The sequence below is a fragment of the Hyaena hyaena genome, unplaced genomic scaffold (genome assembly GCF_003009895.1).
Source record: "Hyaena hyaena isolate Hyena2069 unplaced genomic scaffold, ASM300989v1 scaffold_566, whole genome shotgun sequence".
NCBI classification, from domain to species: Eukaryota; Metazoa; Chordata; class Mammalia; order Carnivora; family Hyaenidae; genus Hyaena; species Hyaena hyaena.
This window is the reverse complement of record NW_024081194.1, coordinates 216,281-288,369: the sequence shown is the minus strand read 5'-3', so window position 1 is coordinate 288,369 and position 72,089 is coordinate 216,281. Positions and strand designations below refer to the sequence as shown.

At 36.6% G+C, this 72,089-nt stretch overlaps 1 pseudogene; it reads left to right on the top strand.

Annotated features, from left to right (window-relative positions):
- The first annotated feature begins 36,085 nt into the window (after positions 1 to 36,085).
- LOC120248037 lies at positions 36,086 to 38,946 on the top strand (annotated as a pseudogene).
- The last annotated feature ends 33,143 nt before the right edge of the window (positions 38,947 to 72,089 follow it).

Below are 72,089 nucleotides of genomic sequence, written 5' to 3'. Positions count from 1 at the left end.
TAACTCATACTTCTTACACTCACAAAGACCTGGTACATAAATCAGAAATACTAATTTATGAATGAGAATTATTTCCAGTGATTAGAATGCTTTTAAACCTTGCCAGGAGAAAACTGCTCTCTCCTAGTAGCAAGCTACATAGGAAAGCAAATTACCCATTAGCCAGTTACTTTGATAGTATTAATAAAAATAAAGATATAAGAATAGTTTAAAGCCAGTATTTCATAATAGATTATTTCTGATTCACAATGGAGAACTCATCATCCCCTTTAAATCCTATATCTTCTTCCTTGAACAGTACTCAGTCCTGGACAGTTTTTGTATTGGAGCCTTTCTGTTGGCATATATCACATTTGGATAGTTTAGTATCAAAATTAACTAGAGAATGCTTTTAGTTGTCCAAGATTCACTGTTCCACTGGCACAAATCTCTAAGTTCTTAAAGTTTTTATTGTGTAAATCTCAACTTACAAAGTATTGAAGACTCCATACTCACTCACCTCACTGATAGTGATATGTGCACCATAGAATGACGGTCCCAACATCTTGGCTTGGTTTCTCTAATGTCAAAAGCAATTACAGTCAATAACTATCAGGAAAAAAACAGAGTTCTTAACATACAGATGGAAGGATAGACCTTTCTCCGGGGCTCTCACTTTGAGAAAAGTAGGTAAGCATGGAATTTCCCTGGGAGTTCATAGAGATTTTCCTGACAAAAAAACAAAAATGCCAATAGCTACTATTTATGACGGACCTGCCGTGGGCCAGCAAATATTATTAATGAATTTGCCTACAGTTTCTAATTTGATCTTGACAACAGTGGAATGTGACAGACATTATTAAATCCATTTTAAAGTCAATAAACTGAAGTTCAGATAAATTAAGTCAAATAGTTAAGGTTACTGAATTCTGTGTGAGATCCAGTATTCAACTCAGGTCTATCTAGCTTTAAAGCTTGATATTCTAACTGATCTGCACACTGTACACTGCCAAGTCTAACCAGACTTGGCTTCATTCTGCACTCCTAAAATTACCTGAATCTATCTGCCTTATTTTATCCACCTCATGCTGTACTCTTACCTGAGAACTTGATGATGGTCTTATAGTAAAGCATTATTTTCATGAGATGAGGCTACTTATGTCTTATGAAATACTCATAGTACTGAATACATTTTCGTCCATATCTATTACCATTTATTATTTTGTATTGGCAACCAGTCTTCTCACATTATCTGTCTAGAGGATTGCCTCTTAATGAAATCTTTGGTCTTTAATGATAGACTGTTTACCTACCATATTCTTAACTGACCTTGAACTATTTGATAACTATGATGTCAGTCATAGTGAAATAACAGGGCCATTTCTTTCCTATCAAGCTGTTACTGTTAGTAGGCCCAGATACTGTAGTGGCAGAAAGAAACAGTAGAATAATTGGACTTTATTTTAGTTTAGAGGTTGATTTTTTTACATGCTGTGGGCTTGACTGTGGGATACAGGCATTTCAGATCTTTTCCTGTATTCTAATTTATGAATTACTGTTATAAAATTACCTACTCACAATCTGTAATGAGTGATCACTCTGGGCTCTCATAAATAACTGAGATACTCAATTGTGTCCAATTCCAACTGCAGTGACTATAATGGAGTCTTTTATTCTCCCAACAACCAACCACAGCTTAAAAATACTGAATTGAAAAATAAGGTTTAAACCTAGAAGCTAGGTTTTAGAACTTCTAAAAGGGGAATATAGGTATGTTATTTGCTGGCAAGATTGGTACCCAGAGTTCTTTATTTAATAAATATAATAAATAAGTTTATTATTAAACTTAACTTTAATATGTATTATAAATGCATATTACCTTCAAAATGGTCACTAATTAAAAATCTTCCCTTGGTTTTAAACAAATGTCCATTCTTTTATAGCATACAGCAGTGTGTCTTTCTTTTTAATGACTAGGAAGCCTTTTGACACATTTAAATTTTCCTCTCAAGATCAGTGATCTTTCATTAATTCATTCATTGTATACATACATATTATTAAGTAAAATTGCCAGTAATTTTTGTTTGGGAAAGTACATCAGGATATAAAATCTACCATGAATTCAATGATCCTTTAAATGGTTTTATTCTTCTGGTCACACCAACTGTTCTATATATTGTTGAAAGGTAATAGGCCGCCTATCTGTCAGATATGCTCTTTTCTATACCACTGTAATAAAGATATGGAGCCACAGACTTTTTACCATATCTCTTTTCCCCACCTCTATCTTCTTTAATCATATCTAGAGTTCCCATTATGCAATGGTTTTGTGGTCATGGAATTACAATAATATGTCTTGACTATGTTGTGAGAATATAGGAGAAATCACTCAAGACCAATCACAATTTATGCATACATTAAAGGCTACATCTTTATCACCAGAAATAACTCTTACACAAAGGACCTTAAAAGTAATTAGAATGCTTTTTTTGAATTCAGTTTTGTTTGTTTTTGTCATTGTTATCATATGATAGTATTGCTGTCCTTGATCCTAAAAGCATGTGATCAAATCCACCATCGTTGAATTTAGAAACTACTAAAGGTGGTGGTGAACAGGGCCTATTAGTTGGAATAAAGCATGCCCAACACAGTTCTAAAAATCCAGTTCTCCCCAATACTTTAGCAAAAATAGTTCCACAGAATATACGTTACTGAACTTTGGGGTTTCCTAAGGATACATTTTTCACTGTTGGAAAAGGAAAGCATATTTTTCTTATTTTCTTTTTTTTTTTAATGTTTTATTTATTTCTAGGAGAGAGAGAGAGAGACAGTGTGAGCAGGGGAGGTCGGAGAGAGAGGGAGTCACAGACTGAAACAGGCTCCAGGCTCTGAGCTGGCAGTCAGCACAGAGCCGACGCGGGGCTCGAACCCACGAACCGCGAGATCATGACCTAAGCGAATGTCGGGTGCTTAACCGGCTAAGCCACCCAGGCGCCCCTCTTATTTTCTATAATGAACTTTACAGCATATCAAAGATAATTAATAAATGTTCAGATGTTTGAATAAATGTATTTATATATTAAAACTTGTTTAACTGTAAGGAAAGAGGATCTTTTTGGCTAGCTCAGGAAAGTGGGAGTTATTGTAAAAACATGAGTGGAACATATAGGAGGAAAGATTTCATTGGACCTATCAAGTTCTAAACCTGCCAGGAATGGAGACCACAGGGTCATTCAAGGATTGAGAACAGCTCTCAAAATCCCCACAGCCCAATTAGAAAATGTTCATCTATGGGCACCTGGGTGGCTCAGTCGGTTAAGCGTCTGACTTTGGCTCAGGTCATGATCTCACCAGTCCCAAGTTTGAGCCCTGCTTCAGGCTTTGTGCTGACATCTCAGAGCCTGGAGCCTGTTTCAGATTCTATGTCTTCCTCTTTCTCTCTCTGCCCCTCGCCTACTCACACTCTGTCACTCTCTCTCTCTCAAAAATAAATTAAAAAATTTAAAAAAAAGAAAACATTCATCTTTACCCTTCTGCTCCACTAGTACTATAATGCTACTAAAAATAACGTTTGCTTTCTTTGTCTGCCCTAACAACTGACGTTCACTCCTTCTGCATAGCTTATTTTCCCACATGACAATGATTTTGTCTCCCTATGAAGTTTTTTTCCCCCACTTTATGGTATTGTTTATTTCCACCTGCCTAATACTGAAAAAGTTCCATCGTATTGCCTGTTTCAGGTACGTGTGAAATCACATCAGATTGTCTTACTTAGAGTTCCCTACAAATGCAAGTCTTTTAGGCAAGAAGCGAAAGTCAGCCACCCATTAATGTGTCATGTCATCTTGAGTTAGAGACCCTTCCCTTACACAATCAGCTGTTAGCCCAATAGGAAATTGGGGCATGAGGATTTCTTTCCATATTGACTTTGTTGAGGCCAGTTTTCTTTATAAGGTGACGTGAGTGATACATATCTGTAATACCTCTAATTTAATACAATTTCAGTGCAGAGAAAGTGTCAGGTGATACTTCTGAAAAGCCTTTGAAATCTCTTTGAAAATAATAATCTAAATAGGATTGTGTTAAAGACAATATTTTGGTGCCTTTTTTATGGCTCTGTTACATTTATCCCTGTGGAATAGAACATTTTTTTTCTGTCAGAATATGTTGTGTTTTAACTCATATCATTTTGAACCTAAACTAAGCCTCATTTAGCCAAGGTTTGTGCCTTTCATAATATAAGTCACAAGCCTTGGGGAATTCTTTCTTACTTCAATTTCCATGTTCCTATTTTCTCATCCCCTGCTCCTCCTTTCAAGATATCATACCTAAAATGGTATTTTCCCCTCTACAGCCGCACAGTTCTCTGAAGACTCTCTGTGCTTTTCCCCTCTAATTACTTTAATTTCATTTTCTCCTCTCTTAGTTTTCCTTCCTTGATGCCTATCCTGATGCTACTCATCATTAACAAATACCAAAGGCCATCTTTTTTCCAAGACAACTTTCCAAACTCACTGTGAGAGTAGAATGCCATGTCCTTTGTGCTTTTTTTAAAAACCAGATTACCCTTCTAATTTTAATCACTACATTTTTACTTTTTTTTTTTTTAAGTTTTTTTTTATATTTTTATTTCTAGGAGAGAGAGAGAGAGAGACAGTGTGAGCAGGGGAGGGTCACAGAGAGAGACGGAGTTACAGACTCTGAAATTGGCTCCAGGCTCTGAGCTGGCAGTCAGCACAGAGCCCGACGCGGGGCTCGAACCCACGAACTGCGAGATCATGACCTAAGCGAAAGTCGGACGCTTAACCGACTAAGCCACCCAGGCGCCCCTTTTACTTTTTATTTAAAAATTTTTTATGTTTATTTCCAACAGACACAGCAAAAGTGGGGAAGGGGCAGAGAGAGAGGGAAACACAGAATCTGAAGCAGGCTCCAGGCTTTGAGCTGTCAGCACAGAGCCCAATGCGGGTCTCAAACCCACAAACCATGAGATAATGATCCAAGCTGAAGTTGAATGCTTAACCCACTGGGCCACCTAAGCACCCCTAATCACTACATTTTTCAGTTTATTACAGTTGATCTATTAGAAAGACTCTTTTGGTTCTAAATGACAGATTATCCAACAGGTGTAGAATAACAACAACAAAGTTTGCTCATTAGTTGTATAACTGGAAATTTCGGTGGTGGATCAATGCTGGTTCCCAAAAGTGGCCTCAAGAAAGTTTCTTAGCATATGTCTTGTTTTGGTTTCCTAGTGCTGGCTCCCTCCCAGGTAACACTTTTCCCTCTGGGGATCCCCTCAGCACCTCCAGGAGCATATCCTCACACTGTAATTTCCCTTCTCTACTAGTTTCAGCCAAAATCTTGGAATTGATATCTCTTCTTAGCTTGTCTTGCATTACATATATATATATATATATAAAACTATTACTGGGGTAAAGGGATGGGAAGCAGTGATTTCAACAGGCTGCCTGTTTATCCCTTACATCAAGAAAAGATTAATCCCACCAATACCATTTTGAGAGGGGAGAAGGGGTGGTACCAAAAGGAGTATCAACATTCTGTTCTTATAAGAAGAAAATGAGGGGGAGAGTATATTTGTCTATAATAAATACAACAGGAATTGCGCCACATGTTTTAAGCATTACATTGCATCTATCAACCTAGAAAGAATTCAAATGTACATTAAACAGATATGGAACATTTGCTCAAACAAAAGTAATTTCACGAGGGTACAGTTAGATTCTGATGTTGTTGTTTATGCATTTGCTTTTATTAAGAGGAGTCCTATAATCACTATTGCCCCTCTTGTTTATCTATACATCCTTCTTTCCTTGTCCAGAGACCTTAATCTCTTCTTATCAAAACATGCTCTAAGAAAAGGCAGGAAATTTAATCACACTAAAGTATGGTAACATTATAGCAGCTTATAGTACTTTCTCTGGAGTGCATCTTTTGGCAAAAAATAAATTAAAAATTTGAGGTAAAAAAAGTGAATCCTTTACGTATTCAAAAAGTATTTATTGAGCACCACCAATGTGTTCCTGGCTTTGAGGATATCTGTTTTCCTGGCACTACACTCAAGAGAAATTATATCCCTGCTGATATATTAGGCTAAGCCAACAAGTGAAGAGTGTACTCTTGGTTTATTGTTGGAAGAAGTTCTACAGCCTTGTGGTTCATGCAAAGATCCAGCACTACTTATGTGGAAGAGGGGATGGGTGAGGCTTCAATAATATCTAGTCTTTTCACATGGATAGTTTTCTTCTTAAAATATACATGTTACAAGGAAAAAACATAAATTCATTAGATGTAATATGAAAGCTGTTGCCTCAAAATACCTCATACCTAAAATTATTAGTCTTTTCTATGTAGTATTTCTTCCTTGAATGTAGGGATTTATCAGTTTGGTTTGGTTTGTGTGGATTTGTTTAGCAAATCACATATACCTGGGGCCTACTACGTGTGTGTGTGTCAGTGTCACTATTCATGCCTAGAAACAATGTTGTCTTGAATAAAGATGGCTTTTATTGCCCTTTTTGAAGCTTCCTTTTTTCTGCTCATCTTATGAGCATCCTCCTTATTCATCCTCAAGTCTGGAGAGATCAAGATTAAACAGGCCAAACCCAGAAACCCTCTCTCAGACTCCATAAGCTGACGGTTGGAGTTTCTCTGCACCCAGGTTTTGTGTGTATCCATGTATAGTGTTTAGTGAGGACCTTTCTTTCCCATCCTTAGATTTTTTTTTCTCTATTCCACATAACCTATTGCATTCTCTCCCCATTATAAATTCTTAATACTTTCTTAAATTTGCTATGTAATTAAATAATTCAAGGCATTGTATTTCTTTTCTCATTTATATTCTTGTCTTCACTGATTACTGATCACCATTCACTGATTGCTTCTGTGACACCTTCTTCCTGTCTGTAACTATAGCCATTTTCTTTACAATCTCCTGCAATACTGCATGTCCTGTCCTGTCTGACCTCTGCTTACAACTCTGTGCTCTGATTGGACTATGTATCTATTTACGAAACCTGTGGTCACTAGGAGTGAATGGGCTCTGTCTTATTACCTCTTCATTTTTAACAATTAGAAAAAAAAACCCTGCCAGATAGTAGACATTCAACATGTTTGTTGAATGGATTAATCCCTGGGACCAAAATGTTGCATTTGTTGAGTTATCTCTAGTTTATATTAGTAGTTCTCTAGAGAAATGTCTCAGGAAGGATCAGGAAACTGAGTCTGAACGAAACCGAAAATTCTCTTGTCATCCACCAGTAAGATTGCTGTGGGTGTAAGTTGAAGTTTGAGAAGGTGGCAATATATGGGCTTCTATTTGCTGTTCTTACCTAAGGATTACTCAAAAAATAAATTAAAATATGAGTTTTCTCCTTTCCTGTTAAAGTTTCAGGCACTTCCTCTGATAATACATTCCTTACTTCTCAAAAGTAAGATAGGTTTCCTATCCATGTATCTACCCAGCATCTCATATTTACCATGAATATAGAAATCATCACAATATCTTGTGGTTTTATATATATACACAAAATCATGTATAGGTGATATATAGAGATATTAAAGAGATGATACAAATAGATTATATATATCTCCAGCATATTTTTTTCTACCTATGATGTTATAACGTTCTGAAGGACTATATTTGGTACACCAGTGTATTTCCATGTTCTAGAACAGTTCCATGCATATTGTGGTAGATAATAGTTACTCAGCAAATGTTTGCCAGATTTAGAATCAGCTCAAATTAAGGGTAAGAAGGGAATAAAAGCTTCATGGCAGAAAAAGGATTCCTTGAGAGCTGGTATGTAGATATGTTTAAAGGGAACAGGAGATACAGAAGTCATGAATTATGAATCAGTGAGAATAATTGCATAGAATATATAAATATTCTTTATGTAATTTTATTTGGATCTCAGTTTTCTTACTAATAAACTGAAGATTTGTTTTATAAAAAAACTTCTGAGATAATTCCTATTGTCTCTGCTACTACCCCAATCCAAAAACTAATGCATGTCTCAAGAATTTTATACTTTTAGTCTCATTGTTTAACCCATGATGATGTGCACTTCACAGCAATAGAAAAGAAAAGCACATAGTAGGTACTGAATAAATTATAACTGTGTATTCATTCCCCATTTATTGTTTAATAGCATTACTCTAATAGCCTATTTCAATTGTTTATGGATTAAAGTAGACAGAAAGTTAGAATGCTATAAACATTTATGTCTAAATCCTTTCCTTAAGGGTCTTATTTCCCATATCAACAAATATTCTTTATGGCAGATTAAAATAGAGTTGTTTTTTTAAAAATTTTTAATGTTTTTTATTTATTTATGAGAGAAAGAGACAGCATGAGCAGGGGAGGGTCAGAGAGAGAGGGAGATACAGAATCTGAAACAGGCTCCAGGCTCTGAGCTGGCTGTCAGCACAGAGCCCGATGCGGGGCTCAAACCCATAAACCGTGAGATCATGACCTGAGCTGAAGTTGGACGCTTAACCGACTGAGCCACCCAGGTGCCCCTGAAATAGAGTTTTAAACTGACTTTATTATAGCCATAAAGTGAAATGTAAGTACATCTATTCTGAATGTTGTATAATGTCTACATGTTATTTTTTCCCATGTTTCTCTGGGAAGCCTAAATGTTTTCTATAAGTTAGAAATAAATATATATGAAACTATGTGTTATACTTTATAGTATAAATATATATTATAAAAGTAACATATGAAATATTATTATAAATATTATATATAATAGGTTTCTATACAATCAACTGAAGTTTAAGAAGCACTGACAAAGCAGTAACTAAGAATACATCTGATATTGGTGGGATATACTGAAGGTGATTGCCAGCAAGAAGGCAAGGAATAACATCATCATGTGATAATAAGAAAACAAACACATGAGCACATGAACAAACACACACGCACGCACACACACCTGCCTGATTACAGCTCAGAAGTTATATAATAACTATTTATTTAGAGGAGCACCAGTATCCATGTCTTGATCTTCACCAGGTGTTTTTAATTTCTCAGTTGTATCATTAGAAATCATGATATAATGGTTTCAAATGCTTAGAAACTATATCACTGAGAGGTTATGATGCCTTTGACATACCATTTGCAATTTGGGGCTATGACTTCCATTTTATTGTGCTTCTTTCTCTCTACCTTCTTATCTGACTTTTCCAGACACCAGGGGTGAATTGTGTTCCTTTTGTCATTCAGAAAGTGTACAATGATTGTGCAGTGGTGGATATTAATATGTGCTATCATACAAGCATGCATTATTCATTCATCCATGCATCTATTTATTAATTATGACAGTGGGCTGAGCTAATGGCAGATACGGAAAAGAAATTAGAACACAGAAGGAGGGGAAAAGCTAGGGTATTTGTCCCTCAGCCTCTCCCCAGCCTGCAGTAGCATCTCAAGCAGCAATTGTCTTTCATCCTCACAAAGAAGATAAGGTAACAGTATGGGTCAATCTTGTGCTATCTGTGAAAGCACAGTTTGGTTAAGTTAATATTTTTCTCAATTACTGAAGTATGATATGAATGGTGATATATTTTTTAGAATGGTGGCATGCATTGATAATTAACTCTTAACCACCTGAAACTTGATATAACTCCCAGAAATACTCAGGAAAAACAGGCAGGAAAAGCCAGCTTGAATGTACATGGCTACAGAATTGCCAAACTCAGTGAATTCCATCAAGCCTACCAATAGGAGTCTCCGTAATTCCTAGCTTCAGATGAGGATGAAGATCTAAGGACTGGATGTAATGCATGCATAATTGTATCTTTGAGATGTGAATAAGAAATGAGCCAGTCTGTAGGTGGTCCATTGGCAACTTCATTGAGCATGATGGACCCTGGAATTTTGAAGTGAGAAATGAAGAGCTCTGCGATTATGAAAGTGGCTTACTGGTCTTTAGGAAGTCACATGTTTTTCCATTCCAGCTCTGCAGTCTGGCCAGAAGCCTAGCCTTTGCCAATCACTTTGCCCTTGCCGTTGAAGGTAAACTCTTCAGAGAATAGCCAGAGCACTCTCATGAAGGAGAAAAGTAAGCAGTGTTCTTAAGATGCTGCCAAAGGAATAAAGCAAGCAAGAAATAACTCTCCCCTGAGATGTGCAGTAAGCAGTTCAAATAATATACTCAACCACAGGGAATGAAGGGAATCCATATTCTGTCCCCTACTTTCCTGCTTTCAGAACCTATTATTTCTTATAGACAAAAAGGTAAGGAAAAAGAACATCTTGGGTTTTTATTTCTTTCTTTAAGCCCAATATCTTTTCTTTAGTTAAATTTAGCGTTGATCATGGAAGGATCAGTAATGCATCTTTTCAGCTTTTTATTTTGAAATAATTATTGATTTTCAGCCTATTGTAAAAATAATACAAAGAGGTATCTTGTACCCTTCACCCCAGTTTTCCCCAAAGGTCATATCTTTTCTAATAGTAATATAGTATCAAAACCAGCAATGCATTTTAAAGGGATGAATATTTTATGCTATCCATGAAAGGCTGCTTTTTTTTTCCTTTATGTGCACCAAAATCCTATGAGTACAGGCTGTTTTAGTTCTAAGGGTTACTAAAAGTGGTCTCTACACTCTCAGTAGATCTCATCACAGTACTTTACAATGCATTTTTGGTGATCACAGCCATCTGATTAACTGTCTTTCAAATACCTTCGAAAACTTCATTCATGTAAGTAATTAATCAGTGGTTCAGGGTTAGTTGTGAGTTCATTAGAAGCCTAACTACATATAAAAGTAGAACAGAAAAATCTGGTTAACACTTTGATAGATACTGATTGTGTTTACTGGGGTTTTCCTGGCTCAGGAGCTTTATTTGTATTGTGTCTGTCATTTCCATAAATATAGAAAATGTAGGCCCTTGTATACAGTAGGCTATGAACAAAAACTAGACAATGACAAATAATTAAATTATTCTCAGACTAATCAATTGGTTTGTGGTAGAGTCCCCTCCCTGAGAAAAGAAAAACAAAATAAAGGAAACCTCAAGATAAGCTGGCTATGCGTGTACATGACAACATCCCTGATGACCTTATACCATGAGACCACTTAATCAGACTGCATGTTTGTGTGTGTTACCATATATGGGTCACAAAGAAGTAGAAAATATATAAAAAACTACACCATGTGGCATTCAGGGCTCAGTTCTTTGGGTACAAACCCAACTGAGAGGTGCCGGCAGGAATAAAGTTGCTTCCTGGAAAGAAAACCCTCAGTGTCACGACTCTGCTTGAGAATCTTGCTACATGTTGAGGGGGTCTACCACGTGAGGACTAATTTGTTAGGGCTACTCAGAAGGATTAGTAATAGAAAACAAGATGAACCAATGAGAATAGAATTAAAAATATAATAAAAATCTGAGAAACTTGTTGATGCACTCATTTAAATTCTGAACTCAGAAAGCTTTCTAAGTTAGAAGAAAACGTCTTCCAGTTTCCTTTCTCTGAATATTTGTTCACACCATTCGTTCCATCTGATATACTTTCTCTCATGTGTTCCACTAGTTAACTTACTATGTTCTCCGTAGGGTTTGTTTCAAATGCAATTCTGAAGAGCTTCCAAATTCACCAGCAGGAAGTTTTCATATTTTTATTTCTTTTTCTTGAGCCCATGTATATAGTTTTCTCACATTTTTCTTTAAGTTATAGTTAGTTTCATATTTCAGCCTACTGTTGCCATCTGCCAAATTGGAAGCATCCTGAGGACAAAATCTGCATTTTAATTATTTTTATGTTCCAGCCCAGCAAACTGCATTTCTCAGATTTGTGCTCTGTGCTTGATATATGGCATTAGATTTAATTTCATCTTTTTTATTAGCAGTTTGGCTTTCACTGAGTATATGAAAAGGTCCAAATATAGAGTCTAAAATGGAGCAATCCATGCATACCACCAGAGAACTCACTCCCTTTCCCCTAAAGCAGAGGAACATTTCATTATGCAAAGATTATGTTTTGGGTGCAAAGAATAGTGCAGGAAAGAGGAGGGAGGAGGAAAGGAAATTGTTCTATTCCAATGATGGAAACAAATTTACCAAAGGATATTGTCATGTAACTCAGCACCAGATGTTATTCATCTTTTGTAGGCCGGAAACTGTCAGGAGGCTCCCATTGATTTTCAAGATGGCTGCAGAATTGATTTGAATTTGAGCAGATGCTGGGTATCACCCACCTGCTCCTATGTCAGCTTGGCTATCAGTTCCATGATATCACAAGTGCTACCCACACTCCCAACACAAATATGCATGCACTGGCCTCATATGGTGCCATACGAGTTTAGTTTGGGGGTTGCTTGAAAGGTTCTTTTAACAGTAAGATAGAGGATATGTAAAATATTAGTATAATCCTTGCCACATAGTAAATGTCCGATAAATGCTACTTACTGCTCTAAAAAGGTAATGGACCCGTGCTTTTATGGGTTACATCTCTTCGGGCTCTGAAAATCTGCAAAGATTTATCCACTAACCTGATGAGCTAGTTATGGATCTACATACACTAGCACCTTTGAAAAGAGGCATTAGCTGATACCACACTTTCAGCTATTAGTATAAAATCACCACATTACTGCTGGCTCATCGTTGCTGAGGAAGCTAATTGCAGGAACTAATTTTATTGAGAGAAATTTCATTGTGCAGAAATAAAATATTGAGCAGAGTTTATGAAGGCAGAAATCAGAAGACAGGGTATCGAGGAGATAAGGTAGAGAATATTAAGCCCTGATACATTCATTTGTCATACCCCTGTCATTAAACACCTATCACACTTCAAACTAATATGTGTGTTTTGCACCCACCCTTCCCCTTCCACTCCCCCCAAAAACCTCACCCTTGGAGAATCAGCTACTCTACAGGACAGGAAATATGAGTTTGCAAAGTATGAAGTACTAGGAAACCATCTCTGTAAATCAGCACACTATAGTGCATTGAACTGAAATATACACCGCCAATGTTTTTTCTCTACAAGTAGCATTTTTTTGCCATTATGTGAATTTATTGCCTGCAAACTATGCCACAGCCTCAGAAACTGAACTCCCGTATTTATCCATAGAAGAACATGGTGATAATCTCAACCCTGTCTTCAAAGATATATTATATGCAGCTTTCTACAAAAGGAAGGAAATGTATTACTTTTTCTGTGCTAGTTAAGCTTGGATCTTCCTGGTCTATAAAATGTCAGTAGCTATGAATTGTACTGAAACCTGCTGCATGGTTTGGAGATGATTCCTCTGTACACTGGGGATTTGGCTTCGAAGACAACATTCTTTTTCTGCTTGGGTGCCCAGCCTGCATTTTTCATAACTCCACAAATAAAAACTCACACTATACCCATGAAGAATGGCATTATTGAGATGGGAATGAAAAGCAGACAAGAATTATTTTAAACACACTAGTAAGTATGGCTAAAAAACTTTTTTTTTAACCTATCATAGTTGTATAAATTTAAAAACCTATCTCTCCAAGGTCAAAATTTCTAGTGCCTAACAACAAGAGAAGGTATAAAATGTATGATATTTTACCTCAGAATTAGCTTATAGTGTGATCATTTTGGGTTGAGATGCAAAATGATCAGTTGTTTTTTTGTGTATGTTTTTCAACTATCAAGTTATTTTGTGTACCTGATGGACAGTTTTAAAAATGAGAGATATATAAATGGAACTAGAAACTCCCAATTCTTGTCCTATTAGTGTAATTGGAGCTAGACTTGCCTACCCTTCCCTAACTAGCCAGAAAATATAGACAAAATATGTCAAACATTTGATTGTAGGCATTAGGCAACACAAGGCTCTGATTCAGAAGAGAATGAAAACAAACAAAAGGAGACCTAAAATCATCCTGGATTTCTGCCTGGAGGCATTTTCCAGATAATGCAGGGAGGGAGAACAGAAGGGAAGCATTGATCCTTTGAAAGGACAGAGATTAAAATATAGGGAGAAAAGGCAGATGGAATTTGAAGAGCAGGAGGTAAGTACAGAAAGAGTTCCAGAAATCTACATAGAGGTTCCATTGAACCTATTGCTGGAAACTCAACTGTGCATATGTCTGGTGAAACTCTGCAAGGCAAAGGTCCTTTGAAGAGCGGTCAGGTGAATGATCCCTGAGTTGGCTCAGGACTGGGCAATATTGGAAGTCTGTCTAGTCAGAGTAAGGTGACCATCATAAACAGCCAGGATATGGAGATCACAGAAATGTCTCCCCTTAGTACAGGGGCTGAACTGTAATTACAATAAAGACTACTGTACTTGTCAGCCTTGAAAAGATAGTCACAAAATTACTTAATTTCTGTCAAAATAAAGTTCAATATTTTTTAAAAGAAAGACAGGAAAACTCAGAATCCAAAAACTACTAGAAATAATAAGAAGTAAGAGAGTGTAACCTGTAATCAGAAAAATCATCGGAATAGAAACAGATTCATAAATGACAGAAATGGATCCATAAACAAGGGGTCTAAGACAACCACTATAAATATGGTTACAAATTAAAAAAAACAAAAACAGAAAATAATGAGGAGATAAATGGAAGACATTAAAAAAAAAAAAAAAAGAGGGCCACCTGGGTGGCTCAGTCAGTTAAACATCTGATCTTGATTTCAGCTCAGATAAGTTCAAGCTCTGCTTCAGGCTCTATGCCTACAGCAAGGAGCTTGCTTGGAATTCTCTCTCCCTCTCTATCTGCTCCTCCCCTGCTCATGCTCTCCCCCCCCCCCCCACAAATACATACATACATACATAAACATTTTTTAAAAAGAGTTTTTTTTTTTTTTTTAAAGAAGAACCAAATAGAACTTCTACGACAGAATAATACAGTATTTCAGGTGAAAATAATTTACTGGGTGGAATTAAGGTGAGAGAATACACTGCAGAAAAGAAAAATCAATGAACTTGAATCATTACCATTAGAAACTACCTAAATTGACACATAGGAAGAAAAAAAAATAAAACAGTTTTATAGTGCATGAGATCAATACATAAACAATCATTGATTATTGACAAGGTGCCAGAATAATTCAGTAAAGTTTTTCAATGAATGATACTGGAACTAGATAGTAATAGAAAATTATGGACCTCAAGGTTTAGCTTGTACTATTTATGGAAATTAAAGTGGATTATGCAAGAAAATCATCATGACCTTGGAGTAAGCAAAAATTTTTTAGACAGGACGCCCAAAGCATACATCATGAAAGAAACAATACACTGGGCTTCATCAAAGTGAAAAATTTCTAATCTTCAAAGTACTTCATTAAAAGAATGAAAATATGAGCCAAGAACTGAAAAAAAAAAATCAACACTTAATATTTTGTTTTCAGGATATGTAAAGGATACTTCAAATTCAGCAATAAGACACATAGCCCAAAATTAACAACTCAGGAAACAACAGATGCTGGCACAGATGTGGAGAAACAGGAACCCTCTTGCACTGTTGGTGGGAATGCAAACTGGTGCAGCCACTCAGGAAAACAGTGTGAGGTTCCTCAAAATATTAAAAGTAGAACTATCCTACGACCCAGCAATAGCACTGCTGGGAATTTATCCAAAGGATATAGGAGTGCTGATTCATAGAGGCACATGTATCCCAATGTTTATAGTAGCACTTTCAACAAAGCCAAAATATGGAAAGAGCCTAAATTCCTATCTACTGATGAATGGATAAAAAAGATGTGGTTTATATATACAATGGAATTCTACATGGAAACGAGAAAGAATGAAATCATGACATTTCTAGCAATGTGGATGGTGAAATACATCAGCCAGAGAAAGACAGATATCATATGTTTTCACTCATATGTGGAACTGGAGAAACTTAACAGAGACCATGGTGGAAGGGAAGGAGAAAACACAGTTACAGAGAGGGAGGGAGGCAAAACATAAGAGGCTCTTAAGTTCTAAGAACAAACGGGACGTTGATGGCGGGTTGAAGTTGGGAAAGTGAGTGATGGACATTGAGGAGGGCACTTGGGTGTTGTATATAAGCAATGAATCATGGGAATCTACCCCCAAAAACCATGAGCACATTGTACACACTGTATGTTGGCCAAGTTAATAATAAATTATATTAAAAAAAGAAATACATATCCTAATTTAAAAGAACATATGCATAATATCTGAACAGATGTTTCATACCAAAAAAGATAATAATGGTTAATAAATATTTGAAGATACTCAATATCATTAGTCATCAGGGAAATGAAAATTGAAAATCTAATGAGATACTGCTTCATAATACTAAAATGGTTAAAATTTAAAAGCCTGCCAGTTATAAATGTTGACATTTGTGTAGCAAGCAGAATTCTCAAATGTTACCACCACTTTGAAGACATTTGGCAGTTTGTTGGTTTGTTTATAAAGCCAAATACAGACTGAAATAGAATTTTTCTTCTTGTATTTATCCAAGAAAAATGAAAACATATGTCCACATAAAAGCTTGTACATAAATGTTCTTATCAGCCACCTTCATAATTTTCAAAAACAGGAAACAACCCAAATTTTCATCAATAGATAAATGGATAAACAAATTGTACTATAACCACAAAATAGAACACTGCTCAGCAGTTAAAAGGAAGAAACTACTAATTATTGCAACAAAATGACAAATATCAGAAATGTTCAGTGAAAGAAAACCATGCAAAAAGCCCAGTAACACTGATATCTTCCAGAAATGTGCAAGTTGAGAGAATCCATATAAAAGTGTCTATACTATTTATATAAAATTCTAGTAAAATATAAAATTAATCTATAGTGATAGAAAACAAATTAATGCTTCCTGGTGACATTTGGGGTCAGGGTTGTTGCACTGTGGCAGGAAAGAACTTTTTGGAATGACAGAAATGTCCTATATCTTGATTATGATATGGTTATCTTGTCAGAAGTCATTGAAAGGTGCACCTTAGATGCACTCTTATGTTCATTATAATTCAATAAATTTGACTAAAATAATTAAAATGCTCATTATTCTATACCCAGTGGTAATCACTATTGGCACTTTATATATTCTCTTTCAAATTGATATAAATATCTACATTCTTATGCTATATAATTAAAAGTATTCCTTAAGTAAAATACTTTTGTTTTGAACATAGTTTGACTTTCTGTCATGTTTATTTTATTATTTTTGTTAATGTTTATTTGTTTTCAGAGACAGTGAGAGAGAGAGCACGCACAAGTGGTGGAGGGGCTGAGAGAGAGACACACACACAGTATTTGAAGCAGGCTTAAGGCTCTGAGCTGTCAGCACAGAGCCCGATGCAGGCTTGAACTCATGAACGATGAGATCATGACCTGAGCCGAAGTTGGACACTTAACCGACTGAGCCACTAGGCACCCCTGCCATCTTTAAATGCCAGTAATAGAAAGAGTTTGAACAGTCTTAAAGGTTCTTGACACATATATCCAAATGAATTTTTAGAAACTTATTTCAGTTTACATTCCAGCATATCTTATGTTTGTAGCTGAATATTGTCTAGAATTAGCTAGGCAATACATCACTTGTTTCTATGTTCCCCCTGCTTGGTATTAGCCCACCAAAAAAACTTGGGAGGGGAGGAGACTTTAATCAAAAGATCCAAGCTTTCAGTTACTGGAAGAGTAAGTTCTGAGCATCTAATGTTCACCATGGTGACTGTGCTTAATAATACCGTATTTTATACTTGAAACTAACTGAAGAAGATGTTAAGCTTTCTCACCACACACAAAAACAGTGTGAGATGACAGGTATGTTAATTATGGTGATCTTGGTCATTATTCCACAGTGTGTATGCATAGCGAATCATCACCTTGTATACATTAAATATATACAATTATATTTATCAATTGTGCCTCAATAAAATTGGGGGAGAAAGGAGAAAAGAGAAAAGAAAACTTTGCTCCCTGCCTTAAAAGGTGTTTGATGCTACAATTCAAACCTGCAGCTGCTTCCTTAGGTCCTCCAGGAACTAAGTGTGGTTGTACACATCATTTTCAATATAAATTCCTGTATCTTATGCATTAGATTGGAGTGATGATATACTCAAGAAGATCTGAAGCATAAAAATGCTCCAAATTGAAAGGAGGAGAGGAGATAATGGAACCTCGGTTGCTGAACAGGAGTAGCTGGGAAAACAGTGCTTTTTCAAATTATTGTTTGGAATATTATTTTAACTCTGCTTCTGATCAACACATTTTGACTAAAACTTAGAGAAATGACACAGTTTACTTTCCTCTGTTTTCCAGCATTTGAGTCCCAGTCATCTACCTTACAGCTTGAATCACCTGGGAAGAAAACAATGCAAAGAGAGCATTTACCTCACGTAGGGGAATGTTACATTTAGGGCTGTTGAAACTCTGCAAACTTTCTCAGTGGAAAGACCACTGCTGCAGCTGAGTCAAGCAATTTGCTCTTTGGGCATTGTAATAGTGTCTTTATATGCCTGTGCGTGGACAGCTTTCTGAAGCAGAAACATATTAAAGCTTTGAGAGGGAGTTTAATGGATTATCGCAATAATTCAAGTTCAGATTCCTCAGGATCCTATGCAATATTCTGTTTTCCAGTTTCACTGCAGTTTTTAGAAACAAGTGCATTTTTTTTGTTGTTAAAAATACCAAACTACCAGTAAGATCTTGTTTTGTTTTTTGTTTGTGTTTTACTTTTTAAAAATTTTTTTAATGTTTTTATTTATCTCTGAGAGAGAGACAGACAGTGTGAGCAGGGGAGGGTCAGAAAGGGAGAACCAGAATCTGAAACAGTCTCCAGGCTTTAAGCTAGCTGTCAGCATAGAGCATGATGTGGGGCTTGAACCCACAAAACCGTGAGATCATTACTGAGCTGAAGTCGGATGCTTAACTGACTGGGCCACCTAGCCGCCCCAACTTTTTTTTTTTAAGTAGGCTTCACATGCAATTCAGTGTCCAACGTAGGGATTGAGCTCACAACCCTGAGATCAAGACCTGAGCTGAGATCAAGTCAGACATTTAACTGCTGAGCCCTGGAGGTGCCCCTGTTTGCTTTATATTTAATGATTAGCTAGCTTCCTAGAACCATTATTATTCATTTTCTATTCATCTTGTCTCTACATATTCAAATTCAGTGCCAAAGACTGTATATTTGCAAATAGCACCGATAAAATTGATCTATGAGATAAAATATAGTAGACGGTGTGACCACATTGGCACCGTCAGGGACAAGGTGAAGAAATAAAGCATACACAACAATAGTATAAGCTCACATGTTAACTCAAGGACAGAAGTCCAAATGTGGCCCCCAGGGCTTGTTCCTCAATGACACACATGGAAAGTAGTATTGAACATCAGTCATATGCCAAACTGTCTTGCTAGGTAAATTACATTCAGTATCTCATTTTCCTTCCCAGTAAGTCTGTAGAGAAGGGTCATGAGGAAATTAAGGCTCTGTGTGTATAATCATTGTTAGAGGCTTATTAGCAAGTGGTAGAGACTTGCTAGATGTAAATCTAGGACTTTTTGACTCCTAACCTGCCTCTTTATTTTCAAAATCCTCCTAATTTCTCTTTTTTAGCTTCCTTCTGATGCATTGGAAAGTCACATCTGGAAGCCTTTAGAATCTCAGGATTGTATGGAAAAGAATGAATAAAGATCTTTTGTGAACCTCAGCAATAGGTTTGCTTAAACCGCAGAGTCATTCATTTCTTCATTCATTCACTGGCCATTTATGTAAAAGTACCATGTTTTAATAATTTCCATTGAAAATAGAAAATCTAAATCTCTTATAGTTAGGAGAGATATTATTGCTTAACTAGAAGTCCTTTGCAAGCCCCTCTTACAGTCCCTATTTTAATAAAAACAATGCCAATAGCTATCATTTATGAAGTCTTTGTTTGCTCCAGGCACTGTGCTAAACTCTGTACACTCTTGTCCCATTTACTTCTATTTTTAATCCTGACAGAATTATCTGCATTTTACAGTAAAAAAGTCACTTTCTTTAAGCGATTCATTATTCAAAAGATACATAAGGGACACATTTTATGTGCCAGATATAGAAAGTATAGAAGTGAATAAAACAGGAAAAAACATATATAGGGTGTTACAATGCTAAGTGAGTTGGTGTCTCCTTCAGAATGGTCAAGGGAAAGGTGACATTTAAGATGAGAGCTGAGAGACAAAAAGAACATTGCAGATGGAGCTAATGCAACTAGATCATAATGGGTGAGGAAGAGAATGTTAAAGGAGGAAATTGAAAATGAAAGTAGGGTGAGTTCATAGAGAGCTTTGTAAACCTGTTTGAGGGATCTGAATATTCAACTTGCGAGGGGAGAGTTATTAGAAGATTATAAGTAGGGGAGTAAATGACTTAATTTAAATTTTTAAAAGAACACTGTGATGCCATGTGTAGAATGAGTTGTATGAGGGGAAGTTAGGGAGTTCTTGCAGTTATTCAAATACTATTTGGTTATAGTTTGGGTGTAGATGGTGATGGTAGAAAGGGGAGAGAGAGGAAGACATATTTGGGGATTCTAATGATTGAATGTGTGAAGATAGGTAGAAAAATCGAGAATAATTCAGATTTTTTTGCCTGATTACTAAGTGGGTGACAGTGCCTTGTCCTAATTGACATGAGGAAAACTAGAGGAACATCGTATTCGGAAGAGTTCTATTTCAGCCCAGTCAATTTGGAAATGGCTAACCTGCCCAAAGTCACTGAAACGGCTGTTCTAGGATTTAAGGCCAGTTTTATCTGATATCAAAATCTGAGATCTTATGCTACTACATTAGATTGCCACTAACATCCATATGGAAGCTTCATTAACTCAAAGATTATCTTTTTTTACCTGGGAAAGGCTTTAACTTCAGTATCTTAATTTCATCACTAGAAAAATTCTATTAATGAGTATATTACACCATACTTTATTTTTTCCACTTGTGAAAGAACACAATCCAAGAAGCAATTGAAAGAATGTAAAGGGGGGAAAGGGTGAATAGAATTTTTGTCTCACTCAACCATAGTTAATATGAAATACAGTGTCCTTTTAAACTTCCTGTCCCTGTTCTAATCAAAGTTTTATGTAAGGTTGTAATTATGGATTGAAAAATATATATACAGATGAAAACAAGGATGGGTTTGTCCTTACAGGGTCAAAATATAAGGAACTTGTATTGGTGAGGACATATATGAGTAGTTTCTGGATTATAAATGACTTCAGAAATAATTAAAAATAGACATTAGAATAAACTGGGAGAAAAAGAGAAAAATATAAAGATAGATAGGCAGGGCCTTTGTATGCTGTTATCATTTTGTATAAAATTTATATTCTCTTATTTGAAATGAATCACTCTTGTTTCTGTGTTTAACAGAAATGTATAAAGGACACTTTTACTATATTACTAGGGAAATTTTATAACTCTTATTCATAATTTCAAGGACTTTTCACTTAATATTCCTGCCATGGCTATTAAAATAGAAAGTTCATAGATATCATGTTCCCAAACTTAATGAATGAAAGGTGTCTTTTATGTGGACATTTGCCACATATTTAGGGGAAAAAAAATCAATATATGTCAGGACTGACCTAATTTGTATTCATAATTAAGGGATGAAAGTGGCTTTGGGGTCTGATTTTGAAAGAAGAAACTTTAAAAACAGAAGTTCAAGACCTATGTAGATAACAAATCTCTAAAAACTCCACTGAGTTAGGAAAAAACATTCCTGTAAGCAAAGGGGATTTATTATTTTTTAAATGTTTTCTTTATTTCAGAGAGAGAAAGAGAAAAACAGCATGAGCAGGGGAGGGTCAGAGAGAGAGGGAGACACAGAATCTGAAACAGGCTCCAGGCTCTGAGCTGTCAGCACAAAGCCCGACGCGGGGCTCGAACCCACAAGTCGTGAGATCATGACCTGAGCCAAAGTTGGACACTTAACCAACTGAGCCACCCAGGTGCCCCTAAGCAGAGGTGATTTAATTCTTAATTTTATTCTTGTTTCTGGACCAGATGGCAGACTATTCAACTGTCCAGTTCAGATGGTAGTGCAGTGTCCATGCAGCTGAAAGTGGTGCATTTGTTTCCAGTTCTGTCTGTTTTCATTTAAGGCCAATAATCAGGACAGAGAGCTACATTTCTGTGTGTGCAAAGGACGTTTATGGCCAGAGGGGTTTCATTTCTGTGCGTGTTCATACACATGGCTGTGACGTGCAAAGATGCCTTGCAATTTCAGTAATGCTTTGTGGCAGTTCTGGTGGCTGATTACTTAAGGGCCTTTGTAAAGTGATGACCTCAACTGTCTTCTGTCACCTTGAGACACATCACTGCAATCTCTTTTGATAACAGCTGATGTGGGTCAGATATAGCTCAAGGCCAAAGGGATTGACATTGAATGGGCTCTATTCAGAAAATATTGCATATGGATTTTTGTTTGCATTTTATGCATAACTGCACAACCCTTGCTTATTATTTCCTTAGTAGAAAGCATACATTTCAGGAAGTACAAAACTGTAGTTTTATGTACACTATTTGTTTTTGTCAACTGTGGAGAAATCTTTGAGCCTTATTTTTTTTTAAATAAACTTTTTTTTGCAGTACAAGATACACATAGAAAAGTGCAAAAGTCATGAGTATATACCTTGATGAACTATCACAAATTGAACACATCATGAAAGCATAACCTGATCAAGAAATAGAATGTTACTAACACCCCAACAGCCTCTCCCATAACACCTCTCAATTAGTAATTTCCCTCCCCAAATGCAACTTCTAGCCTGATACTTAAGACCATAGATTAGTTTTACCTGTTTTGAACTTTAGAATGGAGTCATAACAGTATGAATTCTTTTTTGCTTGCCTTCATTGTTTTTGTTTTGTTTTATTGTTTTGTTTTATGGGTTTTTGCTCAACATGTTTCCACATTTCATCCATGTTGCTGGTGAAGTAGTTTTTTTTCTTAATTTTCATTTTATTTTGATGCATTGGTAAAAATGCACCCTCAGAAAAGTTTTACCAAGTTATGCTTCAAAACACTGCCCAAATAATGTCTGTTTTCTTATACCCTCGCCAATACGGGGTAATTCCCAGTGTTTTAAAAATACCAGTCTGTTTGGCGAAACACTATGGCATTAGTTGATCTATCTTTATGTTTATGTTTTTATTTATTGGCCACTTGTATGTCTTTTATAAATCACCTGTTAGTGTGCTTTGCCTTTTAAATATGGGATTTTGTTAATAATTTATAGTAGTTTCTGCATAGGATGGAATCAATGATTTATCATTATTCAGAAAATACTGAGTACCTCAATATGTCAGGGAATGTTCAGACTAGTAGAGATTAAATGATTAGAAAGGCACTCAGGGTTGCTGCCCTCCTGGAGTTTACAATGCAGTCCTTTTTCTGCTATACAGAACAGATACTTTGAATTATGAGGTTGAAATCTGTTTATTGCACTTGCATAGAGATAAGAGGCTGTAGTTGAGTCCTTTAGATCCTGAAATCTCATGAGATTGAGATGCAAGTAGTTGAATCATCTTTAACATACTAAGTGAATGCAACAGTGTACCTAGCATTAAACTATCCATGACAATTCTAAGAAGTAACCAAATCACATTACTGAGATGTCCCAGGAGTAAACATCCCTGAATTCCTCTTAGCAGTTCCATCTTTCTTCCTTTCTGCCTTCCACCACCTGGCAAATGGGTTTGTACCATGCAGAATACCTAAAGAATTAAAATATCCCTCCTTAATTTCTTTTTTGCTGTACCAAGAAGATGAAAGGCAGAGTTTGGATTGATATCACTTAAAAGTCATGCTTGGTCAGTGTTGCGTATGTGAGGAACCTGTACCGTTGGAGGCTGATAGGATCCTCCGTAACCTCTACCACAGGAAGCAAGATAGCTCAGTCCTTTTGTGTTTACTCTTCTTGAAGCTAAAGGTAGAGTTGATTCCAACTGAGGTAAAGCCCTGACTTCACCATTAAAATATGTACCCATGAAGTTAACTAGACTAACATTATAATAGGAGAAGCAAATCACTTTCATTGTCCAAGGCCTTATATATGTCCTGTATATTTCTATCATATCCTGATTTCCACCAGCCTGGCAGACTTAAGGTGCAAATTAATTTACATTAACAGTAACTTCACCAGTACATAACTTTGCCTACATAACAAGCAAAATCTGGCTGCCTCCTTAAAGCTTACACATTTCATTTGCAAGTCATCTTTTTAGCAACTCACCTGAATTCATAGATATTGATCAGATTTTCATTCATTCATGACTTCCTCTTTGACAAATACTGGAGAAGGGGGTGTTGTTGGAATAAGATGTAAGTTTTTACCTATTTTCTTGTACAGTAGCACCATAGGTAGATTTTGTTTTTTATGTTCTTTCATTATATGGAAATTCTTTAAAAATTTTTTTTAATGTTTTATTTATTTCTAGGAGAGAGAGAGAGAGAGAGCGTGAGCAGGGGAGGGTCAGAGAGAGAGGGAGTGACAGACTCTGAAACAGGCTCCAGGCTCTGAGCTGGCAGTCAGCACAGAGCCTGACGGGGGGCTCGAACCCATGAACCGCGAGATCATGACCTAAGTGAAAGTCGGACGCTTAACCAACTAAGCCACCCAGGTGCCCCTATATGGAAATTCTTTTAAAAAGAAATTTGTAAATTCAAGCAATTTATAACTTTTAGCATTTGACATTAGCCATGATTTTCACAAATTAAATAAAGACTTCTTGATTTGGACTGTATAATCAAGACACATTTGCTGAGAACACATAATGGCTTTAATTTCTATAATCTGTCATTAAAAACTGACTTCATTATTGATATCCTTGTACTTACATCAATTCAAAACACAAATAGCTTCTGATATGTTTTAAAGAATAGGATAACTATTACGATACCTAGGTTTTCAAGATACCATGTCATACCTTTGACCATGTCATAGAAATCTGAAATAATGGCTAAGAGAAGCATTTTAATTCACTACAAGTGATCTAGTTCAAGCATTAGCCAACTAAAGCCCATGGCCAAGTCTAGCCCACTGACTCTTTTTTTGAATGGCCCATGAGCTAAGAATAATTTTTTATATTTATAAAGAGTAAAAAGTAAATTAAAAGCATAATAATATTTTGACATGTAAAAATGATATAGAATTCAAATTTGAGTAACTGTACATGCCCAGAGTGTCCATCAAAACTCCACTGTACCCACTCATTTACTTCTCGTCTATGGTTACATGCAGGCTTAACTCGCAGTGCTGATCAGTTGCAACAAGAAGTATGTAGTCCACTAAACCTGAAATATTTATTATCTGCCCCTTAACCAAACACGTGTGTAGATCCATTTTAATAAATAATTTCCCTCCTTGAAACAGTCTTTTATATCCTATTCTGATTGACAAACAGTGCCTGTCTTAGGCAATACTGTGCACTTTGCAGTTGATCTTTGTACCACATGCCCTACCTTGCTTCCTTGTGTGGGCTGATTCCTCCTATGTTCCCACTGGTCGTCCATTCAGTAACCTCCCATTCCACCACAGATGGGCCAAGGCTTTAAACACTTCTGGCTGCAGTCAGAGAGAAGTGTGAAGACTGAAGAAGGGCACATAAATTGAGAATTTGCTGGCTTTGAAGAAACAGGAAGAGATCCACAAGCTAAGGAGTGTAGGTCGTCTTTAGAAACTCAAGAGGCAAGGACAAAGACTTTCCTCTAGAGCTATCAGAACGGAATACAGCCCTGTCAACACTTTTATTTTTTCCCAATGAGACTGTCAGATTCCAACCCACAGAACTTTGTAATAAATTTGTGTTGTTTAAGCCACTAAATTTGTGCTTCTCTGTTCCAGCAGCAATAGATATAAAATATTATATAATATGTGATGTTTATCTAGATACGCATGTATATAGAGACATAGATATAGATGTAGATATTGTTGTGAATATGGAAATATATATATATCAGAATCAGCAGATTGTTTTTTAGTGGACATTTAATGTTGTCTCTACCAAATACCCTCTTTTATTTAAAAAGTAAAACACTCTTGTTTAAAATTCAAATGATTGCAGAATCATGTAAGTTAAACAAAAGTTTCTTGTCTACATCAGTCTTTCCCTCCTTAGGTGTAAACACTATTAATGCTTTGGTGCATATCTTTCCAGACATTTAAAACATCAACAAGCTAAAATAGTTATAGGAGGGGTGCCTGGGTGACTCAGTTGGTTGAGCATACGACTTCAACCCAGGTCATGATCTCGCAGTCCGTGGATTCCAGCCCCACGTCAGGCTGTGTGCTGACAGCTCAGAGCCTGAAACCTGCTTTGGATTCTGTGTTCTCCCTCTCTCTCTGCCCCTTGCCCCTGCTCGCTCTCTGTCTCTCTCGAAAAATAAAATAAAGACATAAAAAAATTAAAAGAGCTCTGGAAAAAAATAACATAAAGTAGTATTATATACTCATAGGAGTAGTTGTTTTATTTGATTAAAGTTAAAGATAATCATTTTATAATACATTGTTCTACATTTTGCTATTTTTATACAACAGTATGTCAAAATAAACCTTTCCATGTTAAGTCAGATAGACAATATAGTAATCATTTAATAGGTGGTGCCCAGTGTGGACATGCCATACCTCATCTAGTCTGGTCACTTCCATGCTGAATGACTTGTAGAGTTTTCTCAGTTTTTTCTTTTTTTTATTTAAACTGTGTCACATGTGTGCAAGTATTTTTTAAGATAAATCTCCACAAGAAAAACTATTTGGTTCAAAGCATGTACATCTGATATTTTGACAGATTGTATTACTCTCCAAAGGCTGTCCCAAGTTAAACTCACATAATCAGGGTATGAGACTGTTCATTATCTTATACTCTCTTCAGTACTATGTACCATCTGTCTTATCATTTCAATCTAATGTGAAAATGGCACTGCATTGTTTTTGTTAGAATTTTTCTAACTTACAAGAAGATGCAATAACTTTCAAATGTTTATTGGCCATTTGTATTTCTGCTTTCATGAGTGTCTACCTATATACTTTTTTCAGATGGGGAGTTTTAAGGATTTATTATTATTATTATTGATTCATATGAACTCTTTATATGTTGGTTTACTCATTTGTTAAGCTGAAAAATTTCTGCAGTTATTATATATGTTAGAATATTGTTTTAGATATATTTCCCTCCCACCATATTATTATCAATATACAAGTCTTTTATGAATCTGTTTTGCCTTCTTTCTAAAAACTAAATCCCCAAAAAAAGATTCTAAAATAACCATTCTCTTCTATTTTCATTTAGTATTTTTTTATAATTCTGTAAAAACAGAATAGCTCTGTAATTAATCTGGATTTTGAAATGATGTCTTTGGATGGGTATTTGACATGTTTTATATTTCATAAAGTTAAAAAGTAATATTTTGAGTTTATAGACATATGTGATTATTTTGAATTCTGAAATAGCTTACTAGCTAATTAGAAATATTTTAAGAACATTTCTCTGTCCAAGTGCCTTACCAAAATCCACCCAAAAAAATACTGGAGAAAAAAAATAAAAGACAACATCCCCACTTTTTAAAAGAAAGGAATGTGCATGTGAAGTAAATAACACACTTCATAAACTGAACATCTTACACCTAGCTTTTTATAATTATTTTCCATTTTTAAAATTTTTAAAGTTTATTTATTTTTACAGAGAGAGAGAGAGAGCATAAGCATGAGAGGGGCAGAGAGAGAGGTAGAAGATCCCAAGCAGTCTCCAAGCTGTCAGCACAGAACCAAATGTGGGGCTCATACTCACCAAGTGTGAGACCTGAGCTAAAACCAAGAGTTGGACATTTAACAAACTGAGCCACCCAAGTATCCCAATTTCTTCCATGAAAAAATTTTATGTTTATTTATTTTTGAGAGAGAGACAGAGCATGAGCAGGGGAGGAGCAGAAAGAGAGGGAGACCCAGAATCTGAAGAAGGTTGTAGGCTCTGAGCTGTCACCACAGAGCCCGTTTAGGGCCTGAACCATAGACTATGAGATCACGACCTGAGCCAAAGTCGAATGCTTAACCGACTGAGCCACCCAGGTGCCCCTCTTCCATTTTTTTAATGCAAGAAATGATTTAAATGAAATCTTAGCATGCATCAGTAGTTTGAAAGAAAAGCTGTTTGTGAAATGTGCTTCTCTCTATTAAAGTGATACAATTTGTTTTAGCTTAGATAATGTTGAACAAACTTGACAGTTGTTTCATTTAAAAAAAACAAACTGAACCCATCATTGGGCTCTCTGCTGACAGCACGGAGCCTGCTTGAGATTCTCTCCCACCCCTCTTTCTCTCTCTCTTTCTCAAAATAAATAAAATAAAATAGATCAAATAAATCCCCTATCAATTCATAGAACTCATGAGAATATCTGAAAGATAGTACTAGTTTTTCCTACCTTTCTACAGAATGCTATTAAAAAGTGAGAATATTACCTCAGTAGTTTACATTATATAAATCCCTATGCCTAAATTTCCAATTTTGTGTGTGTTTATAGCTTAGATTATTTACTAGATAAATATATGCAAAATGTTTTCATTTCAAATTTTTGTACATCATAATTTTTGAAATACATGCTGCAGTGCTACTGCACTGTTGTATTTTTATGTATTCTGAAACTCATAGATAGCACCAATTGTTTTGACCAAGTTAGGGTCAGTGAGCTTCCTTCTCTTAGATTTGATACATGGAAGGTGGGAACTTTTTGATCTCTTTCTTTAAAATTATTAAGTGTAAGGTACAGGGTTGAATAGACAGTGGGCATCTTTCTGGTCATGCAAAGAAAGTTTTTGTATAGCATGAGAGAATGTAGAGATAGAGAACATCTTATGGCATACATTGGACTCAAGCCATTGAGTCCAATTTCTTAGGTAGTGAGGAAAAGAAGTCTATCCATTTACTCAAGGTAGTTTCAGTTCTATTTTTGTCATTTGCAAGTGAGAAATGCACTGTGGACCCTGTACTCAGATTAGGAAAACAAATATATTTACAAAATCCGTATAAACTTCAGTGTATTGCAGTATGATAAGGTAAATATATGAGTAAAGGTACAATTGTTAATCCTACACTTATACAGTTCTCGTTTTTCTCTCATGATGACCTGTCTAGTAAGTAACAGTGCAAGACTGAAAGAACCCATCAGTATCAATCAATGTGTCAAGATTAGTAAAGCTTAACATTTTCTTCTTATTTATTTATTTTAAATGTTTATTTGTTTTTGAGAGAGAGAGAGAGAGAGAGAGAGAGAGAGAGAGACTGTGAGTGGGCGATGGGCAGAGAGAGAGGGAGCCACAGAGTCCAAAGCAGGCTCCAGACCCTGAGCTGTCAGCAGAGAGCCCAGTGTGGGGCTCCAACTCATGAACTGTGAGATGATGACTGGAGCCGAAGTTGGATACCCAACTGAGCCACCCAGGTGCTCCATATTTTTCTTGTTTTTTAAATAAAAGTTCTGTGTTCTCCTTTTTGTACACAAATGGGTCATTTTGTGCTTAGCCGACTTTGAGAACCATTGTTTTAAAGCATAGTTCCTTAGAATCTCAGAATAAATAAATCTCTATTTTATGTACCACGACAGAGGACTTCATGTAACATTTGTTTTGAATATTTCAAAAACTTTACTGGATTTTAAAAATTGATTTCCCCTAAATGTGTTCTTAATTCTCTATTGGAGCCAATAAGGAGCTTTTAATAATGGAATGTAAAATATATTTATATGGAATATCCCAAACCATATTTTATTTTCTTGTAAAAACCTTTCTCAGAACAAAATAGTTTGTTGTACAGTTTAATAAAAATAGTTGAAGATTTATATAATCCTCCTATCCTGTTTGTTTTATGACTCAATTTTACATAAGTGTATGCACAGTACTTTCACAGTGGTGTTTCCTGTGAAGATGACATTCGAAATGTTGATGATAGCTAGTTGTAAAAGCAACAGGAAGGACTAAATTTTTCTTTGTTTGTGCTAGGCTTGGTGCAGAGTATGCCTTGTTTAGGAATAACTTTAATTTTACCTGATCTTCCACACCTAGGAAAATTGAGGTCAATTGATTATATCAAGGCAAACAAATGTCCTTTAATAAAATGAGAATTTCCCTTGCTCTCTCTGACTTTCAAATGACCCACTTGGTGCAGAATAAAATAAAAAAATGAAAAATAGCCTTGTATTGACAGACTGCATTAATAATGGTATGATATCTGTATTGATTTTTTCACCTTTTTTCTACAGTAAAGTAGTTTTAAAGAGCTCACTGCCCAGAAAGTAAGCATCCTTCATTTTCTCCATAGTGACTATTCTGTCATTATAGCAACTGCTTTGCACCTGCCCATTATAAGTCTTGAAATCTTGACATCCCTAAGCCTCACCTGGTGTCAATGTAGAGGATATATCAAAAAAATTTTCACCCCCAATATCTTAACAGAGAACAACGACAAAGCCTTATAAGAATTCCTGGATTTATATTCTGGAAGTGATTATTAAAGTGTAAGCATCCTTGACACACAATGTGAAACATATTGGAGTTGTTAATTGCTTTAAAGGGGTCTGTTATTTCATCAGATTCTAATGTCATTCTAGAGCAATCATTCCTTGAGATGTGAGATGCAGAAGGAAGGGATTAACTCTAACTTGTAGCATCAGCTACTGCAGGATTGGCAAATGTTTTCTCCAAAGGGGCAGGTAGTAAATATTTTAGGACTTAAGAACTCTAAGTCTCTGGAACAACTACTCAACAATACATAAATGAATGGGTGTGGCTATGTACCAATAAAACTTTATTAACAAAAACAGGTGGTAGGTTGGATTTGGCATCAAGCTGTAGTTGGTCTACCCCTGGGCCCTCCTGATGAGGGTATTCTTAGCTCCATTCTAGCTGATCAGAGGACAGCCTATGGGGAAGGAGAGGCTGGCAGGGTTACCAAGACTAAGAGATTGTTTTTTACCTGAAAGCTCTCTTCCCTTGTTCCTTGGTATTGCAAGATGAAAACTCAGAGCCTGACTTACAGGACTTCATATTTTAGTAGATATACAATATAATGTAAATAACTACATTAAAAAGAAGGAAGCAAATTTTGCCATGAAAGAGATAAAAAATGAATAAGAGCCAAAGATCCACTAAGCAGGAAATGAACAGTTCTGATCCCCTCCCTAATTTTTCAAAGAAAAATGGAACCTACATAGTTTAGTGCAGCAGGTTGCAACAGAAATATAGTGAAGCCACAAATAATAACCTAATTTCTAATTTAAAAATGCTAGAAACCCCACTGGTAAGGAAAGCAAAAAAGCAGGTGAAAGCAATTTTAATACTATATTTTATTTAAACCAGTATAGCCAAATATTATTTCAATATGTAATTCCTCTAAAAACTATTTATTAGATATTTTCCTCATACTAATTCTTGAAATCCAGGATGCATTTACTCTTACAGTTCATCTCAATTGAAACTAGGTACATTTCAGTTTCTCAAGTTGCATGTGTGGCAAGTAGGTATCATATGGCACAGTGCGAGTTTAGTGGCCAAAAACGTGGCTTTGGATTCAGATATTCCTCAGTTTGAATCCTCAATGTTACAACTTATTTAGCATATCCGTATCATGCTTCCCTCACATATAAAATGGGGACAAAAATAGTGATTTTTGTCTGGCACATTTAAAATGCTTAAGTGATCTACAACATTACTTATAACAAATACAATACCATTCCTCCCAGTCTTGCACATTAGGCTTCTCCGTGTATACATACACATGTTGGTTCATTAAAACTGTGCACTGTTGTATAAAAATACATTGTTAACAAGCTAGATACATTTAAGGGTTTTAGAAATGCTTCTTTCAAAGATCCATTTCTGTATGCATGCTCACTCTAGATTAAGTTTGTAACAAAAAGTACAACAGTCAATGATACTAGATTTCAGAAGAAATTTTTTGCCTCTAAGTGCTACCATTGTTAAATAAAAATGCTTCCTGCCCTTTTTAATCTTATGAAAATAAGCTAAATGTTAAAACCATGGGGTCCCTTATAATTATCTATTGAAAAACACATGGTTAGCGATATAAAATGTCAGTGTTTCCAATCTCAGTTTAAAATAAAATGTCATTTTGGGGCGCCTGGGTGGCTTAGTCGGTTAAGCGTCCGACTTTCGCTTAGGTCATGATCTCGCGGTTGTGGGTTCCAGCCCCGCGTCGGGCTCTGTGCTGACTGCCAGCTCAGAGCCTGGAGCCTGTTTCAGTCTGTGACTCCCTCTCTCTCTGACCCTCCCCTGCTCACGCTGTCTCTCTCTCTCCTAGAAATAAACAAAACATTAAAAAAAATAAAAATAAAATAAAATAAAATAAAATGTCATTTTGACCTTCTTCAGGAGATTCATCTCCCGCAAAGATAATCCAAAGTGAACTGGAGCACCTGTAAAGAACAAAGGTTACGTGTCCCTAACTCCTAAGAACAGGTAGCTGTTGGAGTACAGTTACTTTTTAGAAAGATAGTTTTGAATTTGGGGATTACATGGGCACTTAATATCTTTGATGCCTTCCTTTTGGGTATTTGGTTTCTTAACATTATAGTACTTGTGCATACCTTGTGAATGGATGAGCTTTGTAGTGGCCAGAATGAGTCTGAATATCAGTATGTTAAACAATCTCTCCTGTCCCTTGGAATTTAGTTAGTTGCATATAGAAAGTCATATTGGAAGAGGCCGTATGGAACCTGCATGGTTTAATAGTCAGAAATGGGAATATTGAGGGTGAAAACTCAAAGAGATGAAATTCAAAGGGAAAATATTAAAAAGATAAAAGGAAGAGGTGAAGAAGACAGAAAAAGGAAAGAATTCAAAACCAAAGCCTTGCTAGGTGTTGGTGATTGTAACGTGACAGTCTCTATTATACTTAGCTTTGCTGTTGGGGACATTGCTAGGGTACATCAAAAACACCAGAAATTATTCCAAAGGACAAATTCAGATAACATTGTCCTGTATTATCTGAGCCTGGCTCAAAATTACCAGCATATCTGCAGCAAGTAATGAAATATTGTGTCTGGTTAATGAAGCCAATCTTGTGACACCAGAATTTTACCCTTAATGTGTTTTACTTTTTTGTTTTTCCCAAAGGATACAGCTGTGGAAGAGAATGCAAAATTTATAATTAAGCCCTTCATATATGGCATTATAAATTGTACCTTTAAAAAATAATTGACATGCTAGAGTATATTTCCTGGGTCCAGTGGGTTATTTATGGTTGTAACTTCTAGTATTTTGTAGTGCAGAAATCACTATGATTCTTAGATATTTTTTGACAATTGTTTTGCTTTTGTGTATTTATCTATTCCAACAACTTTTATTCACTCAACTAAAAACATTGATTGAGTACCAACTGTGGGTCAGGGACTGAGGTTAGACACAATAGAGTCAAAACAAAGGCAAAGACATTATTTCTTTCTGTAGAATATCTACAAGCCTGCAAATGTCTTTACATATTATTGAATGGTTATTTTAAAATACCAGTCATCATTTTCTCTAATTGTATTAGACTTTTATTGTGAACTTGCTATAGAGGATGATGGGGTTTGACATCTTTTTAAAGGTGATATAAAGGATGGTACCTGTATTTTCATTTTAATCCCATATTTGTAAAATTGGAAACTTTGGCTTACTGATATGAGTCAGAAAATACTGGTGTCTAGCTTTGTTTTCAAAGGAATTATTTGCTCCTGGACATTTTTTTTCCATCTAAAATTGTGCTGGACCAAAATTGTGTAAGAATTACTAGTTTCTCTCGTCTATGTGCCTGTCTTTGTTTATATTTATGAAGCAGGAAAGTAGATCATACTTTGCCATATTTGGCTCTCAGCTGTGGAGCTCTGATCAGCAAACCTTTTAATCATGCCAGATTATGTGATTGCTTTGTGACACAGATGTACAGTCAGTAGGGATTAGGGATTGTTGCTATCTGTATGCAGATACAGACAGGATTGCCTTCAAAAATCTAAATATGGATCTTTCTGAAAATATAGACAAATACATTAGAAAAGGAAGACTTGTTTTGATACAACTGCCTAGAATCTCAAAATTAAATAAATAAATTATCTAAAACTAAAATATTTATAAGTATGCTTTTCCTGGATTTATTTACTCTTCTCTAGAAAGTTATAGCCTCTGAGTACTGACCCATTTTAAATATACAGGCAATTGAAAGAACAAACACTTTAAGGTATATATAGTCAAACTATTGGGAAAAAAAATGACTACATTATAAGCTTACAACTTGATATATTTATGGATAATCTCAGAAATTTAATGAAAACATATTATATTGTGCCTGAAAATATATTAGATTCTTGGTAAGTGACTATTTATCTCTTCAGGGTCCTTGTCATTACCAGCCAAATATAATATTGGTTATATTTAAGTTTTACTTTTTAGCTAACATTTATTTAACATTTCTCATTTGCCAGACTCTGGGTCTTTTAGATACTATCTTATTTTTGATACCCCATTGAAGGGTTTGGCAGGGAGATGAATAGGACTGATTGAATTGGGGTCTAAAGAAACCATTCATATCAACAAAGCAAACTGAGAACATACACCAAGATAATATAGGTATCCTGTGGCCCAGAGACAGAACTATAACCTAGAATTCCTAAGTCCTGCGGTGTTTCAACTGTACCCATTTTGTTTTTTTGACTCTCAAAGTAGGGATGAGCATTTAAATTAACTCAGGCTCCTCAGTTATGAACCTAAATGATTTTATTGTACAGAGTAGGGACAATAAATGACTCAGGCATGCAGAGATTGATGTACTTGATGGCCTAACCAGAGCCCCATAGGTCCCTTTTATTGGCACTGTGATCCCATCCCCCTGCTTCTGTGTGCTGTGTGCTGCAAAGAGCTTGCATAATTTGACTTTTCCCCCTGGACTCTGGGAACACAGGATACTTCCTCCTTCCACCACTCACCCCCTCTGACCCTACACCAATACATAACCAACAAAGGAGCATAAAAGCAAAGGTTCCTGAACTTTAGATAGGACACATTCTAAGATGCAATATATTCTACACTGCTTCATGCAGAGTAAGACTGAGGCTGGCATTTAACCTGAAATTGCACCTTTTGTTTGGTTTCTTACACATTTTGTTTTGCTTTTTACTCCCTTTCTCATTCCCCTCCTCCAAAAGAACTTTCTTAATAAACTACTGGTACTAGCATCCTTACTTTAGAATTGGTTTCTTGAGAATGTGAACTGAGGAAAATGTTTTTCTTCAAAGTCCTTCTAGTTGAGCCTTATACCTTCTTTGTCTCCTCTTACACTGCCAGCCGCTATCCTTTGCTACTCTCATTTTATTTATTTATCATTTTATTTTTTTAAAGTAATCTCTACACCCAATGTGGGACTTGAACTCATGACCCCCAGACCAAGAATCCTATGCTGTATTGTCCGAGCCAATTGGGCACCCCCTTATTCTTTGCTACTCTCAGTATGCCTTTTTCCACCTGCTCTATATAAAGCATTTTAGGTTCTAATGTTTTGCTGCTTCTGACCTGTGATAGATAGACAAAGCAGGCTTGATAGATTTATGTGTAAAGTTTGAGTGTATAGCTATGAGTGAGGACTTGGGTCTTCCATAAATACTTCTTTTTCTGCTAGCTTTCTCTTTCAGAGTTTTTCTGAGAAGTGACTTCCAAATAAATGAGTGCTACATGAAGCAGCTACAGAACATGAGATGGTATAATAAAGCACCAAATTATGCAGTACAAAAAGAGAAGAGAGCGAACACCATAATCAGATGCTAATTGTGCTATACATTCTGATTGAGTGACACTGATCAGAGAGCAAACACATCAAGCCCTATTCACCCCGACACTCTCCCCTCCTCCAGACCCATCATCAAGCTATTAACGTGAATGAACACATTTTTCAGTAAGAGACCACAGAAGTCAATCAACTTGGCCAGAATGTCTCGGAATTCAGGATTTGTGGGCACCTGGATACTTATTGGGTTGAGACATCTCTCTCTTCTGGGAGTAAGCTTAAATGTGAAGAGTTTGATCACACAGGGCACACTTGGCAATATCTCTTGGGACATCTTTTGACAGACATTGTGTTGTCATAAAACATGATTCTACGGCAGACCGTGGCTTTCTCCTCTGCCGGCTCTCTGAGGTCTGCTACAAAACCTGTACGTAGTTCAGTGCAGTCAGAGAAAATATGAAAATGTATGCCCCACCCCAGGTGCTTGCATGCCCATATAAATAAAATATGTTCAAAACTGTCCTGTGGGGTGTGTCATGGACAGTACTGTATGTAATTTCCTTTTCCACAAAGCTCAGTAGGCTCCCAGGGATGTTCTTGCAGAGAACAGACATCTACTTTGGAGCCAAAATTATTCATCGTTTTTTTCATTGTTTTAAATTGTCTTGCTATTTCTGTTATGGTAATCCATAATTAGGATCCACCATGTGAAATAAGTGGCTTAAGATCCTTATATATAAAAGTCTTCCTTTTTACATACAGAGTGGAAATTTGTAGTATAAACAAGACTTTGGGAGGGAATCTTTCAATTGATTAAGTGAACAGGCCACTCTAGTGCCCTTAAGCACTTCAAAAACATGTATTTATTCACAAATAGCTAGTATGCTAATTACCACTTGTTATTATTTAGGTCATTAAATCCACTAGAGAATCCGAGAAAACCACACTAGACAGCTCTTTGTTGTTCTTTAGCCCACTTTGACCTACTATATACTGTTAAATAGAGTCAAATTTTGTTTCTCAAGAAACACTATTTGCCTGACTCTATTTAATAATTCAGACTGGCCTTCCCCCTCAATGGTTTTTATCGTGCTTCATTGACATCCATGTGACTGAAGAGATGTGGCTGCTGGTGCTCATTATAATAGTGCTTATGACGCTTTTATTTTTTTTTTAATGTTTGTTTTTTTTTTAATTTATTTCCAGGAGAGAGAGAGAGAGACAGCGTGAAGCAGGGGAGGGTCAGAGAGAGAGGGAGTCACAGACTGAAATAGGCTCCAGGCTCTGAGCTGGCAGTCAGCACAGAGCCCGACGCGGGGCTCGAACCCACAACCGCGAGATCATGACCTAAGCGAAAGTAGGACGCTTAACCGACTAAGCCACCCAGGCGCCCCAAATCATAAACACATTGCCTTGTTTAGTTTCAGAGGAAAACAATATTGCATCTTTACTAAATGTTGTGGGCTCATTGATACAAACATATAACAATAAAATGATGTAAATGATAACTTGTCTTGATTGCAATATTGCCATATCAAAATGGTGAAATCAAAAATAACCTAATGCCTTACTGACTCTGTCCTTGTTACTGGGAAAAACACAAGCAAACAGAGAAAAAGCCCCTTAAGCCATTATTTCTATTACATGTTTTGAAGAAATCTGCTTTGCTGAAATTAATCACCTTTTAAATATACACTGATTCTGCATCCCATAGAGTTTTCTTGGAAAACTAAACACCAATGTCATTCTCATTGAATGATCTTTTTTTTTTTAAGTAGCAATGGTACAGTGGAATTGAAGGTAGCTCTTTATAATAGAATCTGATGATACTTAATAGTGGTAAACATTTTGCCATTTCAAAACATGTTGTACTAACTTAATTTATTTTAAATGTGTATAATATACTGTCAGGAAATAAATTTGCTCCAGCCTAATACTGCTTCAATTCACCAGACCATAAAACTTATCTATCACATACAATTTTCCCTTGTTACCTTGGCTACCAGGAACCTCAGAGCTAATCCTGTGCCAAATTGCTGAAATTATCCTTGTATGTAAATCACTTATTCTTGTTTTAATGGTCCAGTTAAATATGCCTTTTATAATTAATCAAAGCAGATGCATTTGGGACTAATCATAAAATAAACAATAGACAAAGCTATCTAATTGTGGCCTGTCAGATAAAAAGAGAAGAGATTATTAAAGTTCTTTACAGAAGAGAAAATGGTTTAAACAAGAGGTTTTCCTTTATTACCCAAATCTCATTTACTTCTGAAAACACATTGCATATTTCATTATTTAAAATAGTGAAATAACAAAAACTTGTTTTCCATTCCTACAAAAACACCAACCAGTTTTTTTTCTAATTTGATTAAAACATTTTCAAACAGGTGTTGGAAGATTTTTACACAATACAAAGCATTTAAAGCATCAGTAGTGTAATTATGTAATACTAATGAATTCATTGATGGTATGTTTTTGTGCAATTTACAGTAATTCTCTTCAGTTTTCAGCATAGATTCTACTCTGACACCATAAGCAATGTGTTCTATGATATAAATAAACAATTCAAGAGCCACTTAGTTGAAATACTCACCTGTGTTCATGATGGAGCAGTCTTATTGCCCCAGAGCCAGGAGAAGACAGAGGAGCTCTCAGCAGAGGCCAAGGTTAAGAGGCTCGTGGTTGAATGCCAGGCAGGCCTACAAAATGAAGGCATTTATGAGTCTTGCTGCAGAGATCCTGCTACCATCTCTCCCAAGAAAGAACAAAAACTTATAGCAACTTCAAATAAGCCAACCGTGCTGTTTCTGTATAACAGAAGAAACAGATATTCAGATACTAACACATTTGACAATTTGTTGGGCAACTTAACTGTGTGACAAGCTGTCCCTGAGCTTTAATGGAAGGGTCCTAGTCATAAAAGGATGGTATCAGGACAAATTGTGCTTTTGATCCTTTTAGGATGAGAACTTAAAGATTGCTGATTTTGTTAATAATTCCATTATCGACACCACTGTGAAGAAAGAGACCAAGGTAGAATTCCCTGAAGCCCAAATTTATGAAGAGAGGCTGAATGTTTTGCTGAATGAAGTCTAGGATGGCCAGGAATGTAATTACGCACTCGTGGAGGCCAAGGGCAGGGCAGCCAGCGGCTCTGCCATCTGGAAGAGGATGAAACTGGAGTGGCTTCTATCTGCCTCACGCACCTGGCCGCTGGGCTAATCGCCACCGCCAAACTGGCAAGCAGACCAGAGATGTCCTTGCAGCTCAGCGTCTCTGCTGTGTTCCTGGCAGGCTCCCAGGAACCTTCTATTTTTCACTGAGTCTAGAAACCATCTTTTAAAATAAGCCAGATTATTTTTTGCTCTTGTTTTGATGCAGTGAATTAGCTCTGTCTCTACTCAAGTGAATGCATTCACTTACTGACGTAGAAATCCATCTGAGTTCTCTTTTCTCAAGTGAGAGTACTTGGAGTCAGAATATTTTAGGTCTCAGAGGAAGACGTAGGGATGAGTGTAAGCTGTATGTATGAACTTTTTTTGCATTCTGTTTGCCACCTATTCAGGCTTCTTCTGGGGAGTTCCCTTTGGGGTTTTGAGTACAATAACTCCCAGAGGGGTTTTGAAGTTGTTGATTGATATCTACATGCCACCTACCCGTTCATTCCTAACTGAGAAGCTGTTAAAAAATCCAGAATAATTCCAAAATTATCAAGCCCGAACAAACTGGCTTTTGGAACATGTGCTTCTGTGACTGTGCAATACCTAATTGCTTTGGCAAAAGTCCTTCCATTATGTCATTTTAAATTTGGACTTCTTGATAAATAGTTGCATCTCATACTGGTGCTGATGCATGACCAAAAGAGCTTTGACTCCTAAAATGACATTACTAGTGTTTTTGATGCATAGCTTTGTTTAAGGTGAAAACCATTTGTAGCCTGAATTAATTGCTGTTCTGATTTTCAAGGATCCCCCATGTTCTGTTAGATGTTTCACCTTCATGCGGACATTAGGGTCACCAAATGTAAGCTTTGAATGACTGTCCGGCTCTTTCATGACTTAGGCACTTTCTGTGCTTTCCCACTTACCAAAGTCCATTCTGGAGAATGTGTCTAACTTGGAGGACTTTCAAGCTGATATGGCACAGGATACATACCTTTATTTTTTAGCCCTTTCTCTCCATTAAATTGTACTTACCAGAGCCAGTGGATGCTCTTCCCTTGGTTTAAGAATTGAACCTGTTTCTAACCACAGCATTCTACACCTCCAGGGGGTGCTATTCACATAACACCAGGGAACCTTGTCTATCTTGTCAGCCTCCCTCCTGTAAAGTCAACCTTTATGTGTACATCACACATCTTTGTCTCATATTTTTATACATCAAAGCCTTGCCATTAACTACTGATTATAGAGGATTTACAGATACCTTTACATCACTATTGTGGAGTGTTGTTTTTGTCATTTTAAGAAATGTAAAAGGGCTGTGTGTGACTATGGGCACAGGTGACCCATTATGGAGCCTGGCAGCTTTACCAGGTGGTTTTGTGGGACAGACATGCTCAGTTTCCTACTTCTTAATTATATCTGTCCTAGAAGGAACAGAATTTAATTGTTTAATTTGGGAGTTGTAGTTAATGGATGGCTGGCAACACTATGAGACTATACATATGTATATAAAAAGTAATAGATGTATTTTATGTGTTCATCAAGGAAAATGATACAGTTTTATACCACAGGCATTAATACCATGTTTTCCTAAGTATAAATAAAAGTTTTGAAATGGTTTCACAGCCCTAGCTTTACATGTTACAAAAATATAGTTAGATTTATTTATTTATTATCTAGTACTAAATAAAGCCTACCCAATAAAAAATTTAAATAATCTATTTAATAATCAGATTAAAGGCATTGTTGGCTGGTTCATGCTTCTGTTATAGAATATATTCTAGCAGGAATTGATTTTTCTTGCAGTATCACTGAAAGTCAATATTTATATTTCTTAAGAACTGTCTATGTGGCATACTATCTTACAATGGCATAAAGTGAAGGTTTATTGCATCTCACAGTTAAAAAATGGAACAACTTTCATTATCAAGTCAAATATGTTTAGTAAGTTTTATTGAATATTACTGAGTCTTTTGATTGTGACCATGACAATGTCTTAGGTACCCTTTTTCTGTTTCAGTACAGAAACTCCAGCCCAACATTTTGGTATAAACCTTCATACCATAGATCAGCTATGAACAGGAAATAGCAAAGCTCAGTGCTCAAAAAGATAGCATTGTAACATCCTTCCTTCTCAAGTACATGCCATCTTTAAGACTTCAGAAAAAATCCTGGTAACACATCTGGAAGTGTCATTAACCTTTCTGTTTCATTGAACTATGTACACAATGCAGAATTAAACTTTTAGTTTTGTAAGTGTTCACTGTATGCAATGCAAATGCATAAAGATGGTGTGCAGACAAAGGATACATAAAATCCTTCTGCCTCTCATTGTCTCCCCCCCACCCACCGTCTCTCTCTCTCTCTCTCTTTCCCTCTCTCTCAGCATGAGCGGGTGAGAGGACCAGAGGGAGAGAGAATCTTAAGCAACCTCATGCTCACCCTGGGATGATGACCTGAGCCAAAATCAAGAGTCAGATGCTCAGGGTGCTCTGGTGGTTTAGTTGGTTAAGCATCTGACTTTGGCTCAGGTCATGATCTCATGGTTTGTGGTTCAAGCCCTGTGTCAGGCTCTGTGCTGACAGCCCAGAACCTGGAGCCAGCTTTAGATTCTGTGTCTCCCTCTCTCTGAACCTCCCCCGCTCACACTCTGCCTCTCTATCTCTCATAAAAAAAAATAAACATTAAAAAAATTTTTAAAAAGAGTCAGATGCTCAACCCACAGAGCCACCCAGACATCCCTCTCTCTTTTTGAAAGCACTCCGCTGCACCTTTCAGCAAAAGGATTCCATTTTAGCTATCATTTTTATGTTTAATAGTTCAGATACCTGTGAATATCATAGTTCAGATTAGCTATTAGCTGGTAACAAAAACTATACCAACACACCAACACATCCACATGCAAGTTTAACAATAGAACTCTCTTTAAGTTTTCTTCCACTGTGATCCTACTTTCTCATTTATGCTTTAGTCTCTGGGCCCTTAAAATATTGTTTATAGATGAGGTGATTGTAGTAAAGTTGGTATCATCTATTTTCATACTATATTAAGTATAACTTCTTTCCCTGAAGAAATATCTTGGCTTTTATTATAACCAACAAGCAATTATTGAATACCCACTGTTGGTATTGTAAAGTGACAGTGGCTGCAAATACTACCAAGCATAAAGCTATAGAGCAAAGACTGCACACTGAAGCTATTGCCTTAAAGCCTGAGACATTACCTACATTTAAAAAAATGAATAGAATGACCAGACTAGAGAATGTTTCCTTGTGTCCACATAGAAACATCTGCATAGATGTGAGGAGGAAAATATCAGCCTAGTAAAACACTGTATTTAGTAAGGCTTTTCAGAAAAATGCCCACAATATGGAGATGGGGTGCTTGAAAGATAGAGACTAGAAAAAACTCACTGACCTATACTACATGAAAACCATGAAGAATAATATTCAGTGTTTCTTCCTTGAAAAATGTACCATCTTTTTAATATTGGGTTGCATCACTTAATTTCCCACTATTCCCCGCTTTCCTAGACCAGTGAGAGAGGTTTTTCCTCACCTGTTTTAATTGAAGACTGAGGCCAAGTAAACAAGCATTGGCAGATGACAGTGGAGTGATTGAGTTCCTAGAACCAGTATTGAATATGGATGCTTTTGAATATCCATTCTGATCATGATGGGGTTAAGCAGCTTTTCAGTGCATGGCTCTGTGAATTTACCCATAGAATTACTTAATAAGCCCTCTCAAATGAAACCATACATTTTAAAGAAAATAACTGGTTCAGACGTCATTTCAAATTTATAAACCACATCTCCAGTGCCATTTCACACATGAAAAATCAGTAATAGAATCATTTGGGGGATTATTATTTCGTACAAGATTTTAACTTGGAATCTTTTTCTTGGACAGGTTTTGAAAATAGGATATAAAACTATCTTTCTGGAATAGTTGAGATGGAGCTCTGATGGACTAGATAATCTCTATCCCTTTCAAACCATGCTTTTCACATTGTGATCTCTCTTCCAAAACCATTTAGGGAGCTCGTTAACTGAAGCCTCGCTTGGTGTAATTACACAGTTGTGAGATAGTATACCTTATACACTATTCTTCTGTACTTTGTAAACAAGTCTTCACTTTATCAAACAACTGAAAATGTATAGCCATTACTTTAAAATAACAGTTCCAGGGTAGGACAAGCTGAAGCACAAAGGAAAAGGACAAATAGTCATTCCCCTTAGTATGGATTTGCTGTAAAATGTATTTGCAAGCAGTTTGACTGGAGGATTAAAGAAAGAAAGAACTTCTACACGATATGTGAAAATTCAAAAGCAATGAACCATGATTGGGGATAATTTTGGCAAAATAAAATCTAAGCTGCGTAGTTTAGCAAATTATGTTAAATAGGAGCTGGTTAATTATAAATAATTCATTACCCAGCAAGAGAACAGAAAAAAAATATTGTGCTCTTATTTAGAGAGTGCCTTACATGTCTTTTCAATATATGTGTTTTCTAAATGATGTGTAGTTTAAACTGTGAGATTGATTTTACTTTCTTTATACACACCCACAAATACCATTTCGTTTCTAACGATAACTATCATGATTATATGACTATACCATTGGCAGTTTTGTGCTTTGTAATTTGAAATATCCATCATGTTAATTTTGTTAGCTATTTTTTAATAGTGAAATTTTGAAATTCCTTGTTAACAGCATCCATGCTGACTGATATTAAGACAGGGCACCTATGCTGATTCATATTCTTCTAAAAGTTGCTCATCTCCCTAGAAACTTCAAAGTCAGGTTAGCAGCTGGTTACCTTTTTTTATTTTACTAAAAGTAGCATGTAGTGTCCATAGGGATTAGGTATGTTAATTTTAGCCAATTTGAGTTGCAACACCTTAATGTCAAAGGACTTTGCTGGGTACAACCATGGCTTTGGATTCAGAGAGAATTAGCTTTAAATCCTGACTCTACTGCTTCCTGGTCATGTGACCTTCAGCAATTTGATTTCAATTTTTGATTAAAGGCTATCCATTCCTGGGTGCCTAGATGGCTCAATCAACTAAGCGTCTGACTGATTTCAGCTCAGGTCATGATCTTGCAGTTCGTGGGATGGGGCCTTGCACTGCTGTCTGCACTGACAGTGCCGAGACTGCTTGGGATCCTCTCTCCCTCTCTCTCTCTGCTCCTCCCCTGCTTGCATGTGTGTGCATGGCACATACTCTTCCTCTCTCAAAATAAATAAATAAAAAACATTAAAGTCCTTTAAAAAAAATCCATTCCTTTTGGAGGTTGGCTTTTTAAGAGAAGCTTTAAAGATTGAGGAGCAGCTTATGGAATCCATGAGCAGAAGTCAGACCTTTTGCCAGGAAATGAAAAGACACCAGAAATTTAGAAATTCAGACAACTACTATGATGCATCTGTTTTATTTTCTGTCTCTCCACAAATCACTTTGTTCTGTTTTGTAAAACATGGAGGGAAGAAGAGAACCAAAAGGAGTGAAACAGGCAGTTAACAAAGTCATTACAACCTGGGAAAAAACATCAAAAAGTATGTACTATGCATGACCGCAGTGTCCTCACTGGCCACATTGGAAGGCTGCAACAGGATTAGTAGCAAGATGTATGAAGCACTTCTGAGCCAGTACATAGCAGATACTTAATGAATAGCAGTTTTGCTCATTCTTATTCTAGGCTAGGAAATATAAAAGCATTTAATTTTTGCAAATCTGGCCTCCAAGTTAACTGAATTCTTGATCTGATCAGGAAATATTCAGTCTAACAGGAGAAATAAAGATCATGCCTGAAGCAGAGAATATAATTAGTATTTGTAAATAACTATGGATACTCATCTCTCTAAGTGAGTCAAACTGCGTACAAGATAGTAAAGATAATAATATAAGTAGAAGATCTGATTTTCACTTTATCAGAGCACAGTTCTGTTGGATCACATGGTATATTATAAGTGGGCACAGGGCCAGTCGACAGGATTGGGGGCTTTAAGGAAAGGCCGTAGATATGTGCTTGCTTTTTGTCTTCATTTTGAAATTCAGTATTCCTTCAGCTTTCTAGAAAGAGTACCCTTCTGGAAGAACCACACATATTTTTCTTTTTCTTTTTCTTTTTTTTTTTTTACAAATAGGTTATTGTCAAATTAGTTTCCACATAACACCCAGTGCTCATCCCCACGAGTGCCCTCCTCCATGCCCATCCCCCCTCCCCCCCACATCCATCAGTCCTCAGTTTTTGTCAGCATTCAAGAGTCTCTCATGGTTTGCCTCTCTCCCTTTCCCCCACCATTTCCCCCCTTCTCCCCCTTGTTCCTCCGTCAAGTTCCTCCTAATCCTCCTATACGTGCAAACATATGGTATCTGTCCTTCTCTGCCTGACTTATTTCGCTCAGCATAACACCCTCAAGGTCCATCCATGTTGCTACACATGGCCAGATTTCATTGTTTCTCATTGCCATGTAGTATTCCATGGTATAGATAAACCACATCTTCTTGATCCATTCATCTGTTGATGGACACTTAGGCTCTTTCCATGTTTTAGCTATTGAGAACCACACATATTTTTCAATCTTATTCCATGTGCATGTGAAGGTGTGTTTTTACATGTTTCTACCCAAGGATGGGTCTGTTGACTCAGGTCTCTTGAAACAGAGCACTTGTTCTCCTGGCCACAGGGGTTGGTGCAGGAAGGGGCATGCGACCCAAATGGGGCCAGTAAGACTCAATGAGATTTTTAGGGGCTGTACTTAGAAAGGTACCCTATTTTCAGATGTGCTTCATCCTGGAAAAATGTAACTCTTACCTTGCTGATATTCATCCCACTATAACACAAGACCTGAACACAAACCCAGCACAGAAAACAGGGAGCCAAAAACTGGAGAGGACCTGAATCCTGAGGACATTAATTTAGTCCCTACATTAACTCTGGGGTTTGAAGACAGGCCTACCTCAGACTGCAGTTACATGTATCAATGTCTCTGTCCCTTGTGTAAGTAAATTAGATTACATTTTCTGTCGGGTATAACCACAAGTTTTCCCATTCTGAAGAGGTTTCCCCAATCCCGGTTCCCTCTATTATGTGTCCCACTAAACAGATACTAACTTTTCTGTGTCTCAGTTTTCTCCATTGTAAAGGAAACAAACAATAGTTACTTTGAAGAGTATATACAGATTATATGGGGGTAATAAAAACATTAATTTCTTTCAAAACTATAGTACAAAAAATACACCATTACTTCATTTTGCTAACACAAATGAAATTTAACCCAAAGGTTCATTTACTGTTGTGGGAAGGTCCTAATATCTGTCATTAATGAGGGCCCTTCTGTGTCTTTAACATGACACACAATATCTGAAATACCTTGGAAGGAACCTCTGACCTTCAATCCATTATGGTTGCCAGCAGGATGCTTACTGTCAAAGCTCTTATGATCCATCAAAGGCAGGTATCACTGTAGCCTCTTTGCCAAATGTGGATGCCCGAACCTTTTGATACAGCTTCCAAGACAATGATATTAGATGTTGAAACCTCTAATTATCAAATGAGTTCTACCAAGCAAAAGTCTTGTTGCCTTCAAAGAGATTTCGACACAGAACCCAACTGCTAAAGAATTGTTCACCACGTCCCTTTATCAAGTACCCACTACCTTTCTCAAGATACTGTTGCAACCCTGTGCAATTCCTCCATCTTTCAATTCAGCAGTTTCTTTAGACTCTCCTTGTCATGGAGAAGAGGGAGAATAAGGGATTCTAGTTTACCACAGCCATTCCACCCTAAGTCCAGAGGGTGCTATCATCAGGTAACCATGGTCACGGCACAGTCACATACCTTTACCACTCACGCCAGGTTCTCTGTATCCTCTGAGGCTGAGCAAGGAAGGAATGGTTGATAATCTTGAATGAGACCATTAAGCAAGGAGGGTAAAGAAGACCTGTAGCAGCCTCCTTGCTAACCCCACAGATCATGGAGCCAGAAGTTTTCTGCTCTGTGCTGTTCCAGATGAATACAAGGGTGGAGAAAGGGAACCTGCCAGACTATGATAGAATTTCAGTAAGATTGAATTAAAAGATGTGTAAACAAGGTAGGGCTTCCTAGCTTCTCTCAAAGATCTTGGGGGCAGCTTGGCACCTATTTTTCAACAGATTCAGGATCACATTTTGCTCCTCTAACAATGGCCCAGCTATCTCCAAAATTCCACTTCCAAAATGTGTGAAGCTTCTTGACTCAGTTTTTGTAAACCTTGTGAAGGATTGCTAGCTATATGAAGATTTAGCAGTCCCACCTCCATGTAACTCTATAAAGTTCAAGGTAGTGAAGGAGCAGGTTAAGGCTAGATTGAGCTAACTTCTGGAGTACAGTCTCTATTGTTTGTTTTCTCACTCTGAAAAGTTCTCACATAGTCTGTGATTATTTTGTGTAGTTTTAAAAGGACATTATTATGCAAAAATACTTTTAAAATAGGGCAACCAAGCAGGAGCAATGAGCCTGGCATCTGGATAGGTATGCAGTGTGACTGTGAACCTCCCTCCCAGGCCCCTGGTCACCTTTGAGAAGTCAAAGTTGTCCATCTGTATAGGAGTAGAAACTGACTCCCTTCTTCGTCTTAAGCAGATTTCTAGGATTTTCTAAACTTATATTCCAAACATAGCACAGACAGAGAGAGCCCTTGACTGTTAGAAAGACAAATCTGTTTAGGAAGAATAAATACTCTTGGTTTTGAGAAAATGAAAATATTGAGAAATATGAGAATGTTAATTAGCACAACAGTGATCCATATTTACAAAGTCATAATAGTACAAAAACTAAACAATGATTAAAATTAAGATAGAATTGTTTTAAAAAGATGGTTCTATGATACTGGAGGTGGTGTGGAAGCCAAATTCTCATCATCTGAGATTAAATTAAATGTCTAGAATAATAAACTAAGAAAATTGAGAGCAACACATTACTGTAAAAAATGGAGACTAATCAGGAATGAAATAATTAAAAGGTTATAATAATTAAAAGTGGTTGTAACTGGGAAGAGGTCATGTGGAAGAAGAATGTGCAGATAAGAGAGTGCTCTTTTTTTCTTACAAGACTTGTAGAGGGATGCCTGAGTGGCTCAGTCAGTTAAGTGTCTGACTTCTGCTTAGGTCATGATCTCACAGTTCGTGGGTTCAAGCTCCACATCGGGCTCTGTGCTGACAGCTAGCTCAGAGACTGGAGCCTGTCTTCAGATTCTGTATCTCCCTCTCTCTCTGACCCTCCCCTGCTCACGCTGTCTCTATCTCTCTCTCAAAAATAAATAAAACATTAAAAAAATAATTTAAAAAACTTTGGAACTTATTTGACTCTTAAATGTGTATGTCTTACTCTAAAAAAAATATTAAAATCAGTTTTTAAATTACAAAGAACCCTCAAAAGTATTTCATGGTAGTGGTATATTAAAATTTGCAAGTATCTTGATTCCAAGTCTACTTTTTAAGTGGACTTTATGAGACATTCATTGCTGCTGTTCCACAAGACCAGATATTCTAAAATGCAAACCCCTCGCCTATTGCAAAACACCTATATACTAGATAAATTAGAGCCAGCACACTTTGAAGAGCATTAGTGATCTCACAGGAATGCAAAGGGAGTTCTCCATGAGTTTGAATAACAACAATAAAATCCTCACAAAACACAAACAAAAACATAATAAATAATGCAATAAAACTGGAAAAGCCCTCGCAGAAGCCAAGACTGTCCTGGAAGTGCACCCAACCCAGAAATGTCAAGCTTTACTGGTTGTCAGCCCCTCTGTGGAATAGGATTTGAAGTTGACAAGCATGTGAGCTGCAGCTGAGGCAGTATCCCACCAACACACACATTAAGTCAGGTACTCAAAAATGACAGTCTTCAGCATAACGGAAGACTGCTTGTCAAGTGAACAACAACAGAACCTGTGCACCTCTCTTGGAACTTAGTGGGAGAAATTAATATCCTTAATATGAATAATCTTCCCTCATAATTAGCGTCCATAACCCTTCTGTCATGGAGTCCCAGGATTTGACTTATTTCACACACTCGATCTGTGAAACCCCAGTCCAAGAAGCAACATTGAAATGTTTCCAGGTTTGTCACGCCCCAGGTAGGGTTGCCGGGTGAGGCAAATAGAACACAGGATCCCCAGTTAAATTAGATTTCAAGTTGCCTTCGGATACATACATAAGGATAAAAATAATTTGTGTGGTACATAGTTAGGCTAAAGCACCATTTGTTGTTTATCTGAAGTGAACTATAAACATCTAAACTATATACCTCTTGTCCTAAGTTTATTTTCATGAGATTTAGTTCTCCTCAAGAGTTCTGTGTTTTGAAGGATTTGCTTATAAAATTTCTTGCATTTGCTGTCTCTGTTACATTTATATTGTAACACATCTTGGCAATGGTTGCACCCAACTTATTTAGTTATTTTGTCCATTGAACATTAATTAATGAGAAAACATGCTCAACATTATTATTGTGAGCCAGCATTCCGAACATACGTTGGCATAAAGTTAACGACTCTGTGAGTGGTTCCTCAGTTTTAAGTTTTTTGAAGCATGTAATATCATCTTTATGATATTATAACTAGCTTTACTGTTTTTCAGTATTACTCTGTATCTCGTAACCAAAAAAAAAAATACAACTTTGTCATAAATGTTTATTGCCTTTCTCTTTAACATTACAATGATTCCACATGTTCTCATGCTGGTGATTATTAAACAACGTGTATGTAAAAAATAATTTCTTAAAAAATTGAATTCTTCAGAAGATGAGCTATATTTTAAAAAAAAACTCTTGGCAAAAATTTAATAATTATTCATTTCAAGTTGAAATTTCTTTTCCTATTCATAAATAATAGTTTTTGTTCTTAAATTATAGTCTTGACACTTAAAGAAAGAAATTGTGGTCAATTAATTCTTTAATGCATTCAACAAGTTCATTTAAGTAATATAACAGTGAAAACAATAACACTGATTTTCTTTAAATTTCTTAAAACATATTGAGGACTATGAATGAGAAAGATGTAAGCTTCATTCAGTTATTAAAAATGTTAAGAATTTGAAAGGGGGGGTTCTTCAGAATTTAACTCTGATTTCAGTTCTTCATATCTATTAAGATGTTCTCATTTGCATTTGCCAACGGAAGCCAACAGGTGTTTGAATGTGAGAACTGAAGAATACTAATATAAAGAAAATCACAAAAATCCTTTAATTACTTAGTTTGAATAGTATCAATGATGAAATAAGAGAAAAACGTCATTACAATTAGTTCCGCATCAGTAAGGAGAACATCAGATACTGTTTGAGCAGTTAATTCAGAACATGAGAAAAACCAACACCTTCCGTAAAATCATTCCTATTTTGTTTCACCTTTGAATAAACACTCTGTGCACCTTTCCATAAACACCCAGCAAATTTGTATCATATTTACCAAAAGGAGTCCATTTTTTTCTTATTAACTTTTAATTCAATAAGAGCCTCTGCAAAAAAAAAAAAAAAAAAAAAAAAAAAAAAAAAAAAAAAAAAAAAAAAAAAAAAAAAAAAAAAAAGAATGCTTTTATTTCTGAAGTCTCATCTGGAAGGGTTTTCCCTGTGATAGCCTTATAAGCAAGGGTTTTTCAGAAGGAAAATACTGCACAAGCAAAGGGAAATTTTTTTCCTGCATTGTGACAACTTGTATCCATGGCTGTGCTACAAAAAGGTCTTTTTTAGATCTTTGATAATCTCTGTAAAAGTAAATGAAGCTGCTGCATTTTTTAATTTTTGTAGTAGATTTGACACTTGAAAATTCACTTGCAATTTTGTAATCAGAAAATGCTCTGGTATCTTCAGTCATGTGAGTTATAAAACATAACGTACATTGTGGGTGGCCATTTCAACTTCTGCTGTATTTTATCTCTGAATTTTGTTGTTAATTACTTTTCTTTGGTACTAGTTAAGGAAATCATTCATTATTCAGTTTGTCTGTGTTATATGCTGGCCTAATCTGGCTCTCCGTTTTTATATTGACTGAACAATCGTATCCTACGCATACAACTTTAAAACCATTGAAAGACTTGTGAACTGGTAATAGTCAAGCTTGATGGCTGATGTGAACTTCTCACTGACTAAAGGAGAGCTGTATATGTAAGTCATTGTCTCCTATAATGAAGCCAGTCTGATTTTATATAAATATTTTAGAAGCCTGGTTTTCAGGGCTTGGTGGACTTTCAGAAGCTGGAGGGTTTAAGAATTGGTGGAATGTAGCTGGTAGAGTGGTCACAGGAGTAAAGCTCCTATTGATGGTGAACTTTCAGAAGCATGACGCCTGGAATGAGGCTGTCCTGACTGGCTGAGTTTCATGGCCATGGGCTCATCAGAAGTTATCTCTGACTTGGGACTTCAGGCAAGCAACAGTCTTTTTTATTTCTTGAATATGAAAAATAAGCATTTTTAGGTGTGGTCTTCTTTCAGTCCAACTCTAGGAAAGACCATAAGGCACTGTCCAGCTCTTCACCTATGGAGGTAAGATTCTCAGCTACAGCTGTTAAGCCATTTATGCACTTCTAAAGATTTATTTATTTATTTATTTATTTTAAGATTTTATTTTTAAGTAATCTCTAGACCCAGTGTGGGACTTGAACCTACAACCCTGAGATTGAGAGTTACATGCTCCACCAACTGAGCCAGGCAGGCATCTCAAGATGTTTAAAAATATCTTTTACACATTTAATGATTTATTTAAAAACATTTTTTTAATGTTTAGTTTATTTCTGAGAGAGAGACATACACACACAGCATGAGCAGGGGAGGGTCAGAGAGAGAGGGAGATACAGAATCTGAAGCAAGCTCCAGGCTCTGAGCTAGCTATGAGCACAGAGCCCGATGCGGGGCTCGAACCCACGAACCACGAGATCATGACCTAAGCCGAAGTTGGCCGCTCAACCAACTGAGCCACCCAGGCGCCCCTAATGATTTATTTTTAAAAAGCTTAATATAGGACATTTAGGGTGTCCTGACAAACTCAATAAAGGGTATAAAACAAAATCATGCAGAATGTGTGTGCATATGTGTGCATACACATGTGTGTATCCACATATATGATTATCTGACAGCTTAAGTAATAGTGCCAATATGAAGATGATGTTCACGTACTTATAATTGTTTAACTGAAAGATTGTAAAGGAGAATTAGATAAAGTAATGAAAAGTCACACAGTGACAATGACGTGCTTACAAAGAAGTGTTTGTTAAAATTTAAAACATAAAAATAAGTATAGATTACAAAAAATAGTGTTTAGAAGTAGCATTAAATAAGTTAGTATTTGTAAAGTGTTAGCACCAAAAGGAAAACTGCACCTGAAGTCAAGAAGCCTTTGTGTCTTAGTTGACAGAATAGATGTATTCTCAATTACGTGTGTGTCTATATGTTGACATAATAATTAGTATGTACTTATAAAACTCCCTTTTAAACATACAATGCATTAGTATGAGAATTCACGTAACTAATAATTAACATAGGTAAATATTCCTTAGAGGTCCATCAATATGTTGTTTTCAGTGTGTATATGATTTCATTTACTTGTGTTAATTAAATGAGTTTTGGGTTTAGATTTGGATTTTCCTTTTCACATCTTGAGGGGTTTAATCTTTAGAAGTTTCTGTACATACCAAGAAAAAAGGTAAAAACAATGTAGTCAGATGTGTGCATGCCTACGAGTACTCATTTCTCCTCTAAAATGTTTGCTTTTTGGAGTTGGTTTGATCCCCCTCCTAACTTCAGTGGTAAATGATGCAATCCTTGGTCAACACACACACACACACACACACACACACACACACACAATGTTCTCTCACTGTAAAAAACTTCTAGAATATATCTATTGGGTAGAGGGGTTCCAAGTAGCAAAACAGCTAACATTTGTTACAAGAACTGATGAATAAGTGCCAGCTTCTCAAGTTCTATTCTCCCCACGTTACCTGTTACATGACACCACCTCAATACCACCTTCTTCCAATTTTTAAGAACAGAGGAGTTGTGTTGCTGCCCTTTTCTCTCCCTATACAGCAACTGAATTGATTTATTCATCTATTTAAAGTGTCTAAGGGGCAGTAGGAATCTATTTTGTTTAAGGGGAAAAAGAATGTTTACTTTATAAAAGGTTAAAGCGTCACTCCAGGACAATCCTTACACGCTGCTGCTGAGTGAAAAATACCAGTATTTGGAATGTCAAAGTGAGTCATGGCTCACTTTGCTTCTTGAAATCCCAAATTGTTTTCCATTCTTGCTTCCCAGAGCTTGCTGAATGTTGATTATCAAAATATCATAAAGATATCTTCTCCTATATCCTCCAATAAAGGATTGTTTGAATGCCAAAGTGCTGGGCATTCTTGACTTTAAACATGCTGTGCATCTCAGTGGATTTAGGAGAAATACAACATTGTATTTCTTCAGGTAATGTGTCACATTTTTCTCCCATGGTTGCAGTGCTTTTTATACCCAAACCAGCAAGTGGTCAAAAGCTAAAATAGACTTACCAGCATGCTCCTTCTACAGAGATCTTTAATTTGTAGGGTTATCTCTTCAGGGTGTGTGTGTGTGGGGGGGAGGTGGTGAATGGGAGATTGTGGTTGTCATTGTCAATTGATGTAAGAGAATTGCATAAATTTAAAAGATGGAGATGTTACTAAAGTTTTAACTTTCAATGCTCTGCTAGCATTGTATTGAGGCCTAATTTTATATCTTTATGTTTATTTGTCATTTGGAGGATAGTTATAGAGTGGTTGTCTCTCACAAATGACAATGGCAAAATAAAGGGAAGAAGTTTTAGATTGAACCCTTCATTATCCTAACATATTTTGCAAAACTGAATTTGGTGATGGTACTTAAACTCTTTCCACCCCAAAATCCCCCTCTCCAATTACTAGATTTATAAACACAAAGAAGTAAGATTTGATGAATGATTCTCTTTCATGTGGCACGAAGATATACCCACATTTGTAAAGACTTCTTTTGTTATGGCAATTCGGTCATGGATTTCCACATGCCAAGTCCAGCTCTACAAGTCCCATATGAACTTTAGTCATTTTAACAGCCTGCCCAGCTTCACAGAAGTGACTTTTGGGTGATTCATGATTACATTTATAATGTGCTCTATGTCTTCCCTCTCTGGCTTAGAAGAACAAGTGATATCTAGAGAGAGACGCATGCTTGGCGTTTCTTGAATTTTTCTCTCCTAAACCAATTAACCATTATTTATAGATAAAAGCATATCAGGTAATCCAATACAGTTTATCAAAATCTGCACAATGAAATGGGCCTAGAAGATAGTCAATAGAGAAGAACTGGATCCACTAATGTTCTATATATATGTGTGTACATATATATACCACTTTAGTAACCTTTGTGATTTTGTGATTATTTGATTTATTAAAATATATTAACCCAATGACTTGAGTATGATCACATAATTTTTTTTGCAAAATAACACAATTATTAAAAATCTTCAGACTTTTTACATTAAAAAAAGGGGGCACTTGGGTAGCTCAGTCAGTTAGGCGCCCAACTTTGGCTCAGGTCATGATCTCACAGTTCGTGGGTTTGAGCCTCACACTGGGCTCTGTGTTGACAGCTCAGAGCCTGGAGCCTACTTCAGATTCTGTGTCTCCTTCTCTCTCTGCCCCTCCCCTGCTCATGCTCTGTCTCTCCTTGTCTCAAAAATAAATAAACATTAAAAAAAATCTTCAGACTTTTTGCAAACTTTGCTTTTCTACCTCACCTCCCAAACTTGACTTATAGGTGTTATTATTTGTTGCTTATTTTCACAAATTTCCTTCCACAAGTTCCCAGTTTAGTTAAAAGACAGCCATCCCCAAAATATCTTTCTTTGTCAGTGATGAATGGCCAGTATGGTTGCAATGATACTAAGGGAAAACGATGTAATTTTAGATCATTACTCCTCCCTCAGAAATGCATCTTGTTAAACCCCTCTAGTGAAATACATATTTTTGTCAGGGACTCAGAGAGTAGGGCCAATGATGAGTGTATCGAGTGGAGGCCAGGACTCAGGAGAAAGAAATCTCACAATAAATGATGCTAATTCTCAGGATTCTTACATTGTCCATAATTTTGGCTTAATATCTGAAATGACGCATCCATAAAGAATGCATAGTCAACTGAAGCTCCTAGATACTGTGGAGCTGTTGCTATCCTAGGGAAAGAAATAGGAGCTTTTGTTATTTAAACATCTATTTATAAATAAATCCATCTTAAATCCTACTATCTTTGTTCAACCTTATCTTAAATCTATTCTTTCTGCTGTATGTTTATGTGATGCCATTCTCACATGGTATCATTTAGTTGCGGTACCATACTGGGAAGCTAACAACCCCTTCATCTCCAGGCCACGCTGGACTTTAACCTATTCTATTCACTTTTTAAAGATAGGATATTTCTGCATTTATTTTTTTTTAATTACATTCTCTCTCTCTTTTTTTTTTAATGTTTTATTTATTTCTAAGAGAGAGAGAGAGAGACAGCGTGAGCAGGGGAGGGTCAGAGAGAGAGGGAGTCACAGACTGAAACAGGCTTCAGACTCTGAGCTGGCAGTCAGCACAGAGCCCGACGCGGGGCTCGAACCCACGAACCGCGAGATCATGACCTAAGCGAAAGTCGGACGCTTAACCAACTAAGCCACCCAGGCACCCCTGGATATTTCTGCATTTAAATCAACTGTAGATTTGTACATATTTGTCTTAAAATATCATGTTGACCTTCAGAAAGGACCAGCAAGTTACAGTTAAGGTTATACTTGAAGAATGTTAATTAGCATTCACCAAGAAACCTAAGGAAGACAAAGATTGATCTTTGTACTTAGAGTGGAGTAGTTGGTTTAAACAGAATTTATAACTATAATGTCCGATAACATAAGGACATTCTTCTAATTTAAAGTCGTTTCTTTTTCAGTCGGAACATGCATTTGTTTAAAAGCAAGGAAATTGTTTTCCCTAGTCACAAATACTGCCATGTTATAAATCGGACTTTGTGAATAAAGTCTTATCTCTTTTTTTCAGTTTTTTTAAATGTTTATTCATTTTTGAGAGACAAAGAGAAACAGAGCATGAGTTGGGGAGGAGCAGAGAGAGAGTGGGAAACACAGAATCTGAAGCTGGCTCCATGCTCTGAGCTGTCAGCACAGAGCCCAATGCAGGGCTCAAACCCATGAACCGTGAGATCATGACCTGAGTGGAAGTTGGACACTTAACCTACTGAGTAACCCAGGTGTCCCAGTAAATAATTTTTTATTTCTGCTAAAAAATTATAAAGTATGAAATAAAGAGAAATGAAGTATAAAGGTTGTTGTCATACCATTAAGTGATGTTTTACTTCTAACTATAACGCCACTGTAAGATACTCATCATATTCTGGAATTAAGGTATCACCAACAGCAGAGATTAATTGGATAAATTTCCAGTTTCTAAACCAGCCAAGAGAATGGATACAAACTACTGAGATACTCAAGCAAGCAGATTTTGAATTTGCTACCACTCTTCCCGACCCCCGCTCTGCACACCAACCTGGAGCTATTTGAGAATTAGACTCTATTCTTTTGACACACTTAGGATGTGGTTCAAAATCCTTAGCCTGGAATCACTTGTACATTACCTTTATAAGCCCATATTACATAGCTGCTTTCCATTAAGGTCACATTCCAGCCACATCAAAGATTTTACCATCTCCTGAATGCAGGGCAGGTCCTAAGGAACCTTCCTGACCCTTAGCCTGCTATTTCCACTGCTAGGAATTCCTTTCCCTCCTCTTTATGAGAAGAAAGCCTTTGTCTCTTCCATAGCCTGTTACCTTCTCTATGAAGCCTGACTGTGCCATTTTCTTTGTGTTCCCATAGCATCTGGGCAAAAATCTGTTCACCAATTTTTCTCCTCAGTTAGACAATGAATTCCTCAACAGAGAAACTTGATCAGCAGTCATTGTCTCCATATTGCCTTATGTTTCTTGGCATTTATTGGTTCTGTTACACTTTGAGAAATGAGTGACTATTTTCATTTACTTTACTTTTTTTTAAATGATGCTCTTTATGTACAAGATTTCATCATGAAAATATTTTACAACAGTCCAAAAATATTGTAAAAAGTCACAGGACCCAACTTCTTACCTTGATTCTGCTATATTAGATGATCTTAAAGTGTCATTTTAAAAGGCTCCATGCTTCATTTTTATTTATTTCCAGCTTATTGAGATGTAACTGATGTACAATATTGTGTGAGCTTAAGGTGATAAGTTGATACACTTACATATTTTGAAAAGATTACCTAATAAGGTTAGTTAGCACATTCATCGCATCACATAGATATCGTGTGTCTTGGGGGATATGTACCGTGAGAATAACAAGCCCGGGGTGTTAAGCATGTTCTCCTATATCCCTGCAGTAGGTAGAGATGGAGTTAGAATTTGAATTCAGGTGTTACTACTTCTAGCCAGAACTATTTCAGAGCTTTCTTAGGGGATATATTGAGAAATTGTATTATTGTTTCCTAGAATCTTAGTATCTGTCCATGTAGAGTTACAGCTAATAGGCCTGCAATATTCATGTGAATAGAAAAAAATACTATGGGTTCTCTCCTAAGAAGAAGTTTCATCTAGTGTCCCACTGCACCATCAGCTTTGGCTTCATTCATATTGATTCAATAACTAGGAATCGCGAACCACAAGAACAGGTACTGTTGTACACAGAATATCAATGCCATAGTCAGCCTTAGATCCAGGCCCGCAAGAACAGTGGCTCTCTTAGAAGAGGTAATGACACACTTTAACAATAATTTTCAATGTAGAGAAGAGACTGAGATGTAAAGTGGCTTCTAGCACTTTGAATAAGTCATAAATTCCATTTAAAATCAGATGAAGCTGTGTACCTTTACTCTGACATAAAATTGTTATTGGAATTTAATTATTGTACAAGTTAAATTTAACATAGAGTTTCTGGGCATAGGTCTATCCTTTAAAGTGTGCCTGTAGTGAGTCTCAGTTCCCCCTTTCCCTCCTCCCACCACACACACACACACACACACACACACACACACACACAGTCACTCACCTACTCATAAGCACATATACATTTTGTAACCATAGTTCACACTTAGAATTCTATAGTGAAAACTACATTGCATCCTATCATACCATGATTTTTTAAATAAAAACATGGGACTTTCACTAAGTTTCTGTCAGTTAGTCAAAGGGGCTATTATTCTGAGAAGACAACTATTTTAATTTTAATATCAGTAGTGATTTTAAGAAATTAACAACGTTAGGAATAGTTTACCAATTCTCTTCTAGCCTAAATCTTAATTTTTCTTCTTCTATGATGTGCATTTCTTGTTTCCTATTCCTGAAAAATTGTTGATTGTTGATGCAATATTTTAACATCTAAAACTGGATATTTATAAAGATTTTCAGCCTATTCTGTATACTTCATTTGTCAGGTAAGTGGTTCATCTGTTCTCTGACTCCCAGGACATAGGTGGAAATTGCTTATTGTTCTGGAGAACGACAAATAGTAAAATATCCAAAGATATTCCTCTGCTATGGAATATTTCTGGCTACAAAACTAGTTCATATATCATTTTAGCTTTTGGCAGAAAACACTAATGTGACAACGAGTTTCAAATGCATAAGGCCTATGACATCTTATACTATAGTGTTCAGGGAAATAGACCTATTCCTGCACTACATTTTGACATGAATTTCTTGTGAAATTCAGGAAATTTTGTTTAATTATAAATTTAATTAGAATAATTTGGAGCATGTTGGAATCAAATTTTGAGGTAGCATGGCTCTGGTATACAGTTCCCTGAGGGGATTTCTGGAGTCCTGGTGGGAGGGGGTTCTTTGTGCATTTTCACTGAAAGATGCCAAGATAGGGTAGAATTGTCATCAATTATGGAACCGGGGTGTAAAGAATTTTGTGTGGTGGACAAAAAATAGCAAAGCTGAATGGAATTCCATTTATATACATCAGTAATCTGGATCTTTCTAAGTTGTCTTAATTTTATTAAGTTTAAGTCTAAGCAGTTTTTACTGTGTCATAGTTCTTTGACTTGAAAGAGAATCCATTCACTTAGTTCTTAGGAAGAGGGAAATGAATTTCTGCAACTAATTTACCAGCATATATTGAAGAGCTTGCTGTAGAATGTGCTTTTAGGATGTGGAATATGCCGAACAAGATTAAATACAGCGACTCTGTCTTGAGTCATGGTCAAGGAGGCTTATTTATTTTGGCAGTAAAGTGGCATCTTTATCAGGTAATCTTACTTTCAAGGACATCTCAAATCATGAACTCCAAAGGGCAGTGTGATATCGAGTATATGGCATTCCTTGAATAAAGGTAATATATTTATCTGTGGAAGTTACTGGAATTCAGTTATTCCACTAAGTATGCAGATACGAGTCTAAGGTATGTAGATCAATCCTCAGTAAGTATGAGACTGAAGTTATTCCTCGAGAGTTCTCCATAGAGAAGGATGAATCACGGCATATTTTGCTATTCAAAAACTGGTAGAAAGAGGTCTCTGTCCTCCCTTAAAACCTTTAATTTTCAATTTGTTCAGCTGTAGGTCAGCTATTACATCATTATCATCTATTGACATGATCACACCTGTTGCTTTGTGTCTTACACAAGGCACGGATGATGAAGAGCAGGCCTACTGATCTGCTTCTGCGATCTGCTACTATCAGACTTAAACAAAACAGTAATGGCAGAATATATGGTTCTGCCTTTGATGACTTTTGACTATAGAAGAGTAACTTTGTTTTTTTCTTTAAAGTTAATTTATTTTTATTTTTTGAGAGAAAGAAAGAGTGAGCAGGTAAGTGATAGAGAGGGAGAGAGAGAATTCCAAGCAGGCTCTGTGCTCTCCCAAAACCATGAGATCATGACTTGAGCCAAAACCAAGAGGTGGACGCTCAACAAACTGAGCCACCCAGGTGGCCCTGGAAGAGTAACTTTGTACATGCAGGTTGTATCTAGGTAGAATAAAGGTAACAGGAAATCTTTATGCCTCAATATATTGTCTCTAAGTCTGACCCATTATAAATCAATTCCTCTTGATAAAATAAATATCCTGGGGAGAATAATCCAAGGATATGACATGTCATTTCTTTTTAAAGTCTATCTACTTATTTATTTATTTAGAGAGAGAGAGAGAGAGAGAAAGAGAAAGAGAAAGAGAAAGAGAGAGATTGAGAAAGCACGAGCAGAGAAGGGACAGAGAGAGCGAGAAACCCAGGGAGGTTCCACACTGGCAGCACGGAGCCTGATGTGCGGCTCAAACTCATGTACTGTGAGATCATGACCTGAGCTGATGTCAGACGTTTAACTGAGTGAACTACCCAGATGCCCCACATGTCATTTTTGTTTCAATATAAAATATGACTGAATTAGATGCTTTCCTTATGCAATTAGGAGCTATGAAGAAGTAAGAGAGAATATAGAGTATCATGAGTCTGCAGAGAAAAAAAAATTCCTGGAGGAATATGAGGACTGAAGGAGAGGCCTACAAGCTAAGAATAGTTTACCCAGGTGACAGCATGATCACAGTACATCTGTCTCACACAGTCTTCTTGTATTTTCAAGTCACATGTGAGGTCCACTGTGATGAGAACAATCCCAAATGCCAAACATGCCCACCGTGAACTATCTTGTAGTTCACTACACAAAGCAAAAATTTAAAACTAAAATAAGAAACAAGAGGCAGTTAGCTGACCAAGGCCAATATGCTGATCTGTTGTGTGTATGGTTTGTTGCTGTTTTGTTTTGTTTTTTTGTTTTTGTTTTGTGAATAATGTCTAATTTTCAAATCTATAATGTTTGGGACGTTGTCTTGATTATTACTATGTGCTCGACACATAGAAGAATATCACATACTAAAGAGTTCAAAACATTTCATGAGTGATGAAACAAATTCACAATTAATAAAACAATGCCATTTTCTAATCTCTGTCTATGCAATGTGCTAACTATATGGAGTCAGTTATTGAAAGCCATGCATGATGAGTGTGTTTAAATCCCTTATCCACCACTTCACTGCTTTAAATCCTTTATCCACCACTATCCAGTAACTTACACAAGTTGACTCCTCTGAGTCTTAGTTTCTCAATTTATGTAATGGGATTGGTGATCATTCCCATTTTACAGGATTGTTTTATGTATTAGAGATAATGTATATAAAGCGTTCAGTGAGTGTAAGAGTTCTCTCAACATATGGAAGTAATTATAATTATGTGTGCAAGTTTATAAAGTGCTTTCTTTTTAACAAATCTCTGTGTGATGAGTGTTTTGCTCTGAATGAGCAGCAAACCTGGTGTATGGAAGACAACTACTTAAAGCAATATATGTTACTAAATTTTCAACCTATTCATTCTAGAATAGGTAGCCTCTGAAGTACTTTTACTTTCTGTCAGCAGTTGTTAGGAAACTAACTGTTCTTGTGAACTTCCAAAATTTTTAAAACACATTTAGTTCTCTCACCCACTCCTCCCCCCACTAAGAGGAAAATATACTAAAACAAGCAGTCATGAGAGTCTTTCTTTATGATCCCTTGGATTAAACAGCTTCTTTCTTCTAAACTGCTCAGATTACTTGACATTTTTTCACTTATTCTTCTGATATCCTTCTAACATTCCAATGATACATTCTAGTTTATCCTGATTTATCAATCTAATCCACTCAATTCTGTAATAATTTTTCCCATTAACTTTACCGCTTTGAATCTATTTGTTTTTCCTATTCTCTCTTTTTTTAACTGAGTATCATTAGAGCTTCTTCTTTAGCTGATTAGATGTTAAAATTTAAAATTAAAAATCTTGTTAATTGCATTGTGGTCTGCATACTAGTGAATATGATTCGTGGCTTCCTAGAAACAACATACGCAACCTTTCTAAGAAATGGCATAACAATACAAAAAATCTGACTGCATGACATGAAAAAGCATTGAAACTATTTTTTTATGTATATTTTTGAGAGAGAGAGAGAGAGAGAGAGTGCAACTGGGGGAAAGGCAGAGAGAGAAGGAGACACAGAATCTGAAGCAGGCCCAACGCTTTGAGCTGTTAGCACAGAGCCTGACATGGAGCTCAAACTCACGAACGGCAAGATCATGACCTGAGCTGAAGTCAGATGCTTAACCGACTGAGCCAGCCAGATGCCCAAAACTACTTTTAAATATTTGTTTTAATAGGGGCACCTGAGTAGCCTAATCAGTTAAGCATGTTGACTTTGGCTCAGGTCATGATCTTGCAGTCCATCAGTTTAAGCCCCGTGTCAGCACAGAGCCTGGAGCCTGCTTCGGATTCTGTGTCTCACAATCTCTCTCTGCCCCTCCCCTGCTCATACTCTGTATCTTTCTCTCTCAAAAATAAAGATTAAAAAGAATTTAAATATTCTTTCTAATATTTGGACAAATCCAGTAATAAATTATACTAATTGTGTATGCTAAATCATAAAAAAATACCTGACTAATTTGATAGTAGACAGAACATCCTCACAACAAAACCCACTTTTCTAATCCTCAAATATAAGGTCAATCCCTTATCCCATAGTGAGTTTTGTACAAACTTCTTCAGTGGCCTTGGCTTTATCCATAGAAGTTACCACTGCTATAGACTGAATATTTGTACCCCTCTCACATTCATAGGTTGAAACCTAATTCCCAATGTGATGGTATGTGGAGGTGAGGCCTTTTGGAGATGATTAGTTGAGGGCGAAGTCCTCTTAATGAGATTAGGATCCTTATCAAAGAGACCTCAGAGTTCTGTTGCCCCATCCACTACATGAGGACATGGGGAGCATCAACAGCAAGAGGATTCTCAGCGGGGCCACTTGGGCAACTCAGTCGGTTAAGCATCTGACTCTTGATTTCAGCTGAGTCATGACCTTGCCATTCATGAGATCAAGCCCTAAACTGGGCTCTTTGCTGACAGCAGGGAACCTGCTTGGGATTTTCTCTCTGCCTCTGCCTCTGCCTCTGCCTCTGCCTCTGTCTCTGTCTCTGTCTCTGTCTCTGTCTGTCTTTCTCTCTCTCAAAATCAATCAATCCATCAACTTAATTTAAAAAAAATAAAAGGTTTCTCACCAGACACGAATTTGCTAATAACCTCATCTTGGACTTCCAGCCTCCAGAACTGTAAGACATAAATGCTTATTGTCCAAGCCACTCAGCCTATGGCATTTTTATTATGGCAGCCCCAAAAAGTCAAAGACACGTGCCTCTGAGAAAACCTGAAGCACTAGCAGTATGAATATTCAGAAGGGATCTTCTTTAGTCTTGTCTTCTTCAGTGTTCCTGAACACTCTCCTCCTTGTTCACATACTTCAAGAAACGTTAAGGATGATTCATACCATAGCTCTTTTTAACACTAATGTCCAGGTTGCATTGCCAATGTCTTCCATAACATATGTGGGGAAGAATGTTAGCATCTCAAAATAACAGAGTTGCCTAATAGCTGTGATGTTAGAAACGATCTAAACCCTATGCTATTTATCCAGTTATGGGAATTGGTTGGTGATAGTAGACTTATGTCTATAAGTCAGTGCTGCCCACAGGAGCTTTCAAAATGTTTAAGACTCTTTGTTCCTACTCTGACTGACCTCAGATGTCTGTTTTTTATATATTTATTTTATCTACTTAGAGAGATCTACCCTCACTCAGTCTTCTCATCAGCATCAATTTGCTAACTCTCCCTACTACCCATGTTCACAGGCTAGTCTATACGAGTCCCCTACTTTCTTGTGAGATTCCAAATCATTTATTTTGTGAGATGAGACATCAGCTTTCTTTGTTAAAATTGACTATAAAAGCTAAGTAGAGTCAGAATAGGAACTGGGTGAATGGGGCAAAGTAAAGTCCAGATACCTCCCTTGTTCCTAATCATAGCTCTTTTTTTTCCAATGGAAAAGAATATTGATATAAAGTGACCACTGGAATATAGACAGCTTTACAAGTCAGTTATGCTTACTGTTTTCTGTGTGGAGTTACTTCAAAGCATTTATAAAGAATAATCAATAAAGAAATAATACATTTCCTTACAAACTGAATGTTACTTAAAACTGGAGCATTAGGGCAAAAAACTGCTATCATCAACTATTGGTTTTGCACGACTCTGCTGCTTGTGTCATTTAAAAAAAAAAGTAACTTTTTACTGGCAACAACAGCTATCAAAATTTTTTTATACAAAAGCATGACATTTTTGTATAAACACCAGGCATTTTATTTTAGGTGCAAGATGTTTTTATTGAAAGAAATGAAGTGATTTTACCCATTTGTGTTAAAAACTGTGCAAGGCATGCCATATCCTTTACTTGTTTGTTTGTTACAAACTACTTTCATTTTATTAGTCAATCAGCCAGGTTGGAACATAATTTTTTAGAATTGCACCCCTTGCAGGCACTTCTGAAATAAACGTGTCAGCTTATTAAGATTTTTAGGCCTAAAGCATCAATTACCTCAAATGCAGCATCTGAGAGAGCTGTTTTCTGGAATGTTGTAATCTGCACACAAATGCATGTGACATTATACCAATGGTACAAAGATCACACGCTTACTTAGCAGTTGCAAGGCTTTTGCCTCAATGTCCCAGAAGGTATCTTATGTGACACAGTAGATATGTTCTTGTGAAGTTGTATTACAATTGATTAATGACAAATTCTAGTGACTCTGTGACTCTGGGACAGTTGCAAAACTGAAACTGTTCAGTAAACACAGGTGTAGCCATGCTCACTATGAAAGTATGGACACACTGGCATCTGGGTAGAAAAAGTAATGACAGCCTTAAACCCTGAGGCTTTCCTAGCTGTCCCTGTTCATTGTGGAACCCCTTGGATCTTCCCAAGATTCAGAAAATAAAGAGCAAAACAATGAAAAAGTTAGACAAGACAATGTTTTCTTACAATTGAAAAAAAAGGGAGCAACATTTACAGTGTGACTTATATTTTGTTATTTAAAACTATGTTGAGCGCCTGTAATATACTGGCTTTCTGAAAACAAAGCTATGCAACTTCTCTTCTTTCATCTCCCTCTCTCTCTCTGTCTCAAAATTAGTAAGAAAATCATTTTTTACCTCGATTCTTTAAAGCAGCAGCATCAAATTAAAATGTGAGTGTTACTACAAAATTAGAAAGGGTTCAAAAGAGGTGGGGATTATCTCAAACTGGAATATATAAGGAGGAGGAGGGGAGCAGCATGGAAAAGGTGAAACTGTTGTTCCTAATACAGTAGCCACTAGACACAAGTGCCTGTTGAGGATTTGAAATATGGCTAGTCTGGCAGAAGAACTGAATTTTTAATTTTATCTAACTTAAATTTAATTTTAAATGGCCCACATGCCTAGTGCAACTATATTAGAACAGGTTTATTAGTGGGAGCACAGGGCTTAGGTTAACAAGGAAGGGAAGAGCAGAGTTCCTGGGTGGCTCAGTCAGTTAAGCATCTGACTTTGGCTCAGGTCATGATCTTGTGGTGGGTTCAAGACCCACTTTGGGCTCTGTGCTGACAGCTCAGAGCCTGGTACCTTCGAATTCTGTCTGTGTATCTCTGTCTGCCCATCTCCCACTTGTGCTCTCTCTCTTTCTCTCTCTGTTTCAAAAATAAATAAACATTAAAAACATTAAAAAAAAAAAAAAGAAGAGAGGGAGGAGTGCGTGGGTGGCTCACTTGGTTCAGCTTCAGACTTCGGATCAGGTCATGGGTTCATTTTCCTGAGTTTGATCCCACGTGGGGCTTTATGCTGACAGCTCAGAGCTTCGAGCCTGCTTCAGATTCTGTCTCCTTCTCTCTCTGCCCCTCCCCAGCTCACACTCTGTCTCTCTGTCTCTGTCTCTCTCTTTCAAAAATAAATACAAATTTAGTTTTTAAAAAAATAAAGAAGGAGGAAATGCCAGGAAAACACATTGAAGCAATACACTTTGGGTTGGAGAATCTAAACATACATTTCATGTGATAGCAGCAGTGAGAGCAAGAGGGGGCATACATATTTTAAGGCAAGATAGTGATACAAACAAAATAGTGCTTTTAGTAGATTTCTCTGGTTATGGTATGAATGGCAAGTTGGAGGAGGTGAAGATAGGAATGGTCAGGAATTAGTAACCACAGTCTAGGGTAGGAGTATGAGTGGTGCCTGTAAACCTGGAGAGGGGGTCCATCTAAAATGGATAATTTATTTTAAGAAAACTTAATGAGTTTATCAAGAATTACCTGAATTCCCAGTGCATCTATTTTGCAGATCTAGATTTCCCTGTAGTTTTCTGTACATAGTTTTAACCTTGGGAGACTTCCTAGAGCCGATTCATTTTTCTTTTTTTTTTTAATTTTAATGTTTTATTATTTATTCTGAATAGAGAAAGAGAATGCGAGAAGGGGAGGGGCAGAGAGAAGGGGAGACACAGGATCCGAAGCAGGCTCCAGGCTCTGAGCTGTCAGCACAGAGCCTGACACAGGGCTCCAACTCACAAACTGTGTGATCATGACCTGACTTGAAGTCAGACCCTCAACTGACTGAGACACCCAAGGTGCCCCATCCTTTTGTAAAATTTTTATATTTTTGCTGATTCATTTTTCAAAATGCAGGATGGTCCAATAATGTAATTGTTGCATTTTCCCTACACGTGTGAGACTATTGCCCTATATGACATTAAACCAACCAAAGAGAATTATTTTTTTTATTTTAGTACCCCCCCCATTCTTCGTCACTGCTTCTGTGATGGTTACCATGTGTTAAGTGCCTAAACTGAAGTTCTGAATAGTCATGGCCCCTCATCAAACAGCTGTTTGTCATCGTAATTGATTTAAACATTCATGTGCAGACATTGGTTCTGCTCATCAGTGCCTCTATTTATCTGTAGGATATGTCACTGCATTCATAACCACTTGGGCCTTTGCTCATATTCTTGGCTCATTGTCACACTCAGGGTAGAGGGGTTCTAGCCATCTAGAAAACTCATTGGCAGAAATGCCACAAATTGGGCAGGAAACGACTCAGGAGGTGGGTTGCTTGGCTCAGCAACAGCAATTCTGGGCACTGAATGTCAGATCAGCAGCCTGGTGTGCTAGCCAGAATGTCTGATTGAGCATCATGGTCTCCACAAAGATATCATTTAGATGAGATTTCATGAGGACTAATGCCAGGGAATCTGAGCAGTCTTAAGAGTTCCAACAGGGAAAGAGCTCATCAATTAAGAGAAACATGAGGACAACCAGTTGCCAACATGTACATTTATTTCTCTTTCAAGGATTTGTTCTTTTGCATATTTGCATTTGCATGGAACTGCAGAAAACAAAGACAGTTAATTTGAGATTACATGTGTTTCTATTTTTGTCGTGCAAGCAAATTGAACTGCATTTCTCCTTGCCAAAATTTGTCTTTACAGGGGATTATTCTTTTATTGTACAGAAAAGCTTTTGGATTTAGGCATAAATAGAAAGGTTTATGATTTCTGGTCACTAAGTATAGAAACCACTTGCTTTAGATTTGTTTTTCCAATGAGAATGCTTTAAGCACCCTATTTTAAATTACTGATATTCCCAGAGAGGATAGTATAGAAAGGTAAATAGTGAGAGATCTGGGTTTAGTTCCTGGCTCTCTTCCTTATTAGTTTTGGGATCTTGGTCAAAATATGTAACCTCACTTAACCTTAGTTCTCTCATCTATAAAATCAGAACAAGAAGTTTTATACAAACAGTCACTGTACTGTAATGATTAAATGTGATAACTATTTGTAAAATATAGCAAAAGCTAGTTTGCTTCTGTTGTGTCTCAAGAATATACAAGGCAGTCTTAAAATGGCTGATCTTGCAGCAAGATGAGAGGAAAGAAATGAAAAGCCATTTTTACAACATCAAAAAGAGGCTCACCTTATTATAAAGACACATTCCTTTGCAACTCTTAACATTGTAAATCTTATAACCTCCTCGATAACCCTTTTAGCATGGCACAGAAAAGCTTGGCAGAAATTTGTCTTTCCATATCTCTGTGAAAGAAAGATACATTTTCTTGGTGAAATTTGATTAATGGGAACGAATTTTCTTCTTTTTTGAAAGTAAATACATATTCCTCATTTCCTCTTAAAGAATATTAAGTGTTTGGAGAACATTCATTTTGACTTTATATTATTGGGACTTAGAGATGGTTAAATTGGAGTGTTGTGAAACTTTGAGGGTCAGGAAAGCTTTAGCTGACTAACAATAATTCACCAAAAGAGGAAATAAGAGCAATGTTTTTTGATCTTTAAATATCACTGCTCACCACTTATAATTCTTAGAAAAGAAGACTTTCTGTCATCTGAAAAACTGAAAACCTAATACCAATAAGACCAGTCACCTTGGCTTGGTTCATTATTAGAGCATTTTAGCTTGCTGTTTAACACACCATTTGGTGTGTATCCTTTTTGTATTTTCCTTGCAATCTCTATAGACTGCCCACTGTGTGGGGTCATTAGCTAATGTACCCAAAAAGTTCAAAGTAGCTATTGCAGATACCTCAAGGAAAAAGAATGAGGGTGCCTTAATTAGTTTGCAGTAAAAAGGGTGCTCTAAATAAATTCAGTGAGTACGAATTGAAAGGCAGACAGCTGGAAGTCTCATTAAGTGCATATTAGCTTGTATTAGCACACTGCAAATCTGTCTGCGGCGCTTCATTCTCACTGTGTGAAGGTATGTCTGCAGGAATATAAAGCCTAAATCCTTCAGCCTCCTCCTCTATTTTCTTTTTTTACTACTATTAGCCATATAAATATGTATATATATGGCATATATGTGTATATATATATCTATATATATGTATATAGATATAGATATATATATACAGGTTTCTCCCACTATCTGCAAGTGGGGAGTTCCTGTAAAACTCTTCTAAGTCAAAATGACAGAAAGCATTGACTATACATTTATATGGAATTTTTTTAAGTTATGAGACCCCCCCCCCAAAAAATAACCCTCCTTAAACTTTTCTGATACTTTTAAGACTCTTTTTGCTAACAGATGCACACAAAAAAGTTGAAATAAAGCACAGATGCTTGCAGACACAATTCAAAGCTAAGGCGGCTTGATGCTGAGATGCTGAGTGTAGTTGGGGGAAAGAGATTGGCGGGGCTGCTCACCCTGTTCGAGGTCTCTGAAGAGTAAACATTAAATGCTGTTTTCACTTTCCATCTTCTATCATAAAGACAAAAATCCCTCTCAGATTTCTTTCAGTCAGCAAAAGCAGATAGTAATCTAGGTCTTTCATAAAAGCAAGTGCTGGAATACAAGCATTTGAAAAGTAGGTCTGTGTGTGTTTGTGTTCTCACAAAACTGGTTACCAATATATACCATCTAAGTACTTTTCTTTAAATATAGAACATGGGCAGATCTCCTTACATAAAGTCATTATCAGAGGTTCCTCAACACTTTATTATGTTTGCTGCTATAAATGTTTATTCCATGCACACTGTGTGTTGTAGTAGCCAGGGTCTTTTCTTTGAAAATGACTTTGGTGGTGGTGTGGGTTATGTGGGAGGCTCAGTCCATTGAGCATCTGACTCTTGATTTCAACTCAGGTCATGATCCAGGGTCATAGGATTAAGCTCCACATTGGGCTCTGTGCTGAGTGGAGCTTTCTTGGGATTCTCTCTCTTTCTGCCTCTGGCCCTTTCTCTCACTCACATTCTCTCTCTCTCTCTCTCTCTCAAATAAAGAAAAGAAATACATTAAAATGACTTTGAAAGGTACCGATTGATATTTTTTAATGATAATTCTACTCAATTTTTAGACCAGACTGATGTCTTCAGGATTTGTATTTATTTTCTAGAGGTTGTTTGGGAGTTCTAATGAGTGGTTGGGAAATAAGAAGAGCAGCACATTCACATGACAAAAGGCAGTGAAGTTGGAAGTTTAGAAAATATCCATGTATTTATAGGCAGTACATCATGAACTCCTCCTTCTTTCCTCACTCTCCATCTTGCCATTTTAATTTTAACCAAAGAATGGAGAAGACTGCCATACAGTGTTTACATTGACTCAATTTTAGTTTTTTATTATCATGTTCAAAAAATACCTGTTAAGCCCTGTATTAGTCAGAGTTCTCCAGGGAAATCATAACAGAATATATCATATATATTTATCCATATATATGATATGAATGACACTATGATAATATTTTTCCTAATATTACATATATGTATATTAAGGCACTGCAGTGTGGGCCAGCAGGAAAATAGCCCATGTCAAGTCCAAAGGCTGTCAGGCTGGAGAATTTCCTCTTGATCAAGGAAGGTGAGCCTTGTTCTATTCAGACTTTCAAGTAGTTGGATGAGGTATGCCCACATTATGAAGGGGCAATCTGCTCTTCCTAAAGTGCACTGATTGAAATGTAAATGTCATCCAAAACCATCCTCTTATAAACAGTCAGAATAATGTTAGGTCAAATATCTGGGCACCATGACACAAGCACTTTGACACATAGAATTAACTATGACAGGCCCCAAAAGATGTAGAGAAGGTAGAAAAAGTAAAGATTACGTTTTCAGTAGCATTTTTATTTTTACTCTAGTTACACTGGGTCTTGTTGTTGTTGTTGTTGTTGTTTTGAATATGGCTGTTAAGCTTGGGAGAACTGAGAGGAAGACCAAAAACAACTTGGAGTAGGATGGTGCATGTGGCTGGACAGGCTCTTCCTCAGCCCCCTTGCTATTCCTCTCCTCTATGTATAAGTTATGGGGAGGAGAGGAGATGCATTTATACTGTTTTGAGACTTTTTTTTTTTTTACTTTTTAAACTCCCTGGATTATTCTGATTCTCTCAAATTGTAGTCTGAGAGTTAATTGGGGTGGCTTAACCTTTACTTTAAATAAAAAACATCATGAAGATGTAAATTTTTCCCCAAACAACTTACAAATACTTACAAACAGAAAACTACAATGTTGTACACAGCAAAGTAATTTACAGAGAAACGAAGAAAGGCACACAGCACTGACATAAAACTTTTGTAACTAACAAAGAATTTTGATTTCATTTCTTTTTTAAAATAAATTTTTAAAATGTTTATTTATTTCGAGAAAGAGAGAGCAGGGGAGAGGGAGAGATAAAGGGAGACAGAATCTCAAGCAGGCTCCACACTGTCAGCAGAGCCCGACACAGGGCTTGAACCCATAAACTGTGATATCATGACCTGAGCCAAAATCAAGAGTCAGACATTTAACTGAATGAGCCACCCATGTGCCTCTGATGTCATTTCTCTTGTAAGCTTCAACCATTGCAGGGAGGGAATGAAAGCTGTTACTCAGTGTTTAGTCAAGAAAATAGGTTTGATTATTACATAGTCATGTATCAAAGACCGTTAGAGAGACTTTAGTAGTCATGTACTATAGGTCCTGAGAACTGAGATTGGAAAAAGTTTCTATAGGTGTTTAGACTAACAGACGACAAAAAAATGTAAGCATTATTCTATTATGCATCGAATTCCACATGTGGTATCCTTGGAAAATAGACAAAACAAACTTCATGATTCTAACCTGGAAAGAACATTCTCGTAGGCAAAATAAAACATATATTTGGAAACTATAGATTTTTTTTATTAAGTTTATTGTCAAGTTGGTTTCCATATAACACCCAGTGCTCATCCACACAAGTGCCCTCCTCCATGCCCATCACCACCCTTCCCCACTCCCCCAGCCCCATCAGCCTTCAGTTTGTTCTCAGCATTCAAGAGTCTCTCATGGTTTGCCTCCCTCTCTCTCCCCAACTATTTTTCCCCTTCTTCTTCCCCATGGTCCTCCATTAAGTTCCTCCTTATCCACCTATATGTGCATACATATGGTATCTGTCCTTCTCTGCCTGACTTCTTTCACTCAGCATACACCCTCAAGGTCCATCCATGTTGCTACACATGGCCAGATTTCATTCTTTCTCATTGCCATGTAGTATTCCATCATATAGATAAACCACATCTTCTCGATCCATTCATCAGTTGATGGACACATAGGCTCTTTCCATGTTTTGGCAATTGTTGAATGCTGCTATGAACATTGGGATACATGTGCCCCTATGCATCAGCATTCTTGTATCCCTTGGGTAAATTCCTAGCAATGCTATTGCTGGGTCCTAGGGTCTTTCTATTATTAATTTTTTGAGGAAACTCCACAGTTTTCCAGAGGGGCTGT